The sequence below is a fragment of the Fundulus heteroclitus genome, chromosome 14 (assembly GCF_011125445.2).
Source record: "Fundulus heteroclitus isolate FHET01 chromosome 14, MU-UCD_Fhet_4.1, whole genome shotgun sequence".
Classification (NCBI taxonomy): Eukaryota; Metazoa; Chordata; class Actinopteri; order Cyprinodontiformes; family Fundulidae; genus Fundulus; species Fundulus heteroclitus.
The window spans coordinates 4,720,400-4,788,576 of record NC_046374.1 but is presented as its reverse complement, the minus strand read 5'-3'; the positions used below and the strand labels follow the sequence as shown (position 1 = coordinate 4,788,576).

Genomic DNA, 68,177 nt, shown 5'->3' with positions numbered 1-68,177 from the left:
AAGCAGGTCAGAAATCCAGACAGCACAGTAATCAGGTGCGACGGGCTTAGCAGGCTCAGAAGGCAGAAACAGGCAAGCAGGCAGACAGGATTCAGGCTCAAAATAATCTGGTACCGTTGAGTTGACTGAGACGGGTATAAATAGAGCAGTGAACAGGTGACTGGAGTTGAAAACTAATTACTGGCAACAGGTGGAACTGATCTAAGGAAGGGTGGTGACTAGAAGTGGACTGAACTAATTGGTTACTGGCTGGTGACAGAGGAGTGAAGAAAAGTCTAAAACTAAACTAAACAAAACCCAAACTATGACACCATGAGTCACATGTAAAACATGAACACAGATGTTCATCAGCCAGGAGTTAGTGATCAGCTGGAGAATCGTGATAAAACCAGCAATATGATGTTACCAGTAATGCTCTGAATTTGTGTGAAGTCATGTCAAAACAAAATGATCTCACTGAGATGCTGGTCAAGCAGCAAAGACTAATACATTTGCCTCAGAGAGATGTTCCTGTGTTTGGTGGGGATCCGCTTGAGTTTAAACCTTTCATAAGGATGTTTGACTTCACAAATCACAACAAAACAGACAATAACAGCTATAGGCTATTTTATCCTGAGCAATATACCAGAGGTGGACCCAAAGACTTGATTAGAAGTTGCCAGTACATGAATCCTCAACAAGGCTACAATTAAGCAAGGAAGCTGCTCTCTCGTCACTTTGGTAATGAGTATCAAATTGCTGCTGCCTACATGAACAAAGCCATGGAGTGGCCACAAATCAAACCAGGTGATTCTAAGGCTCTACACAGTTATTCCTTGTTTCTCATTGGTTGCAACAATGCTATGCAAAACATAAGGGAGCCCCAAGAGATCGAGCATCCTACTAACCTCAAAGCTGTAGTTTCTAAATTGCCTCATAAAATAAAATAAAGTTGGGGAGCTGTTGCCTACAACATTTATGAAGCAAGTGGAAAGAGAACGTTTTCAGATCTAGTTACAATTATAAGCAAATATAGCAGCAAATCCTGTGTTTGGAGAGATAATAGGTGGTGAAGATAACGGAAGGTTTCATGCTGATGAAAAAAATAACTGAGCCACTAGGCTTAAGAGCAGCACATTTGCTACAAGCTTTGCACCAGCTGCAAAAGAAAAGTGTCCTGACAAGGCTGGAAATCATTTTTATAACAGCTGCAATGCATTTCAGAAGCCATGTGCATATTCTAATGAGTAACATACATTGGCAGAGTGCTATAAGATCCACAGTAAGCCCTTTAAAGAAAGGTTGGAGTTTCTTAAAGGAAAAGGGCTGTGTTTTGAGCAAGGATTGTAAAAATAAAAATAAAATTTAAAAAAAAGAGCTTCATAGTGCTCAAAGAAACATCCAAACATTCTCCATTCAACAAACAAAAACCAAGACAAAGAAGGCAACTGTCAAGTAGACAGTAAAAACGCAGCACTTAGAGAGTCCTCACAGACTTCAGGAGGAACCTGTAGAGATACTGGGGCTGGAAAAGACAATCGTGTCTTGTCAATTCTGCATGTGTGTGTCAAGTTCAAGAAAGGAAATAAGGTTGTAGAAACATATGCATTCTTGGATAATGGAAACCAAGCCAAGGTTCTGTTCTGAGAAGTTGATGAGAGAGCTCAACACAGAGGGCAAAAAAAATCAAATCCTGCTTCAAACTATGGATCAAGAAACGCTGATTCCAAGCTGCCACATTTCAGGAATGCAAGTTTGGGGGTTAAAAGAAAGCATTCATGTTGACTTGCCTGATATCTACACATTTTTACATTCCTGTGTCTAAAGACAACATCCCAGTGCAGAAAGATCTAGAAAGGTGGCCCCATCTGTGTGAATTACAGCTGTCACATATAAAGGTTGGCATTGGACATTTAATAGGATGTGATGCTTACAAGGCTATTGAACCATGAGAGATCATCCTCAGTGAAGATAATGGTCCATATGCCATTCATACTGTACTGGGCTGTGTCATCAATGGTCCTCTTCGAACGGATGGCTACAGTGATCGACCTGAAAATAAAATGTTTATATGAATCTTATCTCTATCGCCAAAACAGAGAAAGCTAGTGAAGAGAAACAAGAAATGTCACAGGAAGACATTCAGTTTGAACTCTGTGAATGAAAAATGTAAAAAGATTGATGAACATTATACTATTTGCCTTCCTTTGAGAAACAAAGACATCCAAATGCTGAACAACTGCAGTGTAGTTGAGCAAAGAACAGAACATCTAAGAAAAAAAGATCTTCATAGTGAGTACAAAGCCTTCATGTCTGATCTGTTAACTAAAGGCTATGCAGTAAATGTGCCCACTGAGAATTGTAAGCACCACTGCCAGAGAGTTTGGTATATACCTCATCATTCGGCATATCATCCACAAAAGAGAAAGCTAAGAGTTGTGTTCAACTGTGCACCAATTTATCAGGGTGTGTCGCTAAACTCATACGTTTTTCATAGCCCTGATCTGACAAATACTTTGATTGGTGTTTTGACACGATTCAGACATGATCAGATCGCCTTGATGTCAGACATAGAGGCTACATACCACCATGTGAGAGTGCCTCCTGAGGACAGTAACCTCCTGTGATTCCTCTGGTGGCCAGATGGAAACGTAAGTGAGCCTTTCCAACACCAAGATGGTTGTACATTTGTTTGGTGCAGCATCATCACCCAGCTGTGCAAACTATGCTCTGACAAAGACAGCTGAAGATGCAAAATATGAAGTGACATCACTTGCAGTTAATGCAGTTTTAAACAATTACTATATGGATGATTGCCTCATGTCTGTGCCAGATGAAACCCAGGCATGTGCAGTGGTAATGATGAGCAACAGCAGAGCTGTTCTCGCTGCTATCCCTGAGGCAGAAAGAACCGAGGAAGTTAAAGAGCTTGATCTTAGTCATAATGTATTGCCTGATGAAAAAGGTTTTAGGAGTCAACTGGTGTGCAGAATTGGATGCATTTAAGATCAGATTGAATGAAAAACCTATGCCACACACTAGACGTGGTGTCCTGTCAGTTGTAAGTGCAATATATGATCCTTTAGGGTTTTTGTCTCCTGTTATTCTTCCAGGAAAAATTATCCTCCAAGAGCGAGACGAAACTTTTCTTCAGAGCTGTTGCAATGTTCCCAAAAGTGGCTCTCGGATCTCAAAAGACTTGATGGTTTCAGATTGAGTAGATGCTTGAAACCTGATGTATTTAGAAAGGTTAACTCAGCATAGTTGCATCACTTCTCTGATGCATGACAAATGAAAACCAAGAAACGTGTTTCTTTCATTATCGGCAAGTCTAGAGTTGCACCACGCTTGGAATTGACCGCAGCTGAAGTGATGATGAACGCAGATATTTTACCTTCATAGTCGAGCGTACCTGTTGTCTACATTTCTTGTGACAAATAACCATAATTCCCACACTTTTGCCCGTGACGAAGTGGGGGTAGGGATAGTTAAATGTATTATTAGCTTAGCTAGTTGAGCGCGTAGAGACCTTTCTTTTCTGTATTTTTTATGTGTTTTCATGAACTGTCCATAAGACATTTGCTGTCTGTAGTTTATTGACATTCAGTGATGGAAGAATTAAACTTTAATGTCTTTGACATTTTTCATAGATATTGGCTGTATACACAAAATTAAATGACAGGAAAGCACTACACAAGTTCTCCAACACATTTGAAATTTTCTGGCTAAGTACACAGTTGCAACTGCATTAACTTTCCTGGTGTCATTGGGTAAATCTAAACTTATTTTATAATTTACAATGTCATATTAAAAAAAAACTTTTTAAAAGGCATTTCATTAAATTGTTAACTGATTTGGAACAAAGTAAACAAAAAGAAAGAAGCCACTTAAATGTACAACAAAAGCATTACATTTATCTCTAATACAAAAATGTCAAATTAGCCTGAATTCTTTTACTAAAGTAATTGATTAAATAAATAAACAGGCAGATACCTTAACCTCTCCGACGGTAGACCCAGAGTTAAGCCCTTGGGTGACAGATTTCATAAAGTGCAGCTCTCAGTAAAACTACTGGTTCTTTCAGTGTGTCCAGTAAGGGGTGTCTACCAGGAAAAGGTAAAACCAAACAGGTTTTGGATAAAATTAGCTTTTTTCCCCATTGTTGCTGCTATTACTCAGAGCACCCCCCGGGGGAGACCACTCTGGCGTAAATGACAAGATTAATGTGATTGTTCAGCCCTATAAAATATACAAGGTCTCTTCTTAGTGCTTGACATGGTCACTGCAACACACACTCAGTCAGACACATGTCTCCTGTCCTCCAGCTCTTCCATTAGCAGGTCTTGCCAGGGTAAGTGGTGGAAGTAATCCCTCACACTGGACGCCCTCCACACCCTGTTTCAGTTCTCTTGCTCTGTGATGGATGAAATTACATCACAAGTCAGCTGTTACTTTTAAAATAAGATCATCTTTTGTTCATATTTTCTATATGGCTGTGTACACACTGAATAAACACAATAAAAGAATCATTAACATAAATGATTTCATTCAAAACATTTGACTTTCTCTTGATTTGCTTCCTCCAAGCTCCACCTTCATGCAGCATCTGTTAAACTTATTGCCGCTTACTGTGCAACAATGGGTTTTGTTTGGCTATGAATATAAATTAATAAGGCAAATATTTACCCAATGAGTCATTTTAATTAGAATTACCTAATCAAGGCAATATATACAGCACAACTTCTTTCCAAAATCTAAGAATTAAATAGTATTTCAACTTTTAGTCAGTCTACTTTTGCTCTGAGCTCAGGAATCTTTTTGGCTGTCATGCAAAATCACAAGCAGAAACAGACTTAAAACAAACACGTTTATTTACAGAAAGCATAAAGCAGAGAAATTGGGGTACTGGGCTCATGGCAGCATCTGTACGGGAGAGAGGAGTGGTAACAGATTGATCGCAAGTTAAGGTTTTAATATTGAAAGTTTTTTTGGGACAGTCTTGGCAGTTTGGCAGTCGAGATCCAGTTTAGAGGGAGGATCATAGGAGATGACCTAGTGAGTTACTTCTATCCTCAACAGAGAGTTGAGGAGCAGGCAGGCTGGTGGAGTCTGACAGCGGCTAAGCTGCAGAGGACAACCGCGGGTGTGCAGGTACAGAGGGGGTCCAGACGGAAGAAGGTGAGGCTTGAAAACCAGGGACCTATGTGGTATGAAACCACCTCAAATCTAACCTACAAGGCACGACGTTAAGGCTTGGAGACGAGGAAGGAATCTCAAAGAATTATCAAAATAAGCACTACAGAAGACTTTCTGGCCTAAAATATATGTACTTCCGCTTTGGCTGAAGAGCTCTTACCCATTAGATCCTGTCAGGTCCAGCAATCAATTGCATGTAGGTGTGGAGACTGCTGAAGGTGGAAGGCGACCTCCAACAGAGATGCTATGTTTGGGTAAGAATTCACACAGGAATACATAAACCAGGCACTCACATAGATCCTAACAACTTTACTCAATAAAATATTAAACTAAGTAAAATGAAAAGAAACAAAACTAAAACTACATAAATAAGGAACAGATAATAAAGATAAACAAAAAAAATCTGTATTTTCTCTTCTTTCTTATGCACTTCTTGTTACTGTGCACTATTTTATTTTTATATTTGTATCATGTTCGAATAAATTTCATTTCAAATTTCATTTCATTTCTCTTCACCTTTGCCTGCTCTGACACGTTTTCCTCTGCTGTCATGATTTAGGTTTTTGTTTTGTGTTTTTTGGACTTATTGATCATTCTCTAATTCATGCTTATCTCAGCCACCTCCGAGTCATGACTTACGCTAACTTCAATTCTATTCAATTTTATTTTTATTGCACCAATTCACAAGACGTCATCTCAAGGCACTTTACAAAATCACATTCAATCAAGTCATAAAGAATGGTCAAAAAGTGTCTTATCTAAGGAAATCCAGTAGATTGCATCAACTCTTGACAACAGAATTCCCTGCTGATGAAAGCATAGAGCCACAGTGGACAGTCATCTACATAGTCGATGGCTTTGCAGCAATCCCTTATACCGAGTATGCATGAAGCGACAATGGGAGGAAAACCTCCAGCAGAACCAGGTTCAGTGTAAACGGTCATGTGCCTCGACTGACTGGGGGCTAGATAAGACAGAGCAGAGACACAAAAAGCACAGAAGCACAGACTGATCCAGGAGTCCTTTCTAAGTTAATAGCAGATGATCTGCCTCCACTTGAGGCTAACAGAATGCTAAACCAGGTGTACCGATTATAAAGAAAAAATGGATAGTACACCAGAACAGGTCCTACCTACTATAAAGAGAAAAAAGACAGAGAACAAAAAGTTAAAAGTTTAAATAACAACAAACAACGAACATTGGAGAACAGCAGGAGAACTCAGCAGAGTGAGAAAAATAGACCCTGATGTCCTCCAGTAGCCTAAGCCTATAGCAGCATGACTATAGAGGTAGCTCAGGGTAACATGAGCCACTCTAACTATAAGCTTTATCAAAAAGGAAAGTTTTAAGATTAGTCTTAAAAGTAGACAGGGTGTCTGCCTCACGGACCAAAACTGGGAGCTGGTTCCACAGGAGAGGAGCCTGATGGCTAAAGGATCTGCCTCCCATTCTACTTTTAGAGACTCTAGGAACCACCAGTAGACCTGCAGTCTGAGAGCGAAGTGCTCTGTTAGGAACATACGGGGTAATCAGAGCTCTGATATATGATGGAACTTGATTATTGAGGGCTTTATACGTTAGAAGGAGAATTTTAAATTCTATTCTCGATTTAACAGGAAGCCAATGAAGTGAATTTAAAATAGGAGAAACATCATCCCTCTAACTGATTTTCAATAGAACTCTTACCGCAGGATTTTGGATCAGCTGAAGACTTTGAACTGTATTTTATCGGCTCCAGTCATCGGCTCTGCCTCGGCTCCTGTCATCAGCGCGGCCTCGGCTCCAAAATGGTAATGTAATGTAATGTAATGGTAAAGTCTGTCTCCTTTGGAATTCCAATGAATTAAATATGCATATTTTAATGTTTGCCTCTGATAATTGTTTCACCTTTACTGCCAAATCTTAAACCGGGGTAAGACGGGCCTTCAGAGATAAGCAGGAGCAGGCCAGTATTAATATCTACACCGTGCAAGCTCATGCATATTACACAACCTTTCCCCCAACTCAGCCCAGGATCAATCTTAGCACCAGTCTCTGGGGGTCCACAGGTGTTTGCAGTTTACAACCAAACATGAGGGCTGCAGGGGTACACTGGGTGGATTCCTGAATAGCGGTTCAGTACGCAAACAGAACCATAGGCAGGTGCCGATCCCAGTCACGTTGCCTCTGCTCAGTCAGGATGGCCAGCTGTTTCGCAAAGGTTCGGTTGAACCTTTCTACTAACCCATCACTTTGTGGGAGGAGCAGAGTAGTGTGAGTCTTTTTGACCCCCATCTGTTGGCACACCTCCTTGAAGACCGTGGACTCAAAGTTTCGCCCTTGATTGCTATGCAGCTCCTCTGGAACCCCAAACAAACTAAACATTTCATCCACTAGCTTGTCAGCTGTGGTAGTGGTGCTCTGGCCTCTGGCCATTTAGTGAAATAGTCCATAGCCACAAGCACAAGCACCCTTGGTCTGTGTCACGAAACAGACCCAACACATCAACTCCCTCTTGCTCAATTGGGGCACCAACTTAGTATAACTGTAATGGTGCTCGGTGACGACTAGTTGGGCCCTTCTGTGCAGTGCAAATGTCATAATAGTGGACAAACATCTTAGTGTCCTGTTGGCAATCTGCTTTCTGAGACCGAAAGTAGCTGTAAACCCATCTGTTGGCTACTTGGGGGAACCCACCAGCAGTAAAGGAGGCTGTCCTGGAGTGGGTGGCCTTGCCACTGGGAGTGCAAGGCCTTTGATTATTTATCAAGGGCTGACACCTCCCCCCCAACCCGGTTGTTGTCCAGACTCCATCCTGGCATGAACCCCAGCAAGGACAGTGTCTTTGCGTTGGTAGTACCAGAGTTGCTGATACCTGAGACTTTTTATCTCCCCTGTACTGCTGTCCACACAGCAGATGTGTGGCCCTCACGCAGTGAACCGACCTCTCCTCCACTCTGTGGCAGTGTTGACAGCCACTTTTTCAGGGTCGCCTGGAAAGAGTATCTGCGTTGACATGTAAGCGACCAGCCCTATGCCTTACCTCAAAGTTGTAGTCTTACAGCACCTCAATCCATCTAGCAAGCTGCCCTTCTGGCTCCTTGAAGTTCAGCAACCAGGTCAGTGAGGCATTATCGGCGCACTGGGTGAACCTCTGCCCATAAAGGTAAGGGTGGAAATTATGTAGCCCCACAACCACAGCCAACAGCTCTGTCATGGTTTTAATATGTTTAGCCCACATGCAGACATGTTACGGACGACGGAACGTAGTTTAAGGCTGATTTGTTAAAGTTCAGGCTACAGAGATAACACAATGTGATGTGATCAATCGAGGTCTGAATGTCAGTGCAGGAGGAAACTGCGGAGAGAAAGAAGGGAGATGTAAATCACGAAGAACCAGGGGAAAATCTCCAGAAGCCAAGATGCTTACCATTTAGTTCGAGTGGACCTAACTGGGGAGGGACAGTGAGGGAAACTCTGCGTCCGAGTGCTTTCGAGGACGGGCGGTGTTTAGCAGCTGGAGGGCGGACTGATGGTTTGTTGGCGAGGGATCCGAGACGAGCCACGACTGACGGTGAGGCAGATGGTTTGACCAGAGGATTCGAAGGAACTACTAGAATCCGGGAAGGGGAACCTCGAGCCCGGCTTGGTAATATCAAGGGAGCAAGAGGGGGAACGCCAGAGCAACATCTGAGCCTAGGATTCTTCTGGTGCAGATTCGTCAAGCAAGACGTCAGAAACGGGTGAGTAATCCAAAACCACAAAACTGCAAAAAGGCAGGAGATCCAGAGTTAGACAAAATCCAAAGTACAAAAAAACTCACAGGTTGGGTTTTCAGGTTCGGGTTTTCAGGTTTGGGTCGAAGGCCACGTCGTACCAAGACTGGGTAAGGCTCCGGCGTCTTCCATCTGCCTGCACCTTCCTTAAGAAGCCAGTGCTGAGCACTACCGATGAGCCGTAGGTGTGGGTCACGCCCCCCAGCCAGCTCAAACCACCTGTGGAGCATAATTGGGGCACCGACCAACAGAGAACCCTGACACTCTCGTCGTGTGACGAGAGTGTTCCGGTAGGTTGAGGGCATGACTGTAGTAAGCCACCACCTGCTCACCAAGCTCACCATCTTGTCAGAGCCCTGCTCCTACACCCACATTGCCATCATGAGTGTTGATAATGAAAGGTCGGCTAGGGTCTGGGTAGGTGAGCACTCATGCTTCTGTAAGCGCCCTACAGAGCAGCCTGAATGCAGAGGAACAGGTATCAGTCCACTGGAACATGCATGCTTTTGAGTGACCTGGTGGAGGTGACTGGCAATGGTGGCAAAACCTTAAATGAATAGTAAGAGGCCAAACCAAGAAAACTGCGCCAGGATCCATAGCCACGCCTCTTCCACTGACAACATGTCCAAGGAAGAAAACTTCTTAGCAGAGTAGGTCGCATTTCTTAGGCTTAAACTGCAACCCAGCTTGTTGCACAGCTGGAAGAGACCACGCAGATACACCACACAGGGATTTCATGGAATGCCTATCAGCGCCCTCTCCATCAACCATTCAAAGGTCGTGGGGCATTACACGGTCCAAATGGTGGACCTTGTGTCAACCAATGCCTGTAAACTGTACCGTTATGTTCACAGGTAGCGTACAGGTGTGATGGTGCAGAGAAGGCAGCTTGGTGCACTGGTTCATCACTGCTGTCATCATGGCTAGCCTGCCTCTCTCAATGATAACCATTGTCTCTATGTGCTTCTGGACATTACACATGCTCGACCCACTCTGCTTCAGCCAGGGCTGTAGTCATCGTGCTGGGGACCAACAAGCGTATATGTTCCCGTAGGCGCTCTGGCTTGAGTCCTTGGATGAAGGCTTGGACAGCTAGCTCCTCTTGAATCTGACCTGGGAAATATGGCTGGCCCAGGTCAGATTATCTATCTATCTATCTATCTATCTATCTATCTATCTATCTATCTATCTATCTATCTATCTATCTATCTATCTATCTATCTATCTATCTATCTATCTATCGCTATCTCTCTCTCTCTCTCTCTCTCTCTCTCTCTCTCTATATATATATATATATATATATATATATATATATATATATATATATATATCATTTATTTTTTTATTTTTATTTTTTTTTTTCATGTGAACTCAAAGTAAAAGACCATCTGCACAGGTTGCCTCCTTATACCAATGAGGTGTTAGACCAGGTGTCTTCAATTGTCGTCCTCAGGGTCTACTATCTTGCATGTTTTTTGTTTTAAGTGTTTCCCTGCCTCCACACACCTGACTTAAATAAATGGATGATTAACAGGCCTCTGCAACCCCTGGTTGTTGCAGAGGAGATCCTGCAACACTTCAAACATACTGCTTCCTTGTGTGACATCTTGGCAAAATCAAAACAAATCAAGGAAGTCCTCAGGAAGGGAATTGTGGACCTCAACAAGTCTGGTACTGTCCCTGGGTCAAATTTCCAGATGTCGATAGGTTCCGTTTTAATCTGTTCAAACAATTATGTAGAAGAATAAACAGCATTACACGTGGCACAACACCTGTTGGTTTTAAGTTATTTAATATTTATTAAATAACCCTCGGGCTGTTATGTATTGTCCAGTGAATATCAGCCCAAACAGCTGACATTAGGACAATAGTTGAAAGTGTGATTCGAGCACTGGCATTCTTTTAACAGCAAATTCTGCACACATATGGAATAAACAAGTGACAACTTCTCTTCAAGTTCAAGAATTTATTAACAGAAATACAATTTACATCCAGAGAACACCACTATAGAATGCTCTTTATCTGAATTAACACTATATTTCAATCAACCAATCCTCTCTACTAGGCTAATGAAATTTAACTAAACTACTAAGCAAAATTAAGATAAAAAGAAGCTAAGGAACTATGTACACACAAAAGGACAACTAAAATAGTTGAAAACCATCATCAGAAGGAGTCAGTGAATCCTGGTTCACTGCAGATCTAAGTTAGAGAACCAAAGTTAGTCTATGTGAGATTTTATCTATGTTGTACTTCTGTTTGTATTTTAACTGGTGTGCCGTCTTGGCCAGGTCTCCCTCGAAAAAGAGATCTCAATCTCAAGGGACTTCCTGGTTAAATAAAGGTTAAAATAAAAATAATTAAAAAAAGTTAATCTTAAAGAATATGGAATGAGGTTAAATTAACTTAACTAATTTAGAACAACATTTGGTATGTTCAACCCATTCACAATGCAAATCTAAGTTATATAAAACGTTACTTGAGGAAATAAAAATTTAAAGAATGATTTGGTCAGTAAAAATCAATAATCTTCGGACACTTTTATTAATGGAATTGGTAACTTGGAAAGCTAGACGCTATTGTGGACGACGACCGGAAATTATGTCGGAGCGCGTCCTGGTCGTGTTTACATTAGTTCACCTAAGTTACATAAACAGCATTAAATTGACATCAATCTTCCTTATTAAGACTGATGCAATCAACTGGTTTCCTTATATAGGACATTTTTGACCAATCTGTATAATCTGACCCAATCTGTATAATATGATTGAACTTGACTTTGTAAAGTGCCTTGAGATGACATGTTTCATGATTTGGCGCTATATAAATAAAATTGAATTGAATTGAATTGAATTGAATTGAATTAATATTGTAATATTCAAACGATGGTGTAGTGAAACGAAACAAACATGTTTAAAATGAACCGTAGTTATGTTTACTCGATGGTAGCCGTAAGCTATTAAGAGGGGCTAACTAGCACTATGCTAGTGGACATTCGCCGCTAATTTAAAAAGACTTTTAAGCTATTTGGTTGTAATGAGAGGACCGGACAACACAAACATTAGTATTCCATCGGTGTATAAAACCCTTATGGAAATAAAGTTTGTAACTATAAATCACACCCAAACACATCAGCAAAGCTTTGTTACAAGAACACTAGCGGAAGCTATGCCTGTCAGCTTGGTCTTTACCATGGTCAAAACTTGAAACAAGACAGTAAAACACACAAATTTGACTTTCCCTGCCTAACTGTCTGTGTCTCTGTGTAAATTCAGTTGACTTTGGGCATCCAGTTGGAAGCAGTGGGAGCAGGGTGAAGCTGTTTTTGCTGAGCAACGTGTAGGCGGCTAGCTCAAAGAGGAAAACAGCCGTCATTTGGGGAACCGGGACTGGGTGAGGTGTACATGACTCCGTGGGTGTTTACTTGGGCTGTGGACATGGGCACCTCCTCACAGCCCTCCTGGCGTGGCTGCTTCTTGTGAGGTTTCCTGTGCAGGTTGCGGCAGGTGACTTCAGATCATTTTTCCTCTTAGCTTGGCCTAGCCACAGGAGACCGCTCCTCTTTGTCTCGACTCAGCATTCCTGCAACAGCTGAGAAAAGTTACAAACAGCCTGTTTCCATTGCAGTTGACTGCTTAAGTTCCAATGTTGGAAAAGGGCAGGGATGCACATAGCTTCAATTCTGCCTACATATGTGGCGAGTCTGCGAACCCCACGCAGCCGGCATGGGTGGCTTGTCTACCCAGTGTAGAGCCCCTCTCTCCTTGAGGGTCCACAGGCAAAGAGGAAGATGTGAGAAAAGGGGCTCAGCTTTGTTGCAGTGTTGGCACCCCCTGCTGTGATGGGCAGTCCCCCGGGGGCCTGTAAAAGTGTTACATGTCAGTGGCTTTAAAATGACAGTCTGATTTTTCCTCATGGCTTGATTGTACACCAATGGGATTGTCCAGGTATCATAAATATCAGGAAGAGGCAGATTCCATGTCCAAGAAATGGACACATTTCTTTTGGGAAATTTGGAAATCAACAGAAGGACAAAAACAAAAAACCCTCTGAAGATGCTACTGAAGCTAGTAGAAGAGTTTCACCATCTACGGGGAAATAACTCCTGTACCAACATGAGATGAAAAATCATTAAGAGGAGGAAGCTATTATTTCAAAAGCAACATAGAAGGTCACATTACAGTTTGGAAATGCAGTCAGGGACCAAACCTTCACATGACCTGCGGTTTGATAAAATTAAAACAAAGTGGGAGGGCTGTAAACAGCCATTATAACCGTGAAGTATTGGTTTGGTCGAATCACGTTCTTTGCAAGTGCCTGGAAATATTGAAGCAGCAACTCAAGCCATCAGCTAGGAAGTTACATCAGCTACACTGTAAAATGCAACAATCAGTTTAATTAAAAACTTCAAGTGAGCAGAACTCAGTTCTCATCAACTTGTTGCTTATTCTCATTTTAAATAAGTAGTGTAAACTTAAAACATTTAAGTTGAGTTCACACAAAAATAAAGTATTTGAAAGAGGTAGAGACTTGTCCAGATCAGTTTAGCCTCATTGGCTGATTTTCTTTTGGCCATGGGTGTGGTAGGTTACAGACTACAGAACTTCCAAAGAAGTTGAACACTGTAATCAGCTGATTGTTTGATGACTCATAAATACTTTGTCCAGATAAAGAGTTCAATAAGTCTTGTCAAATTACAATTGCAGAATTGCATGATTAACAACATGGAGACATAAGAAAACAAGAGAAGTAGGTTGGGATCCAGATGGCATCCTTCCTGCAAGCCAATGAGCTCTAAAGGCTGATTCCACACTATTAAGTCTACTCAAAAGGATTATGTTCATAGAGTTGTGCAAATTTGATGTGTACAATTTGCACATACTAAAATTTTTTAAGTTCACAAAACATTTTTTTTCGAGGCAACGAGTTTGCATACTTTTTTAAGTACAGTCAACTTAATGCATCTGGCTGTGTAAAACATTTACAAAGTGGCATTCTAAACAAACAAAAAATAATATTTTGGATACGCCATTACAAAGCCCAGGGGCCTCATGTATAAAAGAATGTGCAGCTTTCATACTAAAAGCTGGCACTAGCGAGACATTTTGAAACTTGCAGCACACAAAAAAAATTCATATATATTAAAACTGCACAATTTTTCTTTATACATCCTGATTTGTGGAAAATTTAGCACGGTTGCAGGAACTGCTTGGAACATCCAGTGCCCGTCTACAAATAAATATGCAAAGAAGTATAAATAGCTGGAAAAGAAGGAAAGCCAAAATATTTGACTAAAGTCCTAAAGTTTAAAAGACAATTCTACTAAATACCAAGAAAACGTTGGTAACCTCTGAATTTATATATTTTAAAAAACTTAAAGAATTCTATGTCATTAGTTTGGCATTTCTTTAATCCTACGTGACCTAAAACTGTAAGAATTTTGACTGATTTAATGTCAGACAGCAACAAAAAATTACTGTATTTATTTTTAATACAGTTTATGTAAATACCTAGTTTCAGCTGTCTGAGTTTTCTAAAATGAGGGAAAAAAAGCTAAAGTCAGCTCATGTGAACTCCAAAGCAGGGTAGTAACAACCCTGTAAAGGCTGACATGTGAAAGCGTATGCCGGCTTTATGGATCAACGGTGTGATGAAGCAATGACTGACACTTTGGCAGGAGGATTTCAGCTGAAAACAGACCAGAACCATTTCAGTGCAGCATGTCATTTCATGCATATCAGTCCTCCCTATTTACACACATTGAATGGGTTGCAATGAAGTGGACAAAGAAAGAATAAATCACTGGATTCCAGCCACGGGTGGATTCTTCAGTGATGCTTGAAAGCAAAACAGAAGAAATCTGAATAATGTCCCAGTAACATTTAGTACACTTTACATTTTTATTTATGTCATTGGACAGAACATATCATGCAAAAATGAGATTATTCAAGCACAGTCATGATGAAGATGACTTTTTCAGATTTATTAAAAGAACCTTGCAAAGGATGAGAGGACAGTATCTGTCAAAGTGTCCGTCTGAAAGAACCAGGAAGTCATATGTTATCTTTACTATGTCTTGGACAATCGGATCAACTTAGAAAGCTTAAGACACATTTGAAAAAGACTTCAGTCTGAACTTTTGCAGCTGGACGTGGAGTGTCAACCAATCAGAGAGACTCCACTATGTATGTGACGTAGTGGCGCATTTTCTGACGGGACGGAAGGACTATGAAAAGCCAGGAAGTCGACAATGGAGGACATACTCATCATCACTGTTTGCGCCCCTCCTATTATCTAGGATCAGTCGAGCTATCACTACATAGACCATCCATCCATCCATTTTCTGACCCGCTTAATCCCTCATGGGGTCGTGGGGGTTGCTGATGTCTATCTCCAGCGTTCACTGGGTGAGAGGCGGGGTTCACCCTGGACAGATCGCCAGTCTGTCGCAGGGCAACACAGAAATAAACAGGACAAACAACCATTCACACACACACTCACACCTAAGGACAATTTAGCAAAGCCAATTAACCTAACAGTCATGTTTTTGGACTGTGGGAGGAAGCGGAGAGAACCCACACAAGCACAGGGACCTTCTTGCTGCAAGGCAACACTGCTACCCACTGCGCCACTGTGCAGCCCCACTACATAGACATTACCTTTAATTTACCTTGCTAAATTAAATTATTTGAGGAAAATAAAAGGGCAGCTCCTCCCAGCACGTGTCAGACCAGTCTGTCCATACTTTGCTCAGAGCGTCAAAAACACTCTGGACAAGCGTCCAAGTTGTGCCGTTGGATGCTGTTTTTGACGCTCAAATCGAATTCGGTCTGAACGCAACATAATATTTGTTTGGCAGCATTTTCTGATTAGATTTCAACTTTATCAAAGCCAAGTGATGAGAACTGACTTCGCTATGAGAGGCCTTTTTTACTGAGGCCTGTATTAAGCATGTTGCGCCCCTTCCTATTTCGAGTCAATAGTCATAAAACCACAAAAATATTGTAAAATAGTTCTTGGTGCCTGATTCTAATTAGTCTCTTTCTGAGCGTATCTTGCTGCTGACGTCTAACATAGCATGCAGCTCCCCAGGCTCGTATCCCAGCAGGCCCTGCAGGTTACATACAAAGCGGTAGACGTAGCGCTTGCCGGCTGTCTTGCGGATGATGTTCTTGTCGTAGTAGTAGCGTAGGCCCCGACTAAGTTTCTCATAGTTCATCTTCGGTTTGTTTTTCCTCTTTCCCCAAAGCAGAGCTACCTGGAGAAAAAATACCCGTCTGAGTACTGGAGAAACGCCACAATCTGACACACAGGAATACAAATCTGTCCTTCAAAGGTCTGTACAAGAAAGTAATTAGAATGCAGTTACTTTTTTACAGGTTTTGATTATGTTCTGAACACCCTAGCAATGTTTCTATTTTTGCCTTTGCTTGTTTAGTAAATAATGACATGGAGGAATTTGTGGTGTGTCCTGATGTTAAATTTAAATAATTTTGAAAGCTGGAAAATGAAATCTAATTTTTACTTGAAAGAACTGAAATGACAGAAGGTAGACTATTTTTTTTTACCATAACTGAAGTAACAGCCCAGACCACAAGCTCTGGTTCTGAACATGTTTCTATGATGTGTGAAAGGAATAAATCCAGAAAAATGCATTGTGATCAGACTGTATTGCTGTAACAACGGTTGTCTCTTAGAAGACTTTCTTTTTTACTGATTGCATTTTATGAACAACTGAACCTGGTTTGACGACAGGGGCAAGTAAGGCAGTGCATCTCATACTGGTTCTGAATTACTTAACAGTCACAGATGTCAAGGAAAAATGCTACAGGGCAGGCTCGACTTTCAGCATCAGCTTTGATGGCAAAAAAAAAAACTTTTTCAAGCTGTTTAGAAGTTTTAGATGCACTTTCTTTTTTACTTATTTCTTTTTATGATCCACTTTGGTTGTATTTTATTATACTGATTTGAGTTGGAAAAAATTAGAATCAAACTGTATGGATTAGTTAATTATTTTTGGACTGACCTGCATCCTGTCTAACTGAACTACTTACTTGCAGATTGCATCAAGTCTTGACTCCTCCTGAAAGAGCGTAAAACCACAGTGGACAGTCTTCTGCATTGTCGATGGCTTTGCAGCAATCCCTCATACTGAACATGCATGAAGTGACAGTAGAGAGGAAAACTCTCCTTTAACAGGAAGGAAAACCTCCAGCAGAACCAGGCTTAGTGTTAATGGCCATCTACAGCATCCAACTGGGGGTTCTGCTGGAGGTTTTCCTCCTTGTTAAAGGGGTATTTTCCTCTCCACTGTCACTTCATGCATGCTCAGTATGAGGGATTGCTGTGAAGCCATCGACAATGCAGACGACTCTCCCTGTGGCTCTACGCTCTTTCACGAGGAGTGAATGCTGCTTGTCAAGACTTGATGCAACCTGCTGAGAATCGAATTGAATTCAAAATTAAGATTTCAACCAGCCTAATGATTTTCCAGTAATACCTACAGTATGTTCAAGTCTTTCTTGGAAAATATTGTGATCAACTGTTTCAAATGCAGCACCAAGCTCTAACAGGACAAGTACTGACACAAGTCCATTATGTGAGGCTATGAGAATATCATTAGTGACCTTCACCAGAGCTCTTCGGGTGCTACGATGAGCAAGTCATCTTGATCAAGACAGGGTTTCTTAAGTAAAGATTTAATAATAGTTACTTTAAAAGCCTGTGGTACATACTAAGGATATATTGATTCATTAATTCATACAGATTCACCCATAACTCACAGACAAAACAAGACATAATAGTTCCAGGTGTACAATGTCCTTATATAATTGGAGCCATTGAATGAAAGTCAGTAGGAGGCCTCCACCTCTGGCTACAATTTTCTTTATTGCCATCCGATCAGCCAGTCTGATTCTCTAAGTCTTATTTGTTAGAAATAGCCGTGAATCATCACTTAATAAATAAACAACCGGGTCCAGAGGGAGAAGAATTCCAGTGAGCAAGACAAGACAGCAGATAGCTTTGACCCAGGGGTCATGAACCTCCGGACATTCCCAAATAACTTGGCCGAAAGAGCCTGGACTCCCTAGGGGAACATCAATAAGTGTCTGGTGCACAGCCGATTTTGTACCAAACAACTGGTGTCAAAATATACTCTGGGACAAAACTTCATATGTCTATAGCGATGATTAGGATTTTTAGAGGCATTCTCAACATTATGTCACATTTTATCCCAGTCCGGTTAAGAGCCCTGAACAGCCAGATCTTCATCCTGGTCTTTCAGTGCTGAGGGGGAACTAATATTTTGGCCTGTCACTTTATTATAAACACATCAAACAGTCTCCCTGGACGCATCCTGTAACTGGTTACAAATTGGGTGATCATTCAACTCAAGACCCAGGGGACTCCGTATGCTCTACAATTAGACCTTACCCTGAAACAGAATTCCTTTCATATGTTTCAGTGACATTCACACCTGCACAGCTTAGTTGACGGGGGTGTGATTTTAATTGACAGTTATTAATTTATCTGATTGGATGAAGAATGACACAAAAAGTTCTGAATGGCCATGGGCTCAGAAAGCTGCACTCCAAAAAGAACCTTTAAGTAACCAGTTGGAGACAAGAATGAAGTTACATAACAGTCAAAAGTGTACATAGATACAAACACACACATTTGACTGGTGCCATTTACAAATATATATAAAAAATAACATTAAACCCAAAATGATGGATTGCTGAAAAAATCAAGTCATTTTGATCTTATGAAAAAACAGATGGGATACTTTTTTTTGTCATTTATATAGTGTCTACACTTTCTAGCGTCCCCTGTTGACAAGCTGCCAGTCACTAATGAGAAGCCTAAAAAAGCCAGATATTACAGTGCTGTTGATGCTGCTCCTCTCTCCCTTCACTGCCACCTTCAGTTCTGAAAGTTCACAACAAGCTCCTCTATTGAGGTGGCTCAGAAGTGTCTCCTCTTAGCAAGCTTATGATTGAAATGTTTTGTGAAAGGGTCTACTGAGGTTTTGCAACCCAAAACCACTTAGTAGGGCCCCACCTAAAAACAATCATTCAAACAATCACTACAGAGTTCATTGTGTGTCTATTTATGTGAAACTAAGTACATTGCTCAGACAATTCAAGGAGAGTTTGAGGCTATGTCTGAAAACATCTTTTGGGTCAGGACTAGTTAGCCGAAGTGGAAGTGCGTTGGCGGTCGCCATGATAGGTACTTCCCGAACTGTTCAGTGAGTAGAGCAGGAGGTAGGACAAGTAGCCTGTATGTTTCCTCCCATAGCTCCTTTGGCATAGGAACCTTGCGAGGTCCCTTACCGGCTCCAAGGAGCCATGAAGAATCCCACAATTTTTTATGTGAAGTGAGAACAGCTCACCTCACAGATATTAACAAAAATGTCCGGAGAGAAGAGCGAGTGGACTTGTAATTAGCAGTATTTACCTTTTCACTTAATACATGACTTGTTGGTCATCCATGTAGATCAGAGGTGTAACAGTGTAGCGGCAATGTTTTAAACCGAAGGCAGCAATGAAATCACCCGCTGTGATGTAATGAAACACAACTTATACAGTATATACATATGTATGTTAACCTTGAAAATTACTGTATTTTAATATCCTTAAATTTTACAAAAATTGATGGAGCACCTTATAATCCAGTGCACCTTATAAATGTTTAACGTTGTGCTCACTGACCAATTTTATGTGGTACAATGTGCTCAAAAGTCTGTTAAAATGTGTAACTATGACTCAATCGATATTTGGTGCGTTACATTCACTGTGTCTCTACCTGATCGGACCCCTGAGCTGTCTACAAGACTGCCTGACTGTAATGTCGAAACTAGAAATGCACTCATGTAAGGCATCCCTCACCCGGAGTACGCGCTAGCAACAAAAAACATAGTAAGTTAATTCAATATAAAACTTACATTTATATTGGCCTTATGTTAGAAACAGAGCAGTGTAGTCCAACTACTCTGTCCTCCCAACAGAGACGCATAACTCTCCCTCTCAGGAGAGAGCGGTGTTAAGGGGGAGACACAACGGACGCTCTGTAAAGCGCAGCAAAGTAGGATCCTACGCTTAGGTTAGCTTTTCATTTTAATCAGTCAATAAATGTACATTAGAAGCATTATATGTGTGTATTTACGCTATGCCTAAATTAGATTGGAGTTCTAATTCAGATGTGTATACGCTGCTGTTTGGCACAGAATAAATGGGAAAACATCCTGTGTCAAAGTTCACTTCCAGAAGTATCCCAAAATAAGAGATGTCGAAAATAAACCGCCATGGATGATGTAGTTGTGACAAGCTAACAAGCTAACAAACTAAAATGTGCGATTTCTAATCAGATATGGTCAAGACATGGACTTTTAGGAGATAAAGATATAGGACATATTACTTATAATTGAATACCTTACCCTAATATTACTGGTAATTTGTCTTTTTTTAATTACTCACCCATGACAAAAGTTCTTCTCTCCGCAGAATCATGCAGTGGTGGAGCGTTCTTTACAACGTCTGGTGTAAATTTACGCTTTAAAAACACGCCCGTAAACCACACCACTTACGTAACACAGCCAGTGTATTTCCTCCTTAAGGTGACCAGATTTGATTTCTCTAATGAAAACTGATGGATTTTGTTAAGCACATAATCTCTGCCTATAGGGGTTGGTTTGTTTTGGCTGAACTGCAACGCTGACGGGGCACGGAAGGTGCATTTGGCAAAGCTCTTATACGTCGGGACAGCAGCGCTAAACTTTTTTTACTCCACCATGTTACACTGAAATCGGGGACATTTCCGGGGACAGCTTTTGCTGGGGACATGTCATCCAAAACGGGTCTGTCCCTGGAAATCGGGGACATCTGGTCACCCTACCAGAGAGGTGGAGTGATATTACACACTTGGGAAGAATATGTAATCCGCTTTATAGTCTGGTGCGTTTTACATATGGACAAAGACACACATAGACACGTACATTCACGATGCGCCTTATAATCCGAAAAATACGATACACTCTGATTATTTGTTTACGCTGTACGTATCGTTTATTTTGCATATAGTATACACCATTTTCTGTTAAAAACAAAGACCTATTCATTAAATTGAAACAAACAAAATAAAACAAAATCATTGTCAGTTTGTCAACTCTGTTTAAGAAGACAATAACAAGCAATTGGACTTGTTAGTGTCAGAACTAGAAAGCAGGGACGTGCAGAGGGGGGGGCGGAGGGGGCTTGAGCACCTGCCCCTTTGCCCCTTGGTGCCCAAAGTGCCCTTTTGTCAGTTTTTTTTTTTTTTTTTTTTTTTTTTTTTTTTTTTTTTTTTTTTTTTTTTTTTTATGTGTGCGTGTTTGTTGGTGTGTGTGTGCATGGTGCATGTCCAAAAGAATAATAATTTAGATATACCGTGGCTGGTTCCATGATCCACATAACGTACCCTCACTCTGCCCTACTTTTCCTCTCGCAGCTCCCAGCTCCGCTGCCTCACGCTGGCCAGTCTGTCCTGCCCACTGAGCTATATTATACACTGGAGTGCTAATCACCGTCTGTTTGAACGAGTCGCTTTGAAGCCACCAGCCGCCATATTGGTACTCCCTATTTCCCCCCAGTAACTAGGGAATATGTGCGCTACAGCATCGAATAACGAGGATTTTCTCATGTTCAGGGGGGGCTTAAGACTTTTAAAATGTCAAATGCCATATACTTTTATGTTATGTTCTAAAAATATCAAGTACTGAGAAAGTCATGCGCTGAAATATTTTGCATTTTATTCATTTAAATAATATGTTTAACATTTATAAATATATAAATAACAATGTACAAAAACATATATTTACATATGTGTATACATATATATACATATATACATATACACATACTTATATATACATATATATATATATATATATTTAATATGAATAACATGTAAAATATTTCAGCACCTAATTTCCTAGTAGTTGATAGTGTTAGTACATCCACTGACTGTAGAATTACCTATGAAACGTTTTCACACAGCCAGAAAACTGCTTGTTGTTGCAACCAAATCCTATGGGATTCTGTGAGAGTAGGGAGTAGCAAGATGGCGGCCAGTGACTTCAGTTTTTCGGCAAAATCAGCACTCCAGTGTATTATAGCCTCCTGAGACCCAGCAATACATTTTTGTCCTCTGTGGAGGACATAGGTTTTTTGTTCATAACTCTGAAACCATACATGCCACTGTGTTAAATCCTGTTGGCCCTTAGAGAGGACATCCTGGGCTTTCCAATGATATGACATGTGTGGGGGTGGGGCTTTTCTAAAATTTTCTTCCTGATTCTTCAAAATGGCTGCCATCCCTGTGAGCACATTTTATCGAAAGAAGAAAGGTAAGTATATTATTTTCTAATTATGAACTTTGTGAGTTTAATATTCAGATTGCATCTAGTAAATGAACATCTAAGGAATAGTTAGGTGAATTTTCAGAGCAGTTTAATTATTTGTTGGCATAAAACATTACCTGTTTATGTGTGTCCTCCATAGAGGACATCAGGATTTGCTTTTTATTTTTTAACCTGTTTTAATACAAGTCAGCTCACTGACTGAGGCAGAGAAAAGCCTAAACAGGATTACTGATGGAGACTCAGACATAGATTTGTCAGATGAGGAGGACCAAGAGGGACAGATTGACTGTGATTTTGAGGTCGGGAGTTCAGAGGATGAGGCATCAAGTGAGGAAGAGGAGAGTGAAGTTGAGGATGCAAGGGGCCCGTCGCCCACTTTGGACCAAAACTAACACGTAGGCTTCTGAGACAAGAGTAGATAAGCTTAGACAGATAAGAGTATTTTTTGGATGAACTATCACTTTTAGAGGACATAATTATTTAACGTATTTGTCTGTCTCTTGATTCCTGCCTGTGCTGGAAGACTCCGGAGAGGTTGTCTGTACTGCCCCAAACCGTGTAGACTGGCCACCATCAAAATACTTTGAGCAGTACATTGACAACAAAGTTTTTGAAGACATGTCCTTTTGAACAAACCAGAGACAGATTCAGGTGTCAGGCTCAAGTCTGAATACAACACCTGAGGAGATTAAGACCTTCTTTGGAGTCTCGGTGTACATGGCATGCCTTGGTTACCCAAAAATCAAAATGTATTGGGCCAAAAAAACAAGAGTGCCAATAGTTGCTGTCCAGTAGCTGTCCATTTGCCACAGATGATGGACAATCCTACTACTTCCAGGTGCAGAGCAGAAGGGTGCACTGGAAAAACCTACATAAATTGCATCAAATGCAACATGTACCTCTACATCTCAAAGAAGAAGAACTGCTTTATGGACTACCACAAACCAACACAGAACTAACACACCTGATTAAACTACACTAATCAGCTGGCTTTTGATAAGTTGAATGAGGTGCCTGGAAATCTGAATCACTGGCTTAAATGATGTGGCCTTTTGAAATTTACAGCACCAAAGATTGTCAGAGTTCAGAGGTAAATGTATGCCTCGAAATGTGTTCATATTTGCCACAAGGGAGTCCCGATGTCCTCTCCAAAGGACATACTCTAAAAAATAAATAAAAACATGTTTTGAAATTTTTTCAATTGTAGTGATGTTTTTTTACTCCAAAGAGTCATGTACTGTAAAAAAAAAAGAAATTCAAAAACTTTTTTTTCTCTGGGTCTCAGGAGGATATAGCTCAGTGGTCCTGCCCCTTTAAATCTGCAGCACACTTGACTGTGCTCTGTGCTGTTTAACTCCACTGTCATTGGTTATACTGCTTTAAATCCCGCCTTCCCTCTTTCTGATTGGCTGTTTTCTAGTCTGTCTGTGTGCATGCTTGCTTGGAGCGGAGATTTCAGTTTTGAGTCATACAGGAATACTGTGGTTACCACAATTAATACTAGGCTACGGAACTAGTCCCAGTTAAGAAACTAATTATCTGCAGTAAAATAGGTGAAAGCTGCTGAGTGCAGTTCTGTAAAGAAGTAGGCGAGAGAGTTTTGATTTATGGAACTTGAGAAATGTAAGTAACCAACGTTAGCATCTCAAAATAGCATCTAATTCTGAAGTATAATGCATTTATCAACAGAAACCTAATCTGTTTTATAAAACTAAATATTTTGTGCCAGGCTGGAGTTCTGAAGCCGGCTGGAAAGATGGAAAAGCAAAGACTGTAGACTATTAAAAATTCTGATTCTTAGCCACAGCTGCCTGAAAAAGAAAAGGTGAGGGTTTCCCTTTTACCAATATTTCGTTGCTATTATTGTTTAATTTTTTTGTTGACCCTCTGATGCAGTTCAGGTATAAATAGCAGGTGATATTTCTTTTATATGATATACAACACAACAACACTATATGCTGCCTAAACAACTGCTATATTTTGTTTAGACTTTTACTTATTTATAATAGCGTAATTAGGATTTCACAAAATGATAGTGCTATTTATTTCACTATTTCTACTTCTAGAATTAGAATTACCTCAAATACAACCGAGGAACACTATTTACATTGCTTTTATTGTACAAAGATTTCCACATTGTCTATTAGTAAATTAGTGCAAACCAGGGGCGGAGCTAGACATTCTTATCATCAGGGACTTAATCCATAAAATATTACTTCATTACGAGGGTAATTTGGTACACCAAAAAAGTAAAAAGTATTTAATCTGTTGATATGGTCGTAAAATTAATTTAATATAGGCCTTAACATATCTTAAAGTTTTATCTGCTGTTCTTTATTAGTCTTACTAGTATATACCAATAGTATGTGGTTCTCATTTGAGTGATGAAATGGACAACCACTCATGAAACAATTCAGTTTTGGTGTCACCAATCTTACTTAAAGTACAGTATTGGGTCCTCCATGCTCCTTATGTATTAAGATTTGCTGCACATTTAAACATCGACAACTCACTATTGTTAGGGAAATAATTTAATTGTCTGAGAAGATGTAGGTAAGGAGAAGCTGTTATCTACTCTTCAGATATATGATGTAAGAAATGTGTTTGGAATGTTGCAGATGGTAAAAATTGATAGGTCTCTGTTGCTGGTAAGTTCAATTGCAAACTTTTTCAAAGTGGGAAAAAAGTCTCAATTCAACGTTCATCAGAACGGGCGCTGCTTTATAATTTATAATGATAATAGAACTTTATTGATCTCACAATGGAGAAATTCACTTCTGCATCTTTACCCATCCCCTTGGTGAGCAGTGGGCTGCCACTGTGCGGCGCCAGGGGAGCAATCGGGGTTAAGTGTCTTGCTCAGGGACCCAGAATGGTAGTCTGTGGGAGTTGAACTCAGAACCTCTGGGACCCAAGATCAATGCTCTAACCACTAGGCCACCAGATTAACAAAAAGCATCTAGTGTGTGTCGTGCTTATAAAATTTGTATAAATGTAGTAAGAAATACTGCTTTTCTCTTTAGACAGAAGAAACGCGTCCTGACGCTCAAGTCAAGCATAAAGAAATAGGAGCATGCATACTGCGTAGGACCAATGATGTCAGAGCAATGAAGTGTCCCTAGGGTTAAAGTTCAAATCAAACCTACGCCCTTGATTCCATGTTACATTCTTTATAGTATGGGTTGGTACATTTCAGCCGGATGTATAGCAAGGTATGTTTCTGTATCGTGTTTTAAATCCGTGCCCCATGTGCCCTCTTTTAACTTTGAGCACCTGCCCCTCCAACGGTCTCTGCACGTCCCTGCTAGAAAGTCTGTATAAGTTTGCGCGCCTTCATATGTTTTGGTTTGTGTAATGGAGAGCTTCAGTCATTCGTTAGATATGTCTAACTCGCGTGATTTGTAGTTCAAATGGCTGTAGGCCTGGATTTGACTCACATCTTCCAGAGGATGCCCATTTCCGGCGCATTATGAAGTATGAGTTAAAGGCTGTCTGAAATCAGCTTTTGTTTTAGTTGAGTTTCCATTTTATATTTAGTCACCTTGCTGTTAATGTTGAAATGAAAACGATGGACATTTTAGTAGAATCAACAATTATGTACCTCATCAGGGTCTGTTAGCTTGAATTCCCACCCATCTCCAGTCCAGCTGATGCACGACTGACAGCTGCGATCTGTCAGAAGCTCCAGAAGAAACTGCCACAGCTGGATGGGACCACTGCCTGTGGAAAGAGGGTTGAGAAGAGGGGCACCTTGTTCATGAATCTAGATTTTATATAAGTGCAGAAAGACAAGATGTTCTTTTACCATAACTGTACTAACCAGTGTAACCAGCTAAAATGGCTGCTGGTATCACAGCTTTGCCCACATCTGTTTTGCTGCCCACATAGTCTTTGAAGTTCCTATGTTTCTGCTGTAACACGAAGGCATCATCGGGCACACAATCCTCTATTGGGGGCTCTAATTGGTTCTGTGGAGGAGTCCATGCCAGAAAGCTGACAGTGGCAGAGTTTCTACTGGGAGTAGTGCTCCCTCCTGAGTGTGTTTCTGCAGTAAAATCACAAGACACACCAAGAGTAAGAATTAACAGTTTTATAACATATAGGGGTTCATTAAAGAATAAAAACATAAACATGTAATTTAGTTCATTTAAAATATTGTTGATATTTCACTTATATGAAAAACATCTGTCAAAGCACCTAACTTTCAAACTGAAACAGGATTACTATGGGGCTTTGCAAATGTTTACATCCCTCTAGGATGTTTTTCACATTTTGTTACATTACAACCACAAAGTGCATCATTATTAAAAGAAAGGAAAATAGTTCAAGCTTTGGATAGAGACTGTCACATGAATTTGCTTAGATCTGAAGCATTTCAATGGAATGCCTGTATGTTTAAGAAATGTTCTGGTTTTGGTCATACCCAATTTCCTAACATCATTGTTAAGCTTCACTGTTTTGCTGAACAAAAACATCCCCACAATGCAATTAAAAAAATTAATGGAGTGGTCTGTTTTTGGCAAACCTGTATAACTATCATGGTAAATGGTTTGTACTTGTATAGCGCTTTAACTAGTCTTGATGACCTCTAAAGCACTTCACACTACAGTTTAGTCATTCACCCATTCACACCCTGATGGTGGTGAGCTATGTTAGTAGCTACAGCTGCCCTGGGGCAGACTGACAGAGGCGAGGCTGCTATGCACCGGCGCTACCAGGCCCTCTGACCACCGCCAGTAGGGAGGTGTGTGAAGGACACAGAGACAGTCAGTGCAGGGGATCGAACCAGCAACTTGCCAATTGCAAGACGAACTCCCTAACCTCTGTGCCATGTCGCCCCATAGAAGTGTAAGATCATGGAAAAGTAAGATGATTGCTTGACTAAACTGATAGGTTTGAAACTGCAAAGATTCAGGGCTTGTACTGGAAGGTGGGAGGAGTATCAGTATAAGAAAGATATGAATTTCAGTTTGAGGTGTCGTTTTTCTGCATGTTGAGGAAATAAACATCTTAAATTGCATCAAATTCTGCTTTTGCCTTTTTGAACCAGTGTGAAAGATATAATCAAGCCAAATAAATATGATTGTCAGACATGCAACCACAAAGAAGTTCCTTTACTTCAAACTGAACAGTTTCTGCAACCACAAATTTTAATAAAAAAATATGTTGCCCTTGCTGTAATGACAACAGTTAAATAATACTGAACTATCAATTTATAAATAAGGAATTTTTTTACCTCCATTGCCATGTATTTCTGGTAACAGAAGAGCAGCACCGATGGTCCTTCTGGGATCTTCTGTTTTCACCAGAGTGTATCCTTCATGTTGAGCAGACACCGACTCCAGAGTGTGGAGGTGTGTGTTTTCAGCTGCATGATAGTGAATTTGGGAATTCTGTTTATCAGAATGATCCTTTATGTAGTCTGAGTAGTTCTCTGAGGGGGAAAAACATGGAAGTATAATGCTGGTTCATGTAAGGTAACATGTCACAGCCTCAGCTTCTATTAGCAGAAAAAAGAAACAGGAATAACCTTTGTAGAGCTACCTCTGTGAGTTTGAAGCTGGAAGTAGCATGGCCCTTTGCAACTGGTTAATGCAGTGCTGCAATTGTCTTCGTTCTCTGGGGAATTTATTTTACAAACAATAAAAGAATTAATCAGAGGCTGTACTGTGGTCTTAACAGTCTGATGCCAGAACCCTTTAACACATTTTTTAAAAAATCCTATTTGGGGTTGTTCAATACAAACAAATACATATTTTTTAAAAATCAGAAAAATCCATAGAAAATTGCCTTCACCAGTTTTGGAGATGAACCAACTTTCAACTGTGTCTTGGAGAAAATCTAAAACATCTTCACAAAAAACATTAAATAGCCTAGTGAGCCTTTAATTGCATACAAAATAGAAAGGATTCCTGGGTCAATGTATGCTTCTGAGCTTTTTGTGTCTCTGCTCTGTCTTCTTTAAACCCCTGTCGGTCAAGGCAGATGACCGTTCACACTGAGCCTGGTTCTGGTACTGCTGTAAGTTTTCCTCCTTTTTTAAAGGGGGTTTTCCTCTCCACTGTTGCTTCATGCATGCTCAGTATGAGGAATTGCAAAATCATCAACAATGCAGACGACTCTTCCTGTAGCTCTTTCATTAAGGATGCTGCTTGTTAAGACTTGATGCAATCTGCTGGGTTTCCTTAGATAGGAAACTTTTAACCAAATTGTATGATTTGATTTAATTTGACTTTGTAACGTGCCTTGAGATTACATGTTTTGTGAATTGGTGCTATATAAATAAAATTTAATTGAATTTAAATACATTTAATTGAATACATTATAGAGCATCATTACACATTGAGTAGAAATTCCCAAGCCTTTATTTATTTTAAAATTAAAGATTATAATGAGAACTCAAAATTCGACATCAGACACGCGTAACATCAACTTCTAATGAAGTTACACTTTGTGAAGCCTGTGATAAAGTCGCTATAAACCAGTGGTTGGAAACACAGCTAATTCATATTTTCTTTTTTTCCTTTTATCTTTTGTTAGATGTGTCTGTATTTGGAGAGAGGGAGGTCATTGTGATGGCAGATGTGTAAAGAACAGGACAGAAATGTGTGTTCACTGTAGAAAATGTCATTGCAGTATTTTGCATTATATCCGAGTTGTATTTATTAAGATCATGCAGCCCTGGTCATGAACAAATGGGTGTGTCTGAACTTTTAGTTGAAAACTATGTTTACCTCCCCTCATAGTCTCCAAGTGCTCCCATAGGATCTCTCCTGCAGTGCAGTCAGACATCATACCCAGGAAAGTCTCCCTGTCCAGCCCACACAGCTCACTGCCCTGCAAACCCCGCAAATCTGAGCCCAGGCAGTGGAGACCAAACTCAGCCTGGCACCAGTCCAGCCAGTGGTTCACCTCCCATTCTGACCACAAGATTGGATCTAGACACATAGACCAATTGAATGCATTATTCAGATGTCTTAATATAGATCAAATTACAAATAGAAAAATCCAGATAAAAACAAAGAGGAAGTTGTACCCTGTGGAAATTGATGATTTATGATCTCCTGAGCAAAGCCAGAAAAACTGGCATTTACTGCCTGGCTCAGGATCTCCTTACTGGTTGGAGTGAGAGGAGGGACCTCCAGGGAATCTAGATTTGTTAATTGCAGGGGGGAAAACAGTTTAAAAAAGTTAATGCAATTAATTGCACAGTGGATTGTAAACATGTATGCCATCTGAATGCCATTGGATGTGATATTTAAATGAGTAAATATCACATGCTCAAATGAAAGAAAATGCAGTGCAGAATGATCTATGCGCTACATAGGTGTCTGACCCGTGGCACGAGACACCATGAAGTAATGAGTGCAGTACAGTTAGTGAGGGTGGTAAATACGATTAAACAGCGCTGGATAACGTTAAGAGGAAATGCTTTCTGAGGTTAAAATTTGTAGAGAAATATTGGCACAGAGCTCCAACATTGAAAGCCTAATATCCGTGGTGACATGATAAGAAAACAAAGAGCTAAAATGTGATTAGACACTGACAGAGTTGCCATGCCAGCATAGTATTTGTTGTTTTCAACTTTTTCAGCATTTTGGGTAATTATATGGCAGTCAGACTGGATGGAGAGGTATGTTAAGAAAAATACATGGATGGAAGGATGGAAACGTTGAGTCACATTTCTAATAAAATGTGATGCCTGTAGTGACTGTATCAGTATTACATAATTAAACTTTCCCTACATAGTTGGATTATTTAGAAATAATTATTTAGAAACGGATGAAGTGGAAAGCTGCTGGTTTACTTGTAATAAAACATTTTAAATGCAACTGATTCTGGTTCTGTAAGGTTGGATGAAACACTGAATGAAAACAAAACCACACCTTTCCAGTTTCCTCTAAGTCAAAGTTGAAATTGCAGCACATAAGAATTGTATGTCTATTTAGTCAAGAAACAAACTTTTTTAATTGAATTTGAGCTCCTAATTAATAAAGATTGTGATTAATTAATTGCAACGCCTGCAATAAATTAAATGATTATCACATTCCACTACAAATAGATACATTTTTATCCACTGACTCAAACTTTAAACAATTTCACTGTCCGTTTATCTTCTATACAATGCACATGGAAATGGAGCTGATAAAATATTAAACATAACTATTTTATCTATAAGGTTTCAGAATTAAGTCAGAACATACTAGAAAACTCTGAATTGAGAAATTAACATGTTATTCTCTTAAATTGGTTAATACAAGCTTATTCAGTTTTACAACATCAGTGAAGTGAATGCATTAAAGTCCTTAATGAAATGGTTTTGATTAGAGCATGCAAAGCAGTTATACACATTTGTCTTTCATTTAATTATCTTTCTATGAAAAATGACAACAGTGTAACACTGCAGTGCACATGTTATATGATTCATTATTTGATATTTGTTGATAAACATAATTCTAAAGGTGCTATGGCAGAGGATTTAACTAGTAAAAGTTATACTGATACATTTTAACAATACAGTGTATAATTATAAAGGGTATATTTTTTATACCTGTATATTTTAGTATCAATAATGTTGATCCTCTGAATAACTTGTTATGGAGTTAAATCAGCTGTTTGTGACCCATAGCTGTTATGCTCAATACCTAATAGATAATACATCTGTGAAATTCATCGCAAATTAAATCTCCTGTGCTTTAAATAGAAAAAAAAATAGCATTTGAACAGATAGAGGCGTCTTACCATAAACATGGCAGTCCATTTCCATGGGGATCAGGTGGAGTGTATACAGGAGATCATGCAGGGTGGAATGAGCCTTTAATATGAGAGCTTGGTCTGAAGGTGGGGACAAGCTGTGATGGACAATTGTCAGTCATGCACATGTGGGTAGGACTAAAGAGAAAGATTTAAAGCAAAGTAACACAAAAAACAAGGAGAGAACGTGATCTGATTTCATGATTTATTTTGCCCATATTTTCTGCAATATTATGAAGGGATAATGTTATATATTATCAACAATCTCATCTTGAGAGAAAGTATACGTTGTTTTCCTAATTGTTAGAAATTAGCATTTTTAAGTCAAGCTTATGCCATACAGACCTCAATGGAAAAAGATAGACCACAGATGTTGCTTTTTAAATCTTATCCCAAACAAACAATTTAAGAATATCTTTAAGGAATTTGTTTCTTTAATTGGCATCATCCTTCCTGGTGATATAATTTTACCCTTAGTAAATCCAAGAGACACTGCAAATCCTAGACCTAGATCTCATCTGTCCTATATTTAAAAAGTTTTTCAAATAAATCACATTTGTCAAACTCGAATTACCAGGGGCTGGTGTTCTGCAGCTGTTAGATGTCTCTGTGTCAACACACCTATATTAAATACATAAATCACTAACAGGACTATGCAGGACAAGAGTTAACAAGGAGGTAATTCGGGTATTTGTTACAGATATGTTGGACTTGGGTCTAATCCAAAAGTTGCAGTACACCAGCCCTTGAGGACTAGAGTTTCATAACCCTAAATTAAGCAGTTGCTCATTAGCTGTGTGAGTTATTTCATCAAATTAACTTGAGGACTTCCAGGTGGGCTTTCAAGCTAAACCCAGGACCGTAACAGTTTCAGTGAAAGTCACTAATGATATTTGTATAGCCTCAGTTGATGGACTACCTCTGTAACTGTCCTGTCCCTAAAATCTATTTTATCCTTAAATCCACATTGTAAAGAGTTTAAAAGGCAGTTTACTTTTGATAAATGTATGTTTGAGAAAGTATATGTATTGTAAAGGTTCGATTTCTGTTTGTCTTGCAAAGTAAGTGTCTTCAGATTATATTGAGAATTGGCACTGTGTGACGGGAAAGATAGTGTTAAGGCATTAAGATCGTACCATCTTTCCTAATCCTTACTTTGGTTTAGGTTTGGGCTTTAGATAGAAGACTAACTTGAAATGCATCAAATTGAAACAATGAACACTTACTTTGATGAAATCATAGTTAATTTTACAACAGTGTGTTCAGCAGTGTTAAACTGTGTCTTAACTCTGTCAAATGGACCAAAGTGCTGTATAATAACATTAACCAAAACAAATCTGATACAAAATGTATTAAAGAAAAATAAGTACATTCAAAACAATTGCCAGTAAGAAATATTAAATAACAGTGAGCAGAATGTCAGTGGAAGCACATCTGATGGCCGTCTAAGGCAGGGGCCTGCAACCTTTACAGCCTAAAGAGCCACTTTTCCTACAGTCCACTTGAATTAAAGTCGTTCAGAGCCGTTGCCTGGCCTTTTCAAAAAAGACAAGTTATAATTTTTGATAAAGATCTACTGTAGGAAATATGTTGTCATCATTAAAGAAACGCCCTTTTATGTGTATTTTGAGGTTTAAAAAAAGAGGAAGGACGGGATGTTATTTGTGGATATAGATGTAAAACAAATCATAGTTTCCAACATAATGAAAAAGTATTGATTTGAAATTTAAAAAACTGCATTTATTATCATTATTACATTTAAATACCATAATAAAAATATAATTTGTAGCCAAAGTTATTAAGAGCCACTGTGGAAGGTCCAAAGAGCCACCGGTTGCAGACCCCTGGTCTAAGCCATGAGCATTAGACAGCATCACCTCTACTTGTCTGTTTTGTTAGTGTGTGATCAAAGAGAGTATGATTGGTACATCTGGGTGATCCTGGGTTGGTTACTTCTCCCTTGCTCCACTGTTCCTGACCAGCGGATTCTGCATTAAGGTGACACCGTTTCTGCCGTTTTGATGTCCAATCATAAGGCCAAGCTTAAACAGAACCCACAGGACTCATTGTCAGTGCCTGATTGTTAATTGTGGTGTGGTAAACAAGCCACGTGTGTGTGCAAATGAAGAAGTATTTCCCTGTTTCATCGGCACTGTAAATCGAAAGAAATCCAGATATTTCAACAGTAATTCCTGAAATCCATCAATCTCTGCCTTGGGATTAACAGATGGTAATATAGTGATTGATAGACATGCAATTTGAGTGAAAATCTCCTATACTGATGGCAAATTGGCTCATATTTTATTTGGTAGACCAAGATAACTGTCATTTAACAATCATAAATTAAAAAAGATTATTAAATACTTATCAAGCTAATCAGACTACACACTGTAAATCTGAGTCAAAAAAGATCAGATATGGATCTGATTAACTTTAAACTGACTTAAAAAAAAAGTAAATGAGTAAATTAAAGTGCCTTTTATTATAATAAAATGTCCTCTTTACAATATTTTGACAGTATATTTTCCTAACCATATATTCAGCATTGCGTTCTATTCTATTCTCTTCATGGAAGTCCAATGAGTATGATGGCAAAATAAAGTCCAGATTTTCCAAAACTAAAATCTTAAAAAAATTGCAAATTTGAATTCATCGATTGAATTGATTTATCACCCAGTCCTAATTCAGACTAGATACATTTTGGTTCATGTATGGTTAATTTTGTGTCCATTGGCACAAAAAAGAAATTCACATTCTGTAAAATGACCTGGGTCCGATTTGCTGGGGGGAATGGGGGGGATTACCCCCCTCTGTTTGTGACGCCCCCCGGTCATTCATGTTTTATCCCTGTGTGTGTGTGTGTGTGTGTGTGTGTGTGTGTGTGGGGGGGAGGGGGGGGGGGTGAATAAGTAATATTATGGATTTTTAAAAATGTATGTTAATACATGTCTTGTGTCCTTCATATTTGTAAATTTTACTGTTTCTAAAGAGTATTATTACATTTTCTGCTCAAAGCGGTTAAAGTAAACTAATACCCACTCCCGAGTCCTGACAGTAGATGGCACAAGTTTAAAAACAAGTCTAACCTACTGGATCTGAATCTACCTGAAAGAGCACCTGCTAGCTAAACTTTTATTCATTAATAAAACTTTTGAAATGATCCCCCCCCCCCTGTTTTTTTTTTTTTTTTTTTTTTTTTTGCAAATCACACACTGATAATGACAATGATATTTAATGAGTTTAACATATATCTGTGCGTTGAAATGTGACAGTCTATTTCTCCTTACTAATACACAGTCATAATAAGGTTAATAAGGTTTCATTATTTATTTCATCTTTATTAAACTAAATAAAGCTGATTTCTGGTTGAGCACAGCAGTTTTTGCAGCAGACAGGCAAATGCAAGTAGCAGAACAAGAGAATGAAGTTACAGTACATCAATGCAGTTACAGTACAGTGTGGTGGACTCAGCTATGTTTCAGACACACACGGGCAGCAGATAATACACCTAAAGGAAAACTCTGTTAAAGGCAGTTTTTTTAAACACAGATCACTTTTAGGAAGACAGATCATGAATGAGCCACACAATCATGCTGACGAGATCACAGCTAAATATAGATCTGCATTAAAGCTCTTCTATATAGTTATGTATTAATATCAAACCACATAAATGATTACATTCAGCTAACACCATAAAACATATAACAATCAATATCTCTTTAATATGAAGTCCTCACATAAATATGGTCAAACCTGCAAATATGGAAAAATAGGTTCCTTTAAAACCATCCAGTCACTGTAATGTCATGTGGCTGGGATACCCTCTGACCCCTCACTACTTCCTCTGCCTATAACAAGTCATAACCGGTTCTGAACAACAGTACTGAGGCTAAACTGCTGGCTTTTTGTGGAGGTATGTGGGAATCCAGGTTAAAAATGTCCCTGTGTTTAATCAAAAACACAAACAATGGAAGAAATCTTTACTGTTCCCGCAGTGTCATAATGTACCAGAAGCTCAAGAATGTTCGAAACAACTAAACTTAGCAAAGCTTTCTATCATCTTACTAAAATAAAACTGTAAATGTGATCCCTTCAAAGTTAAAAACCAAGAGTCTCTAACTGCCCAGTTAGTTGTCTTTCAAGTGAAGACAGAAAACAGGATTCCATTTAAGCTTGTTTCAGGTAAGTGCAATGTAGAGTAGGAACCACACAGGCTGGACAGAGACCGATCCAGTAAGGAAGTAACGCCACAGTGCAAAGTGAAGAGGCTACAGGGGGCGTCTAAGCACATGGCGAGCTACAGTGAAGGAAAGGAAGCAGCTGTGGCCCTTCAGCGAGGATCGTCTGGGGCAGCAATCTTCTCCAAACTGGGCTCCATTCCCCAGATCTCCCTTGCATACTGGGAGATGGTGCGGTCACTGGAGAATTTCCCACTGCTGGCAATGTTATAGATCACCTTCTTGGTCCACTCCTTGGGGTTCTGATTAAGAGAGGCATGGGAAACATTGACAGCAAAATTAATTCTTTGCTAAAGTAAACGGAAAAATTTGTGTTTCCACAAAAATATGAGAATTTCTAAAATTCATTAGAGAAGAAAATCAAAATTTGTAATCCACCCCCACCGAGCAAATACCTTGTAGAAGCAAATTTTAGTACAGTTGCACATTATTTGGGATGTCTCTCTGCCAGCTATGCATATCTGGAGGCTAAAGTTTTTGTCCTGAATTTCTTCGCAAAACATCTCAAGTCAGATTAGATGGAGAATATCTGATCATTTTACAGGTATTTCCACAGATTCCCAGTTGGATTTATGTCTGAACTTTGACTGGACCATTCCAGTACATGAATCTGCTTTGTTGTATCTATGGTAGAATATTAAATATGGTTGTCCTGCTGGAAGGTGAACCTCCAGCCCAGTCTGCAGCCTCCAACAGGTTTCCTTCCAGGTTTGTCTTGGATAGCTCCATCCATCTTCCATCAGCATTGACAAGGTTTTCTGTCTCAGCTGAAGAGGATTGTCATATTGTGATGCTGCCATTACCATGTTTCACCATGAATATGATGTGTTCGTGGTCATTTGCAGTGTATACTAAACACTTCAACAAGTCACTCAGACTTTCCTAGGACAGCTGGATTTAGGCCGTCAGTGTGGTGAGAAAACAAAGGATGCTGCATCCCTACCCTCCCTGATCAGTGTATTTCTCAAACTCATGAATATGCTCTTTTGAAGGCATTCAAAACAGCACTGTATAAAACTGTTGACCCACTGACCTGGTAGAGTGCGCTGACCTTCTCCTGACATTTGATATAGTCTTCATAGTCTGCAAACACTTTGAATCTGCAGAACAGTTAGAAAGTGGACAAAATTATTCAAACATGTGTCGTCATTTCAGAGAACTTATCATTTTATGCTGTTTCATACATTGCTGATAACATTAAACAGATGCAGTTTGGATCATGTGACCAATAACGTCTGTGAATATTGGCCAGCGGCATCAGTGATGTTACCTGTCATGGTGCATCAGCATGTTGACCAGGTCTTTAAACAGATCAGGCTGACTGGGGCTGAAAAAGCCTCCCGATATTTGGTCCATCGCCTGCTTCAGCTCAGGGATACGGTTGTAGTAAGAGTTGGCATCATAGCTGAGGACAAGACACAGACATCCATCATACCAAAGGGCTAAGGAACATACAACATCATAAAGCATCTAAAAAACACAATTATTTTAAAAAGATATACACTGCTGAAATGGAAGTTAAAAACGTGCAAAAAGTTATTTTTTTACAACAGGTTACCATTAACAATTTATTGTTCCACCCGTTTTAAAAACTGACTGAATAAACAAATATTATAATATAATCTACAAAATATAACAAAACAGTAACCTATTAGGTTACTCAACAGAAACAAGATGAATAAATTATGTGAAACACTTATATTCCTAAGAAAAGCCCTCTCCGTCAGTCGTGCTGATTAGCATCATGTCTTATTGTGTGATGTTACAGTTTTTTTGCCTAATGCCCTCTGCTTTTCTGTCATCACATCCTCTCCTGCCGAGCACATCAGTACATTTTGGTTGAGAAGCTGACGCTGCTCTGCCATGCAGCTCGACTGAATGGGAATTATTCACGCGGTAACTTAAGGAGCTTGTTGAGTGTTTATATTTAAAAACAGCCACATAAACTGGACTTTGCATCTTTGTTGTCATTAAACGGGGTAAAATAATCCAATAATAATAATAATAATAATAATAATAATAATAATAATAATCTCAGTTTGGACCACTTCACGTTCCTGTTCTGGCATGCCTACACCATCATTATTTCTCTAACAACTACCGGGGTCTGGCTCTGCTTCAGGATGAGCAGTGGGGCCCACTTCTGGATGGCGGCCATACTACAACACTGAAAGGTCTGTCTAGCAAACGTAATCAGTTAATCAGATGTAAAAACGTTCAATATTATAAACCATTAATCGATGTTAGTTTGCACCCTTAGTTGAAACCTTACAAATAGAAATATTCTCTTGAATGTTTTTTTACACTTTCCTTTATCACAATTATTTTTCTTTAAAAAAAAAAAAAAAGAATTTTTTTGTGATCAGCTGTTAAATCTATTCCTGCATTTATAATTAGCTCAGTTTAATGAACATTTATGAATTTACACCCTGCTGAAACTCACCCCTTCTTGTCCAGTGCCTCCACATCTTCTACCCTCATGCCGAAGATAAAGATATTTTCCTCTCCAGCCTCCTCTGCCATCTCCACATTGGCTCCATCCATGGTGCCAATGGTGAGAGCACCATTCAGCATAAACTTCATGTTTCCAGTGCCAGAGGCTTCAGTGCCAGCTGTGGAAATCTGTTCTGATAGGTCCGCAGCAGGAATGACTGCAATATACGAAGCAGACTGTAGTCAACTTTAGCTTTCATACTAGTCTGACAATACAAACCAGAGGGTTAAATTAATAATATTAGTCTGTCTACTGTGGCTGTTAACTAAGTAATAAACATTTTTTAATTTTTTAAAGCACTGTTCATTACCCTTCTCAGCCAGAGTGACTTTGTAGTTCTCCAGGAAGATGACCTTAAGGCGGTCTCCCACCACAGGGTCATTATTGACAATATCCCCGATGGATGTGATCAGCTTGATGATCATTTTTGCAGTGTGGTAACCTGGAGCTGCCTGGAAACAGAGACCAAAATCCCAGGATAAATCACAACTGGTCAGTCGGATAAAACAGGCTGTCCTGCGCTCAACTAGGCAGTAATATGTTCCTGAAAGATTCAAAACTTTGAAATCAAGTCAACAATGTTGGATTGTGTAGTTAAAAAATGGTCTTTGGCAATATTTAGGGGGTCTTAGGGGGCTTAGGGAATAAGCTACCCTCAGAGCCTAAATGTAGAAAATTATTATATATACAATTTGTACAGCAGACCGTAAATTACATCAGAATAAATTCAGAATGAATTCTGACTAAACTGTTTGAGGTCAGTGACCATTACCAAAATTATAAATCAAGAAAAAAAAGATTTTCTTTTTATATCTTAAAGTCATCTCAGTATGAAGAAATAAAAAATATTCAAATCATTTTGGAAAGCCTTGATGCTGATGTAATTGACTTTGTAGGCTTCTGATAGGGACACCTGTGGATACATTTTAAGGCAACACCTGAAACGCTCTGCTTCCTGGTGACATTAAAATCCACCACACATCATGGGAAAGGGAAAATACACGTGAACCTCTGCCAGTTTTATAAAGCCTCAGCACAATTTTCAGATGTCTAAAAGATGTCACATTCATTGGACGATATTGACAAAGCGAAGAATAGAGCCATGAGGAAGCCCACATATGTTTTTTTTGGGGGGTGTTTTTTGGATTGTAAAATGATGCTAACTATTCCAGGTCTATGAAGTATGATTCAACACAGTACCATAAAATCCTCATTTTTAAATGTCTATTAATGTCTTCCAAGAAACTAACAAATTATTATTTTTATATAGCGACAAAAAAACCTACAACATACCACACTCTCACACTAAAACTGAAGGTATTAAAACAAAGTTTCAAGCTCTGGGGGGATGGCATGTTGAGAAGAGACCCCTCCTGGGTGTAGAGGGCAAACACATTGGTTCAAAGGATAGAGGAGAATTGACACACTCTGTGAACTACGATATAACACACACCACAGAATGAAAATGATAAAGAAAAATTCTGACCAAATGCTGCACTAAGACTGATTTTTGGAAACACACAAAATGAATATTAACAATCTTCTACTATAACTTCATATTACAGCATGCAGTTGTATTTTAGAAAAAGGAGCTGAGAGCTGTTCACCTTTCCTCCAATCATGATAGTTCTGGGGGTCCATGACTTGGTGGGCTCTTTTTTGATGCCTGATTGAAAACAAACAAAGAAAAAATATTAAAGTCTTATTTTCTTAAATTCTAATCTCCATTCCTTAATCTAGATTTCTGCAGCGCTCACGGTTGTAAAGTGTGATGATGTGCAGGCAGTTGAGCAGCTGCCTTTTGTACTCATGGATCCTCTTCACCTGTACATCAAACATGGAGCTGGGATTGATCTTCACCTTGTAGTGCTCCTCCAGGTGGGCAGAAAACTTCAGCTTGTTCTCCTTAAAGTTCAAGCAGACAGATACAATTTAAACCCACAAAGGTCACATGTAAAATAAACCCTGATTTTGTTTTTTTAAGAAATTACTTGTTTGATTTTTGCAACATCTCTAATGAAGGTATTGTCGTCTACAAAGTCCAAAAGCTTCTTCAGCTGGTCCAGGTCACGGATGTATTCCTCGCCAATCCTCTGCAAATTAAACAGGTCAGAGACTGAGTTCAATATTCTGAGCTAGTACAAAGATGAGTTTCCTGAAATTAGAAGAAGGGAAAAAGTATCACACTGGGGAAAACCTTGTATGTAGGACAATTAAAAAAAAAAAAAAACATTTAGAGGCAGAACTGAAAGATAAATTCTTCTCATTTTAACTCCCTAAACGACCAGTATTATGATCATGTGACCAGGTCTACAAAGCAAAAACTCACATTGACAAGATAAAACAGCAGCTAGGGGCAACTCAACTCCTTTACAAATGTTGTTCTGCAACTCTGTCAACTCATTCATTTTTGTGGAAAAAACAATTGCAGGGCCCGTCAGTTGTTAGCAAAGGAATTCTATAATTATAGAAAGATCAATACATATTTTTTAGACGCTTGTTCTTTTTAGATCAATTAATTAAGACAAAAGTAAGAAATGTTTACAACTGAGCTAAATTTTGACTACAAAATACTGCAGTTCAATGAGAGATTACCAGCACACATACCTCAGCAATGACCTCCGCTAGGCCAGGGTTGCACATGACCAGCCATCGCCTGGGTGTGATCCCATTGGTCTTGTTCTGAAATTTCTGGGGATCCATGTCGTAGAAGTCCTTGAACCTGGAGGGGTTGTTAAACCACAATCATATATGGTATGTCATTCGTGAATTATGTTTATTATAATAATCATGTTTAAAAATATTAAAGTCATGCCCAAAGGTCCAACATCATCAACTCATCAGCCCGGGTGAAGCCAATGTCGCTTATTCAGTCTAACTAGATTGGTTGTTATGAATAAGGAACAAATTGGCTTGAAAAGACAGTTTTCTTGTATAAATCTACTCCAAGTAAGACCATGCAGCCATCATCACTTTGTATCAAAATGTGTCACACTGAAGGTTTGAGGATATCAAGGACTCCAGCAAAGAACAGTCTTCTTCAGGTCCTGGGTTCAAATCCTGGCCATGGGTCTTTTTACATGGAGTTCACATGTTCCCCTTGTGCGTGTGTGGGCTCTCCACAGGTACTCGGCTCTCTCCCACAGTCCAAATACATGACTGTTAGTTTAGCTGGGTCTAAATATCTGCTAAACTGCCGACTTGCCAAGGGTATATCTCACATCTCCCCCCAGGGACTGCTGCAGATTAAGCAGCTGTAAGAAATAGAAGACTGATGGATGAGTAGATCATCTAATCTCTTCCTGATGATTTCTCAGGAATTATGTTGCCACCGATAAAGAGCTTTTTTTTTCTTTTCTTTTCTTTAATAACGTCGGTAGGATGTATATGCTCAGAGGCAAAAACCTTTGGGAAACACGGATGGAGATCAGAAGACTGGTGAGGTTATTTTGTCTGATTTGTCTTTCTTGTTGTTAGGGATACCTGGAGAATCATCAGTCAGAGATGAATAATTCATGAGTCCTGTGTCATTCCAACAGCAATGACTATTGAAGAAAGCCAATGGTTGCCTTTTATCCGAAGGAGCGGGCCAACTCACAGTTCAGCCCAAGAAAAATAAAATGAATAAAAAGTGGGATCAAAATATCCTCCAGCAGCAACTTCCACCAACAATCCAGGAAAATTTGATGATGATTTAAAGATTTTTCACCATAATGGAGCAACCAAAGATCCGATATTAACCCCACTGACAACCTGTGGTCAGTTCTCAAAAAGTAGTTGAAGAAACAAGCGCCAACAAACTGCCAGCAAGCACTAAAAAGACTGAGCCAGCTGAGAGTTACCGCTATGAAAAAAATAACACTATAAACCTTCTCTTTTCATTAATTTGATGCTATTTGTAAATAAAAATGTTAGAAAAATATGCTGTTTTATTTTGAACTGTTTAGTAGAATATAGAAAGATGTAACAAAACAAATATACAAATATTCAACCACAACTGTTACACTGCTGAACCTTTGGGCATGACTGGTTGTCAGATTTAAAGGTTTGATTGTTGCAGGAAGGAGGAAGGAGGTTTTATTATTATTTACACAGTGTCTTTGATGATTTCTGAATGGATGCGGGCCACTCCGTTGACAGCATGAGACCCCACAATGCACAGGTGAGCCATGTTGATTTTTTTCACGTTTCCCTCCTCGATCAGGGACATTCTGCGCAGACGGTCAAGATCTCCAGGGTAAACCTTAGAAATCCGCTGCAAGGGGGGGAGGGGGGGGACAATACATAGAGATTTAATCATTCTGAATTACTTCCTGGGAAAAGTATTGTGATTCACAGTTCTTGGCAGATAGCTGCTTTGTTACAGTTTTACTTTGTGCACAACAGCAATGATCAATACAACTGTGGGTCAGCTCAGCCGGCAGCTGATAATCCCTGCTTTGACAAATATTTTGGGAAATAATGAGTGATAGCAGAAAGTATTGAATAATTTGCTTGGTTGGAAGCTGGAGCAGTGCAGTCTCAGAGGTCAAGGCAAATGTTCACCATTGAAGGTCTTTAGGCTCTAGACAGAACGCCTCTCATTGGTTAGGACTCAGTAGAAGGGTGTGAGTGTGAATTACTTACATCAATCCTTCCATGTTACCCCAGTTTCTACATACCGTTTTATTTTGGTGCTGTGCTTGGGTCACCTATGGCCTGCAGTCTATAAGCAGTGCTGGTGTAAACACATAAGCATGCAGGGGGATGCAGGTCACACTCTTGAGTATGCTCTGCTCTGTTCTCAGCTGTGTCTGTATTAATAGCTGCATGGCTTCTCTCATTTACCCTTTGCTCTAAAGGTGGTGTAGTCTGGCTTGCACTTTGAGTGTGTAAATAATCTAAAACTGCTCCAAAGTATGAACTCAAGCTGAACTGTGTTTTTCTATATATAATTATCTGCAGAGAAAGGACTTGGTTAAAAGCTAGTGATAACAGATGTGTTTTTAAACAAGGCTTAAAACACATCGACTATAGGAGCCTGTATGGTGTGTAGGGGCATTTTAGTCCACAGTTTAGGCGTCACAACCTTAAATGCTAGATCACCTCTGTGAACTAGCCTGGACCTCGGTACAGCTAAAAACAAGCGAGTATTAGCTCTAAGGGATCTAGAGGGTGCATAAGGAGGTCAAAAAGAGCCTGTCCGGTCAGCATCTTAATAAGACATCAACAAGACTTTAAAATCATTCCTATAATCAACAGGATGCCAGTTCAGAGAAATACGTTTGGGGGAAATAGTTTATTTCCCTCTAACATTGTACAAGAAGACAGGCTGCAGCATTCTGGTCCCTCCTCAGTCGCACCAGGCAGCCCTGACTAACACCAATATACCAAGTCATAATAATCCAGCTGGAATATAATAAAAGGATGGCTCACCAGATTTTTTTCCCTAGGTGCACTAGAACAAGGGGGAGGTTCAATCAAACTGTATTTGACACCCCAGTTTTACAGCTTCATTTTTGTTCATATAGATATATACTTTGACTATTAAATTATTTACAATCTAGTCAACATAAACTGGTGCAACAGGAACACCTAAGCAACTTGTTTTGTGTGCTTATTACTCTCAGTCTAAATGTTCTATTTTGGAATAAAGAAGTGGAAATAAAACTTTTGGTCCAATTCATCAATAGTAAAAATAATCAACCGATTAATCGATTGTTAAATTAATCATTAGTTGCAGCCCTAGTTGTAACACACTCAGAGTCACCCCTCGTACCTCCAGATGCCTCCTGTTGATCTCGTAGACAATCTCCAAGTGTCGCGGCAGCAGGTTCTTGAACAAATCGACAGGCCAGCGCTCCAGTGCTTCAGGAAGGACGGTGTGGTTGGTGTAGGCACAAGTGCGAGTCACAATGTCCCAAGCCTGCACATTGTAGGAATAAACCAATGTCATCCAGACATGGGATTTTTGGGCACTTTAAAAATGTAAATAAAGTCAGATACACAATGTTTGAAGAAAAACAAGAAGAGAAGAAGAAGAATCATAATTGCCTCCAGACATAAGACCAAGAGAAAACACCCTCTGTCACATCTCTGCTTTATGTTTGATGGATCAGCCACCCATGATCTGAAAATCAGGTAACCAGAGCTTCAACCTGACTACAACCTGACTTTTTACAGTATTTGTTCAACAAATACTGAACCTCGAATTTCATCATTATCATTTTCCATGGAGCAAATCCCTGCCAGACTGCTGCCTGAAGCATCAATAACTGTTATCAGCAAGAAAGACATCAGCAATGACCCCAGAGAAACAACTGTTATGGAAAGGATCATAAGATCCGTGCCTGTGAAGGTTTCCTCCGGGCGTTCCGGTTTCTCCTACCACTACAAACATGCTAGTCAGGTCGGCCATTAGTGGCGGCGCGTTCAGTCACAGCGGCTTAGGCTAACCTTCCATCCCTCTTAGGTAATTTTATTCTATGTGCCTTGTATGTATACTGACAAATAAAGCACTTTATCAGAAATCAACTCATTAAAAATCTTTGGAGGGAGAGACCTTATATTTAATAAACCACATTTAATTGTTTTATATTTTTTGAGTTGAGTAGTATTAATTTTTATGAGATTTTTATGATTTACTCCTTTAAGATCAGTTTTTAATCTGTTAAGTTTTGGTCGTGGGAAAGACACCGTCTCAATAGGGTAATGGGTGTGTAACAGTATAGAAGCTGCAGAGAGGTGTGTTAAACTACGGCTCTGCTTCCTGTTCTGGACCCTGGGTTTTCAGCATTTAGGAGAACTAATAAATCTGGCCAGATTCCTAAAAAGAAGAGCTACACCATCCAGAGTAGGATGGATGCCGTCTTTCTGGATCAGACTAGGTTTTCCCCAGGAAGTTCGCCAGTTATCAATGTAGCCCACATCGTTTTCAGGACACCACCTAGACAACCAGCGGTTGAATGATGACATGTGGCTAAACATGTCATCACTGGTCAGATCAGGCAAGGGACCAGAGAAAATTACAGAGTCCGACATTGTTTTAGCAAACTTACAAACTGAAGCAACACCAACTTTAGTGACCTCCGATAGGCATAACCAGGTGTCAGTACCGCCAGCGTGAATAACAATCTTACTGTATTTATGCTTATCCTTAGCCAGCAGTTTTTGGTAGGATTTGATGTCGCCTGTTCTGGCTCCTGGCAGGCATTTGACTATGATCCCTGGTGTCTCTAGTGCCACGTTTCTGACTATTAAGCTGTCAATCACCAGGGTTGGCTTCTCAGCGGGTGTGTCGCTGAGTGGGGAAAATTTATTAGAAACGCAGATGGGTTGGTGGTGACATAGGGGCTGGAATCTAGAGCTATGCTTCCAGCGTATTGTCACCCAGCTGGCCTGGTTACCCTGGCTGCTCGGGTACTGCTGGAGGACCGCTACGTGAAGCTAATCTCTGTGGCTCCGCGCTAGCTTAAGGGCTGGTTTTTCAACAGTGCAGAGCCGAGCCTCCAATTCTGACACCCTCGCCTCCAAAGCTACAAAAACACTACATTTATCACACATACCATTATCACTAAAGGAGGCAGAGGAATAACTAAATATCAGACACAGACAGCAGGAGAGAGGGGGAGACTTGGAGATGGAGAAGCTAACCAGAAGGATAGGGGAGGAAGCAATGGTAAAGCTAAAGTAAGTAAATAGTAATGCTAGGCTAGCAACCTCTTACCACGCAGAGAAAAGTAAACCGTGTGAAACACAAGGAGTTCCTAGATGTTAAGTTCAGCAACAGAGAATGTGTTTTGAATGTGCTTTTTTTTTTTTTAGAAAGAGAGATGTCACAGCAAAGAGATTTAAGATAAAATTGAGAGTCTGGAACACCAAACCACAATCAACACAGAAAACAGGAAATGGCACAATACACCTTACCGCAATCTCAGGAGCTCAGTACTTGTTGGTTTTGCTCTATTTAAAGGCAATGAATTTATTTTCTGTTCTTTAATAGAAAACCCCTATGCATTCCAAAAAGGTCAAGTATCAAGAATTTTTCTTTGTAGCGCTATCGAGTTGGATACTGTGGTATAACCTACCTTCTCCCAGTCAAGTTTCTCAATGTCCACCAGGATCCTCATCAGCTCAGGAATAGCGAGAGCAGGGTGAGTGTCGTTCAGCTGGATGGCCACCTACCGGCAGAACCACAGAAGGAAAATAACTAATTATGGACTTTTTCTTTACATAAACTCACTATGTTGAATTCCTAACGATTTCTAGGTAATGGTAAAGATTTGTCTATATAGTTCCCAGTGGAAATCAATACAAGGTGCAAATATTGGTTTAAGTGCAACATCTCAAAGGGTCAGAAATAAACAAGGATAGATGTCAGAATCTGATGAAGCTGTCACCTTATCTGGCATCTTGGAAAGGTCCAATCGCACAAACTCTGTGGAGCCAAACTTGGAGGCTTTGAATCGCCGGATGATGTCTTGAAGAGTCGCAGCAACAACAAAGTACTCCTGCTTCAGGCGCAGCTCCTTCCCTTCAAAAAACTGAAGAACAAAGAGTTATTGTGATTATCTTGTTTTCTCTTTTTTTAGCATACACTATACTAACAAAGCTGCTTTGGATATAAAGTTATCATTATTGCTGTCCTCAGAGACCCAGAACAACTCTACAGAAAGAAATCAATTGTGTTGGAAATACATTTAAGGATTTCAGATTACTTGGAGCAGAGTCATCAATATGCTTTTAAAATTCTGGAGCCAGAAACTATATTAGCAATGGCTAAGAAATTTTAAACTGCTACTCTGCTTTTCCCTGTAGTAACAAATCCTCTTAGTGTTGTGTTCTGGCCAATGTTTACATTCCACCACAAGCCTGCACTGCTCACACAGCTGAAAACAGACAAGGGATCTCATTTATAAAGGTAGCATACAAACAAAACTGGGCCTAAATCTTGTGTATGTCCATTTCCACCCAAACATACAAATTGTTGTTTGGGTGGAACTGTTTTATTTCCACTAAAGTTTATATATTCATACTCAACCTGTGTACAATCTGAGCACTTGAAACCAAAGTCACGTTCTTGTTTGGACTCGCAATCAAGCTAAATCTGATTCCAAGTTAAATTTGTGGATCTGTAGGGAGTTTTCCTAGAAAAATCTGGTAATTATTATTTTTTTTATTTCTCTCAATGTCAAGAATATACGAACAATAATGTAACCTGTTTGAGAGACTGTAGAGAATTAGATACATATCAGGTGTAGATGTGTGACTCATCTCTAAAAATACAAGATAATAAGATACATTTGATCTTTTCGGTACTAAAGTACATCTTATATAACTTACCATAAGAAAATATACAAAAAAGGGCAGATATTTGGTTAAAATATTACTAATAGCAGCTACAAAGGAGAATTGTACTCACGTTGTCATTGGGGTACAGAACCCTGGAGATGTTCTCAGCCAGGTTTCTGTCCAGGACGGCTTGGATGTAGTCACCAACATTAACTGGGGGACAACAGCAGAGAGAGTCTGTTTTACTCCCAGTTCTGACTAAATGTCCTTTCCTGAACAGGCTGTCAGTATGTCAGTAATGGCACTTTGACAATAATATAAACAATACTTACAATCTTTGAGGTTAAATTCACAGGGGGCCTTAGCAGACCACAGTCTCATGGTGTTAACAATGTTGTTCCTGTAACCAGGAACCGGGGTGTCGTAGGGAAGAGCCAGGACCACCTGGGTTAAAACAAGAAACGTAGAAATTATGTAAACCTGATGATACAGCTTTATTAAAGCATACAGTTTGGGACCTTTTGCTTTAACTGATTAAGAGCACATCTGATTCATCAAGGTGTTTAGAACTTGTTCTCCCTGTTATTTTGCAGAAGTTCTCACCTATCACAGTCAGGAGGCTGTGTCTCACCTCGAGAATTTCTTGAATATGAAAAATTCCCCAAAAAATTTAAGTATTTATCATCACATTTTCCGTCGACTTTGCATCGAGTAACATCTGTGTCCTCTAATGATGCTCTATATTTCATAATGACCACTAAATACGGCACCAACAGAACATAAATCATTATTTCGTCTAATCTGAAGTGTTCAAATTCCTCTGCTGTCATGGCCAATGGAACGGTACTGTATTTTGGAAACCAAGATTATTGTACAAAGTGCACAAAGAGTGACGCTTCTGGGAAATTCCACAGAATCCACTATTGTTCAAGAGTAAACTCCCAGACAGGAATTACAAAGATGGGCAGCAGGATATGGGTCCATAATCACTGATGAATTGTTATTGGAACTTGTGGAAATTCTATTTGTCTAGAGGACAAAAGGTGAGCTCGGCAATGAGCCCTGTTTCTTGCAAACAGTGAACATATCTTAAACTGTGACGGGCTCCTGGTTGGAGTGGAGTAGCATCAGAATGTCTCCAAAGAGCAACTTCTTCCCACGACTCAAAATGTTTTCAAGGATGCTTTCCTCACAGCAGTCCAAAAGGTGGTTTCTGAAACAACCACTGACCTGATATGACTCCTCTTCAGCAGCAGAGTCATTACCTGGACATCTAATGGTTTAAAACAAATGTCTGACAAATAAACTGCATTGTTTAAGTCAAACATGTGGCTATGAATTTAAATAGAAAATAGACATTCTTTCCCAAATTTATGGTTCCATGATGAGATGCTTACGGGGTGCTTTTTGACCAATCATACAGATTGGTCAAAAAGTTTCCTATCTAAGGAAACCCAGCAGATTGCATCAAGTCTAGACAAGCAGCATTCACTCCTCCTGAAAGAGCGTAGAGCCACAGTGGACAGTCGTTTGCAGTGTCCATGGCTTTGCAGCAATCCCTCAGACTGAGCATGCATGAAGCGACAGTGGAGAGGAAAACTCCCCTTTAACAGGGATGAAAACCTCCAGAACCAGGCTCAGTATTAACGGTCATCTGCCTCGACGGACTGGGGGTTAAAGAAGACAGAGCAGAGACACAGAAAGCACAGAAGCTCACATTGATCCAAGAATCTGAGCGGTACAGCAGGTTTTGATTGTGATGGATGTGGCGGGATCCACACAGCTTTGCACAATAAATGGGTGTGGATTAGCTGACAGCTCGCACTCGGGTATTTAATGCAGGACTTTCATCAATGACTTAAACATTTCTGCATCTTGATTCACTGCAGGTGATTCACACATCAAATTAACCAAGACTGTTGCTGCAAAAAGTGCCACAAAATGTGATTTTAGTCAATCTGAATAATATTTTTATTTTATAGAAACATCATCAGAACTGTTGATGCCGTTGTCTACAGCCAACTGTGTGAAGCAACTGCATGTTTTTTTCCCAAATGAAGTTCATAACTCTGACCTGAATAATCAAGACAGATTAACACCAGGCACTAATGCCTGGTGTTAATGGTCATACTTGGGTTTATTAGCTCTGAACAAGGCCAAAGTGACTCAAAGACCAGAACAATAAAAAATAAAATAAATAAACCTGATAACAAAAAACTGCCCAGATCATGACCCCACAGAGAACATGGTATCAGTTCTCAGAAGGGAGGTGGAACAATAGAAGAAAACGACGGTTATCAAATCCAATCACTAAGATGGCAAGAACAGGTCACCATCGGTTAGGAAGTTGGTCCAAAAGTTGATATCCAACATCTCAGAGAACAGCAGAAATTAGAAATAAGAAGTGTTAAACTGTAAATATTGACTCTCTGTATTTTTAGGTGCATTTTCCAGACAGGATCCTATCAAAGGAAAGTTATGTTTTAATGGATGAATCATCCTTCAGTAAACCATTGAAGAAATGAGAAACAAATCTACAAATATTCAAAATAGAAACTACAGCATATATTTCACTTTTAAGATGTCTAGCCATCTGTAAGAGTTTCACAACTTTTCATCAACAAATATTCATAAACTAAAAATGAAGGCAGCAGTTGAGAGGAGCCATTGATCTGGTGTCATAAACATAACTCTGATAACGGAGATGTGAAGCTTGGATTACTTGAAGTCTATGTGAACTTCTAGTGAGCACTAATACTTTGCAGTGTTTGGCCTTTAACATGTTTTGCCTTTGGTCTGAGACGTACAAGCTGCAAGTCGGGTCAGTCCGGTTCAACTTTGACATTTGTCCTTTAACAGCTAATTACCTTTTGTAGATGTTACAAACATTTCTCCATTTCCGCACAAAAGGTGAAGGTGAGTGAGTCCAACGTCTCAGCTGAGCTATTCCACGTCCCTCTGGAAAAGTGCTTAAAGGTCCGACATTTTAAAATGTCTGGACATAGGAATGTCCATATGGACACAGATTTAACAAAACACAACGTCTGCATAATGTTTCTTTTGGAGAGCTCCTTTTTCTTACTTTCCAAGGTTTTGAAAGGCTTCTTTCTGTTAAAGTTGCTTTTGGATTACATGATGGTCCCCCAGAAACATCTGTATCATATGAAACAAATTTATTCAGATTTAGTGTTTTTAAAGGCCGCCTCAGCAGAACCTGTATCTGATTCGGTTGTCTCTACCCGGTAACACTGAATCCCACCAGAAACGTGGTTTTTATGTGTGTTCAACCATTTCTGTGCCAATCCTTCTGTCAGTTCAGCTGAAGAGGCTTGTTGGCTTCATTTTGAAACCGGTTACAGCAACACAACCCTAGTTATTTGTGTAGCAATCGATTAGCATGTTTCCAGCCAAGATTTCAACCCTAGAATGGACACTAAGGAGCCCAGTAAATCATTCAGGACACAATCAGATTTTTCTCTTTTTCTGTAGAACAGTAGTTTAGAAATCAGATTTGCTGAAGCAGATAAGGAAGGAATGTTATTCTGTTTTTGTCTGGATCGTGTGTGTTTTTACCAACCTGTGTGTCAACCCATTTCACTCCTTCAGGTGTGTGTTCCACCCTGCCGTAGAAATGGACCGGACGCATGTACTCGGGGCGAGCCTTCTCCCAGGGGTTACCGTAACGCAGCCAATCGTCTGCTTCTTCTACCTGTGGAGATGGGATAGGAAACTAGTTACTACTTTACACTCATGTCCACCTGGTTCCCTGCCTGCTAATGCACTGTGGTAAAATGTTCTGCTATCAATTAAACAGTTATTTACTGATGCTGTCTTTTAAGCTCTAAACTTGATCAGTGAGTGCAACACCAAATCCATCCTCTGTTCCTAGATGTCCCTACACCTTTCTCACATGGACTGTCTAAAGCTTTCCCAGACTCAAATCTCCAGAGTAAGGAAAAAACACAGTGAAAGAGGGAAAACTGGACACAAGGAAGAACAGGCAGAATAAAGGAAATAATAAAGGATATGAGCAAGGATGGACACAGGAAGTAGTAAAAGGACAGAGGGGAGAAGGAAAGAAAGGAGGATACAAGGAAGAACAGAAAATAGAGAGGGAAGAATGTAGAAGAAGAATGAAGTGTTGTGGGCAGGGGGTGACTGGTTTTGATTTGTTCAAACAAATATTGCTTGAATATAACTGTTCAAATATTGATCAAGAAACTATAAAGGTCTATCAAAGAGGATGTGCAGACAATCTGGACTCAAAGTTTCATAGAGATCTAGCTGCTTGACAACAACACAGAAGAGTGTCTCTGGGTTATAGCCTTTTTGTAACCTGACGCCGCCAGATAGATTTGCTTCGCATATCTGCGAGTGAAACCTTGAAAGCTCGCGAGATCAGGATGGTCTCACGAGGCTAGCCTTTTTGCTCTATTAAAGCAGAACTATGTAACGTTTGGCCACTAGGGGCGCTAGACCTGTAACGTTCAATTTTAGCATCCCTGAAGGCAATACTGTCACAAAATAAAACTGACTCCCTCGGTGTTCTGGAATCTGATAGTGTAACATCCGTTTTGTTGTGTTGTTACAGCAGTCTGAGCCATTACCTAGACTGGGTCATGTGACCTAGAGCACTGCTCTAGGTCACATGACCGACCCCTTCAAGTTACACAGGTGAGTTTTTGAGAAGGGCAGCCTGCACAGAGCATCAATACGCACCAGGTGCTAGATATTAACCTGAAAGATTATTTAACATATATCAAATTAAGCTAATACTCAAAACTTGCACAGTGCTGCTTTGAGTATTTCCCAAAGGTTGAAAATCTCTTACATTCAGGTATGACCATTTACAGCTACTTGTCACACCAAGAACAATGGATGAATGTCCATTTAGGCATCCAAAGGAATACCAATTATGACTACTGATAAAGGCAGCCATGGTGAGACAAGCTCCTACAGTCCTGTTTCCAAGAACCTGATTGTTCAGATTTTATTAAAGGAAATAAAGCATAAAATACAATATAACTTAAAAAAAAACTATGCAAACAGCTAAGACTTATTTAAGAGAGTAATTACAAGTTTAGTCATTTTACAGAACTTAAAATAACTTCTTACAGATAAAGACTGTTGCATTTGGTTCAGAACAGACAAAAAGAAAAAAAAGAAAATTCATCATAGGTACATGCCTGCCAGCCATTGAGGATTTTCTGATTGAAGATGCCAAACTCGTAACGGATTCCATATCCATAGGCCGCAAGACCCAGTGAGGCCATGGAGTCCAGGAAACAAGCTGCAGAAAAAACACATGCAGGATTCTGTGAGATGGAACCCCTCTGTACAGAACCCCTCTTTCACTATTCAACCCAACACTCACCGGCAAGGCGACCCAACCCCCCATTTCCTAAGCCGGCATCTTCTTCGATGTCCTGCAGCTCTTCCATGTCCAGACCCAACTGAGGAACAACGCATTGTTTCAGCCAAGGCAGTGACCGTGTTGCCCTGACAGGACTATCCAGGTAGACCTCTAAACATTGTCCAGTCAATACATCTCAAGTGTGCTTGGCATTACACAATGCACACAGTATACAGGAAATGTTAGATACTTTCATTTAAATAGTGTTAATTGAGAGCATCGTGGACCCAAAGTCTAATTCCTTGTTTATGAGCAGTACCTTGGTGAGTAAATCTGATTCTGATGTTGCTGATTCTTCAGTATCATTGATCTATTTCAGGGGTTCCCAAAGTGGAGTCCCCCCCCCCCCCCAAGCGGGTCGCTAGACACCTCTTGGAGGTTGCAGATTTGATGCTGATGTGCTAAAAAGATTTAGTGTTTGCTTATTTGTGAAACCCATACAAAGTATAACTTTACAAGATGCTCCACATTCCTCATTTTAATGCAGGGGGAAGGCTGCACTTTTTTGTCAGAGTACTTACAAAATGTTAATTTATTTTCATAATTAAAATTTTAAATAAAATCCCACTCGCAATTGTGGGGTCTCCAGTCTCTGGCAGTGTTATTTTGGGAGTTTCAGGCTGAAAAGTTTGGGATCGCCTGGTCTAGTAAACCGTCGTAAAGAAGGTTATCTCATGAACACTTGTATACATCTCAAGTTCAGCAAATGACAGTCAGAACAGAAACCTGTAAACCTTGAATCCATGTTAATGCTAGTTTTGCTTTCTAACAGCGGAACAGGAAGCAGATCAGCTCATCTGTCAAACGGCTTGCAGCCAGAGTTCTGTAGAAACACACCCCGTGTAATTTGACTTCCTTTTTGATAAAGCTTGTATTTGTTTATGGCTCACTGCCCTACCTCTGGCCATACACTCCACCCCTTATTTATTCTGCCCAGTCTGCTGAGCTTCCCCTATGTTTATTCCTCCTAGTCACCATACTTCTCACACACTTGTATGGTGTTGTATGTCTGCACTTTATTTCCTGCTTCAGAAACGGGCTCTCTCTATCATTTGCAGATGGCTGACCTCCATCAGTCTGTTAATCAACCGACACCATTTCTGTTTAAAGTAGCATGTTGTCATAAAATGTTAACATCCAAATAAATAAGATGACATGAAACTGGAGTGCAGTTGCAATATCAAACGTTATAATGACACTGGACCTATGAACAATGTCGGGTACACTGGAATGTATTAAGGGTCAGCAGAGTAAAAGGGGGAAGAACACATTTGCATATCACACTGTTCAATCATTTTTATTTTACTTTCCAACTATGAATGACTGACTGTTGGTCTTTCACACTGAAGTCTCAGGGAATGTTTGAGAGTGCAGGAAGGAGAATTTTAAGAGATATCATCCATAACCTGCAGTATTAAAGATTATTTCAGCTCAATGTAAAGCAACAATGAAGGCAATGCCTGACTGTGTATGTAAGGTCAGTTTCTTATCACTACAGACGTACAGACAAGGAAAGGTTCAACGGATCGGAATACTTTTTTAAAGTACTGTAAATGTTTAACAGAGTTCACCTAGACGAAGTACGGGTATGGTTGAGAATCCCTGATTTCCTTTACCTGGTAGGTGGCCTCATCACATGCGTTCTCCAAGCCCAGGTTCACCATGGTGTTCTGCAGAGTCCGACCCATATAAAACTCCAGGGAGAGGTAGTAGACGCGCTGCAGAAAACCAGAGAACAACCAGTTAACAATGGGCTTTATGTCAGTGCCATCTGGTCTGATGCTTGTTAATGGAACCGCGGCTATTTGCTGTCAAATACCTACACGTTCATGCAAAATCTGACCGCTTCAAAAAGATCTAAAAACAAAATATGTTTATGAAGCTAGAAGGGCAGAAACAACAAAAGAAAGTCAGAAAAAGTGTTAGAAAGCTAAAGGAACTACAGAGACAGCGGCAGTGGAGCCGTCTTTGTCTTTTATGCTTCTAAGAAGGGGCTGAGCTCCCAGCCAGGCCATCTGAAGCGCAGCAGGAAGTCTGCCTCCAGCTATGTGAAGGTGTGAAACTGACACTTTGGAAATGAACGGACAGCAGTCTGGAAAATTCGCTGCAATACTCCCAACTAAATAACATGTTCCGTTTTGCAGTACATGGGAAAAGTCACTGTTTTATGCACTGTAACCTGCTACAATCTTTAGGGTGAGTGAAACATGATAGATTAAAGCTTTAGAGGTTAGTGTGTGGATGAACTGATCCGTTTTTGAAATGGCAGAAATCTGCTTTGGATTAACTTCCGTCTCCTAGTGGAAAACTAACCAGCTTTATTACAAAATGAAGGCAGAGAAGGTTACCTCCTGTTCATCACCATTTAACAGACCCTTCCTTTGAAACATAATTTCCTAATCAGCATTATCATCAATACTATATAGTGTAATAAATGGTCAATACATTTTGTGAGTGCAACATTAGTTGCATCAAGGGGAACATCCTTCCATTTTCTCCCACACTTTTCAGTTTTTCTTCAGGTGAAGGCAGCCAGCAAAGAGCTTTATTGACAAGATATACAGGACATATACTAGGTCTTCCTTCTTTCTTTAAAAGACAGAGAAACCAACCAAGAAATGCAAAAGTGAAAGAATAGTTGTGCTTCATTTATACAACAGCAGTAAGTGACATGCCAAGCATGCACATTTCATGCAGTGTGTCAGCTAACTGGTACACTGATGACCTTCTCATCTTCAGCACCAAGGACAGCTGGTGCATATGGCTGATGCATCCATGACAGGGCTGTTTCAAACCAAGATCACTTAAGTCTGTGATTCTCAAAGTGTGGGGCAAGCCCCTCCATCCATCTGTGGTCTTCCACTTATCCAAGATTGGGTCAGGGGAGCAACAGGTCCGAAAGAGAACCCAGACATCTCTCTCCCCAGCGACAGCATCCAGCTCATTCTGAGGGATCCCGAGGTGTTCCCAGGCCAGACAGGATATATAGACCCACCAGTGAGTTCTGACTCTTCCTGGCGTCTCCTCCCAATGGGACATGCCTGGAAAACCCCCAAAGGGAGGCAGGCACCCAGGGGGCATCCTGATCAGATGATCCGGAATCCTAAACCAAGTCCTTTCGTCACAGAGAAGCACTGGCTCTGCCATGTGCCCCTTAGTTGTTCAACTGAAAGGACTAATGTAGAGTCCAATGTTGTAAGCAAAACATGTTTCTGCACTGTTCAAAACTGTTTCCATGGTGACATGGCAAGGTGACACAGCAACAGTACCTGGCTGATTACTCAATTCTGCCCCCCCCCCCAAGAAGACTACCACCGTGGCAACACCCTGCTAATGTGTTCATTTTTTAAAGGTTATTTCCCTTTTCTTAAGGTTTCTCTTTCAGATTGAACCTTCTTAGGACAGGACAGTGAGACAAGGTCTCGTTTCCCAGATCGACCCGTTTAAACAAACTGTTTGGTTTGTTGGGGAGAATTGTGTGATAATGAATAATGGGGAAAATAAAAATTGGATAGGAAAAGCTGCTGAGTATATCAGTTTTGATATAGAAAACAACCAATCAATCCTGAACAATGTTATAAATTTGTTGGATTGCTTTGAGTAAATTAACTTCATGGGTCTAGAACGAACACAGTTGCCTTTATTTACATTTCTTGATTATTAAAGACTGATGGAGCACTATCTTTTTTATATTTTGTTTAAAGTGCAATTCCTACTTTATTGCTTCTTTATTCTAAAAAATAAAACACAGTGATAATTAGAAGTTCACTTTCTCCAAGTGAAAAGAAACAATGGGCCTATGGGGGATTTAAATAATGCTTTGAGCAACACTGATTTCTTCCATGTTTTACTTTTGTAAATATCTGTGGCCTTCAGTTCCATCTTTTAGAGGTGTTGGGGGACCTGCAAAAGTCTGTTCCTCCATAGGGAGGCTGGCCTAAAATGTTTAAGGACAACTATCCATCCATCCACTTTCTAACACGCTTATCCCCTGTGGGGTCATGAGGGGTACTGGTGTCTATCTCCAGCTGTCAGTGGGCGAGAGGCGGGGTACACCCTGGACAGGTCACCAGTCTGTCCCGGGGAACAACTATCTTAAGTTACAAACAAAATTGGTAAAATTGCTGTTCAGTCAGAATTATGCTCAAAGATACTTTTGTAATTTCCTAATTTCCCCTTGGACTTAAAATTACTACTTTTATCAAAAGACATAATATTTACTTTTAGAATGGACTGTAAATCCAATCGTTTTCATCAGTGATAACTGGAATCTTAGAAAAACTAAAATAAATAAAATTCAAGCATGATTTTATGGTTGTTATACAGTCCGTATATAAATTTTAAAAATTAACCAGTCAAAATCAGAGACTGCAGGTCAGAAAATTGATTATTAGTATCAGCCAGGAAAAGCTTCATCGCTTCATGTCTTTGTTGCTGCATCTCTTTGCAGCGATCTGCAGTAGTTCCCCCCCCCCCCCCAAGTAAGGTGAAACCTCCTTCCACCCTCAAAGGCTTTGTTGTCGTTTAGAAAGGAATCCACACACACCATCTCTGGAACTGTCCTTGAATGTCCTACAGCGTTACCTTTTGGAAGAACAGAGCCAAAACCTACACCACAATTTTAGTTAGTTAGACAAGCAGACCATTTGTTTAAAAGCAGAGAGAGCAGAACATGTCGCAGAGCTGTATGGTGTAAAGCTAATGAAGCTCTACACCAGAGTTATTCGCTTTAATCAACGGGACGCCCATCTGTGTTCAGCCCGCCAACAACAGGAGGCAGTGCCGAGCGCTCTATCGATGACACGAACTATTAATAGAAAATACATTTGATCTTAAACAGTCCTTCAAACAGCATTGTGGCGAGGCCATTTTGAGATGCAGCCGCTGTAGGAGGGGAAGGATGAACGGCGTTACGCAATCACGTCCAAGCAAGCATTTGCGTCCCCACCGGAACTGGCCGCTAATGTCTACACGTAGGCTACCCTCAGCAGCAGTGTGTGTACCGGTGTGTGCATGTGGAGGTGTGGAGGGGAGAGGTCAGGTGAAGGTCAGAGGCTGATGGAGAGACAGGGCGTCTGCGTACCCGAGCTGTACACCAACACTGCGAAATGCGTCAATAGCAGGGCGCCGGTGCGTGACTATAAATGGACGCGAGGAGCACAGCAGACATGCGCACGCACTCATACGCACACGAACCTCGCACGCGCACGGCTAATCGCCAGTAACACCGCAGCAGCAGCAGGAGAGCGCGGCCCCTCGTCCCCTCCCACCGCTCATCGCATCAGCTGTGTGTGTACGTGCCGATGCAGACTGCGGCATCGGATGCTTACTTTCGGGTCCTTGTCATAGTAATGCTGCTGGGTTCGGATCCAGCGGCCCACCAAGTGGTCTCGGACCGTGTTGGCCAGGGCGAAGTAATAGTCCCGTTTGGTGGCAACATTTCGGTCCTTCACCAGGGTGAAATGGAGGTGCCTGTTGAAATTAGTTTTCAGATCCGCTACATTCTCCACCCCGGCCAGTCCCCGCACTGAAATCTGCTTCCTCCGTTCGTGGTCCGTCAGTGGCTTGGCCATGGTTGCAGACGCTGTTAGTACTAACTGCTTAGACTGAATGTAAAGCTGAAGAACTGCCCTGTCCTCCCCTGAATCCCCACTGAGTGTCGTCGGCCAGGAAACCTTCCGCTTCTGATGTATTTATAACCTTGGTGTCAAGTTAGAAAGAAAAGCATGAGCTTTTCCGGTAAACGCTTTCACAATAAGAGTCAGAATTTAAAGCCGTCGCGTACGCCTTGTGAATTAGTCCTCGTTTTATTGCTAGTGGATGACAATTTACTGACTGAATTTTATTGCTAAAATTATCTTGTCAGCAGACGGAACTTCTTTTCTGCTTATCTCCGGAAATCCTATCCTATCCGAGCTTGTAGGAAAATATATTTGATTTTTTTTTTTACTTTGAAGACTATTTAAAAATGTAATTCAGTGCAAATAATAATACGTTTCAAGAGTATTCATACTTTCTGAATTTGTATGGTTTTGATAAATATTACGGAACAACACAAACTAACAAATATGAAGTGGAAGGATGGGTGAATGATGGTACAGAAACCATATGTTGTCCAAAAAAAATCACAGACAAAAATCAGAGGTTTAGGATGCACAACTCCCTTTAAATTGATACCTCTAAATAAAATCCAGTGCAGTCATTACCTTCAGAAGTAACCTAATGAGCAAGTGTAGTCCACCTGTATGTCACTCAGAATAAAGCCAGCTGTTAAAGGTGACAAAAATTTATTAGAGAACTAACATGAAGATCAAGGAGCCCAGCAGACAGATAAGGTAGGGGAGAAGTTTACTTAGAACAATGGACTGGTTCACATCGTGCCAGCTGTGGTTATGAAGCCACAACCGATGGTAAATAATAACCAGAAATCATAAAATATTTAAATATAAAACCCTAAAGAGAGAGTTTTTATGTTTGTTGCGGTACGTAGAGGAGGATGCGAGGTAGTCTGTCACTGAAAATGTTCTGAACAAAACATAAGTTTAACATCTCAGCTAGAACTTCTACAAGACCAAAAACACGGAGAAAAGTTTGTTTCATGTCAGTGTTTATTAGTCTATATTCACTGTAGTGTCCTTTGCTTCATTGTCCACATCCCTCTCTGCAACCGCGACTCTGGCTCAGCACTTGGTCAACAGAAGGTTACGCCACATGTTGGGGGATCAGAAAGGCAGCTGCACATATTTACATTCTGAATTTTCCAGAGTACTGTCAGTATATGAGTTGATTTCAAAGTTTCAGTTTCACACTGATCCCGTTTTCATGCACAGAGAGATTTGATTGTACTACAGTTTCCAGTCTTATCCAAATTAAACAGCTAAATCAAAGAAGTCAATTTGCATTACCACAGCTAGATTTCTCCCAAGTACTCAGATTTCCTCATGGATTTAAACGTTGTTCTCCGATTTCTTTTCTTGTTTAACATCTGCGCATGTCCAAAGAAAAACACAATGGAAGTTATGTAGTCTTTACTTAAGCAGCAGAACAAGAATGTCAATAATCGTGGTAAGCAGCAGCAGGAAATTTAAGAAATAGGCAAAATGCTGCTACTGGAGTGACGAGACACATTTTATATTAGACAGCATGAAAATTCTTAAGGTCCCCAAACTTCTCAATGGGAGGAAACATAGGAATGCAGATACTCTTTGATATAGATTCATCCTCAAATAAATCCTGGCTGTTAAGGCCCCTCTTGTAAGCATAAAAGACAAGACTGACCCCGCTGCTGTTGTCTCTGTGAGTTCCTTCAGTTTCCTGACAGACAAAAGAACCTCTAGGTTCTCTTCCCTTTTGATTTCGTATTTCATTATGTTTTATGTTTATCTTTTTAGAGCTGACAGATTTTGGATGATGGTTATCTGCTTGTCCAAGACAACATTTCAGGGGCAACACGTTCAAGAGGGAAACCCAAAGATCCATTCTGGTGTTCACTAGCAGAACGTATAGATAGTTTCTTCAGTGTAATCTGGATCTGGCCGGGTCGTCCTCCAAGTGGTATTACCTTCCAAATTCCAAAGGGAGATGTCTGAGAGGCATCCTGATCAGATGTCTGCACCAGTTCCTTGACTCTTTTCGATATAATGGAGCAACGGCCCTATTTTGAGATCCCAGACCTCCTCGGTCACTGAGGCTGGACATTTGTATATGGGATCTCATTGCATTCGTTATGATTGATATCTAAAGGTCAAAGGTCAGACTCGAAACAGGAGAGACCAATAAATTGAGAGCTCTGCTTTTTGGTTCAGATCTTTCTTCACTATGACAGACTGAAGCAGCCCAAGCGTTATAATAGACATGGCCCAATTCCGTCTATCCACAAGCTGCCAACTGAACCATCACTAGTGATTTTACAATGAAAAGAAACTGAGTCGCTCAAGATAGCACCATGTTGGGGTAGCTTTGTTATTTTCATTTTTTTTTCTTTAAAAAAATCTTTAATTTCTTTTTATCTGGCTGAAACATTGCTTTCCTTGGACGATTATATCCTCTTGCTTTGGATACTGGGCAGCTGGAAGGATTTTTGCAGATACTTTTTACATTCAGACATTTGTTATAATAGATAGCCACTGCAACAATGGGTTTTTATTACATCCAGGAGCACCTGATTAACATCTGAAAAGCTCAAATAATATTTTAACCACAACCCTGAATCCCAGTTGAGTTGAGAGAAGAAGAAGAAGAAGAAGAAGAAGAAGAAGAAGAAGAAGACTTTGACTTTTAACAAAACTTTAATTACAAAACGCCAGACAATTAAACAATTGAGTTAAAACCAAGTGTCATTTACATAAAATTCTTAAATAAGAAGCTTGTTAAATTGAAGTTCTTTTCTTTCAGACACTTCACATAAAATCTTTTTAAAACCCCACAACTGCATAAAATCCTCCATGTTCTGCGTGGCTCTGTGGAAGTGAAACTCCAGCCTAATTCTGGCTTTAACGTTGCACTTCCACAGAGCCACAGCATCAAGGTGAGGTCCTCCCTGCAGTCTGTCTCTACGGGACAAATAAATAGCCATCTTCGCCTCGCTGATTAAAAAGTTTAAAAGTCTGGCCTTTGCCTTATTACTTTTATTTTGGCACACTCCTCCAATAAATAAAGAGGTAGTAAAAACAGTGCCAAAGAGACTAAAAACATTTGTTAAAAGGCTAAAAATGGTCTTTAGTCTGTTACAGTCCATAAAAACATGAAAAACGTTCTCAGACAGACTGCAGAAAGGACACTCATTTAAAACAGCCCGATTAATAACGGATAAAAAAGAGTTTGTGGCGATGGCACCGTGTAAAATCCTCCATTGGAGATCACCAGTTCTCTTTTTAATTGGAGGCTTATATAAAGTCCTCCACTGGGGTGCTCTACCAGCAAGTCTATCAGTCCATACACAGACTGCGCGGTTCTCGAAATGTCTTCGATTTATCACTTTGGAGCAAACTCTATAAACAGTTTTTTGGTCCATAGTGGTTAAAACCATCTTCTGTGGGTCCAGGCTGGAGAGCAGAGGTCCACTTCTCTCCGGGAACCCAGGATCCAGGATCAGGCCAGGAAAGGAGTCCTTCGGGTCTGGCTGGCTCTGTCCCTCACAGTAGTCACGGAGGAGGCTCCTCTCCTTGGCCGACATCTTTCCCCTCAGGAGGTCCAGGAAGCGCCGCACCAGCCTGGCAGACCGTACCCCCATCACGGAACCCATGGCCTCGACGTTGGAGAGGGACGGTCCTGCAGTCACCACCAGCTGTCTCACGGTTGTTATCTTTGACCGGCGCAGCGCCTCCGACAGCCCTGGTCCAGCGCCGTCACACACGTCCAGCCTGGACCCACAGATTAAAGGCTCCTGTAAAAGCCAGTGCAGAGAGTTAGTCGTTTGGGATGGCTTTAAATTGAACAGGGTACATGATTTAAAAACACCCTGATAAAACCTCGGTAATCCCCTTAACTTTAAAAGATTTAAATCAGTTAAAAACAGAGCCGCATCCAGCCCCAGGTTATTTACACGTCTTAAAATACAGCTGGCCACGTCCCTCCACACTAAGTCAGAGGGCCCTGCCAGGTATTTCTGAACAAAACGTAATCTAAAAGCCACTGTTCTCCCGGCTAAGTGGACAAGGCCCTGGCCCCCCTCTTCTCTGGGTAAAAACAACACAGACTGTGGCACCCAATGAAAACCGTTCCAAAAAAAGTTAACCATTTTTGCTTGTATGTTGGCCAACAAACCAGACGGTGGGTCTAAACAGGAAAGTTTGTGCCACAGCTGAGATGCTACGAGGTTATTTAAAACCAAAACCCTTCCCCTGTATGACATGTGGGAGTGTAGCCATCTCCACTTTTCTAGTTTACATTCTATTTTCTGTTCCAAGTTTTCCCAGTTCTTTTTCTCAGTGTTTTCATTGCCTAAAAACAGACCGAGATATTTAAAACCATCTTTTTTCCATAAAAGTCCCTGAGGGAGAACCGGGAGCCCATCACGCCATTCGCCCACTGCCAGGGCTTCACTTTTTCCCCAGTTCACCCTCGCAGAAGATAAAACAGAGAACTTAGTTGTTATCTTGTTCAGTATGTCGACATCTTGCTGGTTTTTAGTAAAAACAACGACGTCATCAGCATAGGCAGATAAAACCACTCTACTATTAAAACCAGGTAAAACCAAACCATGAACAGTAGAACGTATCTTTTGAAGCAGGGGTTCCAGGGAGAGCGCGTAGAGCATCCCGGACATGGCGCAGCCTTGGCGAACACCTCTACGCACCCTAAAAGGAGCACACAGACCACCGTTAATCTTTAGCATACTCTCAATGCCACTGTACATCACCTGGATCTTGGCGATCAGACCAGCGGCGAACCCAAACTTCTCCATAGTTTTCCACAGGAAGCCGTGTTCGACGCGATCAAACGCCTTTTCTTGATCTAATGCGATCAAGCCCGTTCTTAAACCCAATGAACCGGAGACCTCCAAAACATCCCGAATTAGGTAGACGTTATCTACCATGGACCTGCCGGGGACGCAGTAGGTCTGGTCCCGGTGGATGACCTGCTCCATAGCTTCTCTCAGCCGCGTTGCCAAGGCTTTGGAGAGGATCTTGTAGTCGGTGCAGAGGAGAGACACAGGGCGCCAGTTCTTAATGTCCTGCAGGTTCCCTTTCTTGGGCAGGAGGGTGATGACTGCCCTGCGGCACGAAAGCGGGAGTGAACCAGCGGCCAAACTCTCATTATAGACCTCCAGTAGGTCTTCCGCCAGGATGTCCCAGTAGGCTTTGAAAAACTCTACTGTAAGACCATCGATGCCTGGGGCCTTCTGGCCCTGCATATTCAGGAGGGCTGTATGGAGCTCTTGTACCCCCAGGGGGCGCTCCAGCTGTACATTGGTCTCCTCAGAGACCTGGGGCAGCCCACCACAGAACTCCCCAAACAACTCCTCATTCTCCTTATACTCACTCTCAAACAGAGAGGAGTAAAACTCAACAGCCCTCCTCCTGATCTGGCCCGGTTCACTCACCTGCTGCCCTGTGTCAGATAGTAGGGAATGGATCACCTTCCTCTGCCCGCGCTTCCTCTCCAAGCTGAAAAAGAAGCTAGAGGGAGCATCCATCTCTGTGATGTTCTGAACCCGAGACCTGACCAACACGCCTTGGACTTTAGACTCCAGCAGGTTGGCTAAAACTAGCCTTTTGGATTTGAGAGCTTCAATATGCTCTCGATTTCCTGTGGACTCACTTAAATGTTCTAGTTCCACTATATTCATCTCCAGATCTCTGATAGATCTGGTGACGTCACGAGTGACATTAAGAGTATGCTGTTGACAAAGTTGTTTTATTTGAACTTTTCCATGGTCCCACCACTGCCTTAGACAAGTAAAATCACCCTTTCTTTGTCTAAAAACAGCCCAAAAATAACTTAAAGCTTCTCTAAAACTACGATCATGAGTTAAAGCCAGATTAAAATGCCAGTAGGCGCTTTTAGGTAAAATGTTTGTTATAAAAACATTCCCTAAAAGCAAAGAGTGGTCTGTAAAAGCTACTGGTAAAATCTGACATGCTTTAAACACATTAAAATGATATTTAAAACAATAAAAACGGTCAATACGTGCTAAAGAGAGGCGGTTTTCTTTACTGTGGGACCAAGTGTACTGTCTGGAGCCTGTGTGCATCCTCCTCCACACGTCCACCAGGCCGTGAGACGAGACAAGCTTCTGCATGGCTTGCTGGGAAGCTTGGTGAGGCTCTTTATGATTCCGGTCTAACAATTCGTTTTCTGTACAATTAAAATCCCCACCTAAAAAAACATAAACATCAGACCCGCAATCTCCCAACCTCTCCCCAATTTTCTCTAAAAAACGCTTCCTCTCTGCACCGACGTTAGGAGCATAAATATTGATAAAAACTACGGTAAAATGGTCAAACTGAGCTTTTACTAAAAGACACCTTCCCTGGACGATACTTTCTACATTAAAAGAGTTCGGGGTGAAAGCTGAGGAAAAGAGGAGGCCCACCCCAGAACTCTGGGAGGTGCCGTGGCTAAAAAAAACTTCTCCCTTCCATTCCTTGCGCCAGTCTGCTTCATTGTTAAGATCACTGTGCGTCTCTTGTAAAAATAAAACACTAATTCTTTTCTGTTTTGCTGTTTCATAAATCATGGTGCGTTTAACAGCCTCCCTAGCCCCGTTAACGTTTAAAGAAGCTATTTTAAAATTATCCATGTTGGGTAAAAAGCTAAAAACAACACCACAATATAATACGCACAATAAAAATAATAAGAAGTTAGTGCTCATCATTATATTCAAAATTGTTTTCTCACTTTTCCCATAATTTTCTTTAGTCTAAAAACCTCCTGATCAGAAAACCCAGACTCTTCTTTTCTTCTAATATAATGTCTCGCAGAGAAATAAAATATTTTTAAATTGGGAAAATATTTTTCTACTTTTATCCCTCTTAATCCTTTTGTTTCTTGGAGAAAATGATTAAAAGATTCAACAGGATAACGTGCCTCTGCACTGCTACCCTGTGACAGAGACACCTCACTGCTGTCAGACAGTTCACCCTCACTGTCGCTGCTGTCTGACACACCTTTTCTCTCTGTGGTCAGCTTGCTGACCTGCTTACTGCTCTGAACAGCAGTCATCACATTTTTCCTTTTACTGCGCCTTTTTAAATTCATAGGCGCCTCCTGCTCCATCACCTGCTCTCCCTCGCCTTTCTCCTCCACAGGAGCCACCACAGGCTCCCCCACAGACTCCTCCACAGGAGCCACCACATGCTCCTCCACATGCTCCTCCACACTCACCTCCCCTCCACCTACCACCACCTCACCTTTCCCTCCCTGCTCTCCACACACACCAGTCACACCCTCCTGCTCTTCACACACACCATCCTGCTCCATCTCACCCTGAGTCTCCACTTCCTCACCAGTCACACAAGTTTCCCCACCACCACACACCACCGTGCTGCCCTCACTCACCACACAATCGCTCCTTTGTGGATCAGATGTTTCATCCACATTTTTCTCCTCCACTAAACTCTCCTGCTGGTCTCCAGCGACCGGAGCCGACGCCACGGCTTCCTCCGCGGCTACGCTGGAGTTCCCCGCAGCGCCAGACTCCTCCACCGCGGCAGGAGCTCCAGCCTCGCCGGACACACCCACCTGCTCCCCGGCTGCCACAGGCTGCTGCTCCGCGGAGCTCGACGGAGCCGCCCCGGCTCTGTTTGGGCACGATTTTATCAAATGTCCCTCCTGTCCACAGCCGAAGCACTTCATGCCGGATGAGGTGGCGAACAAGACATAGTCAAATTCGTCCACTCTCACCCGGAAACGCAGGTTTAGCTCCTCGTCACGGTTGTTGAGGATCATGAAGAGTTGTCTCCGGTGGGAGACAACATGCTTCAGCAAAGGTGATTTACACCCCGACAGAATCTTTTTAACGGGGGAAACCACCTTTCCGTGACGAGAGAGCTCTTTAACGAGGAACTCGTCGCTAATGAACGGAGGGACATTCGATAAAATCACCCTGGTAGCGGGCTGCGTGAGCGGCGACACCTGAAGGAACGAGCCGTTCACAGAAATGCCCGACTCGACCAACAGGTTCGCCTGCTCAACCCGCTCAACAAACAATACCGCGGCTCCGTTCATTCGAGCCGCGGACTTGATGGAACCATGTCCAATCACCTCACCCACCGCCAAACAAACGTCCTCCACGCTGCACGGAGACCCGGCACCCACCTTGATGCCGTTCCTCCGTGTCAGCGCGGAGAAGACGCCGGAACCACCACCCGCCACCATGGCGTTCAAGACGCCGACCTGCCGCCGGGCAAAACCCGACGGCCACCAAACCCCACAAACCCCACCAAAAAACCCTAACAACCAAAATAAAACAACTATATACACAATATATACACTCACCCAGTGAAAAGGACAGAAAAAAGTAAGAAAAACCACTCAAACAGAGTTTTCTCACGCGCTCTCTCTTCCGCTCCTTCACTCACACTCCTCCCACACGAAGAAGAAGAAGAAGAAGAAGAAGAAGAAGAAAGATATGTTTATCTGTCATTGCTATTGTACATTTCAGCTAAAGATGTCTTTTAACCCCATTCATTAGGGAGCAGTGGGCAGCTTCATAGTGCCTGGGGTGCAATCTGGGGTTAAAGGTCTTGCTCAGGGACCCGTAGTAGCAGTCTGCGAGGATCGAACCGGGTACCTGCACCCTGGATGCAGAACAGGAGCAGAGAGAAGGATGAAGTAGAAATCTCTTACTTCTGTTGTGCAGTAATTAGGTTTGTTTGGAAGAATTTGGAACGAGGTCATCCATCCATCCATTTGCCAGCACGTTCATCACTATTGGGGTCATGAGGGGTGCTGGTGTCTATCTCCAGCTGTCAATGGGCGAGAGGCGGGGTACACCCTGGACAGGTCACCAGTCTATCACAGGGCAAGACTCTATATATATATATATATATATATATATATATATATAGGACCTAAGACTCCTATCAAAAATTTAACCATTTCGGTTAAGTTAAGGAGTAAAACTCAGGAACTATTAATCATTATCTACTCTGCCATCATTCAGTCTGTCTTATGCTCATCCAGCTCTGTGTGGTTCAGTTCATCACGATGAACATTTAGAACTGAAGACAGGATCATCAAGACAGACCTCTACATGTCCAAGGCCAGGAAAAGGGCTGCTAACATTGCTGTCAACCCAACTCATCCTGGTCACTGGTTTTTCAGTTTTTTTTATTTTTTGTTTTTGTTCAGATTTTTACCTTCAGGTCAGCGCTACAGAGCACTGATGGCTTAAAAGAAACTATCCCACACAGAGCCAGTTTCTATACCAAGGCTGTGTCTCAGATGAACACTTTACTGTCAGGGTAGCCAGCTACTCTGCTGGGAAAAAAACAAACTCTCCAGTATCTACTGCCCCTGTTCTTACATTTTCCCTGAATAATGTCTTTTCTCAAAATGATGATAGTTGCCGTTCTGCTTGTCTGCCTGTTTTTTTTACACAACGCGAGCACTGGAGTGTCAAAGTCAAATTCCTCGTTTGATAAGAATTTATTTTATAGTCCCGCAATGGGTAAATTTGGGAAGTTTGTATAAAGTTGATTCTGTTTGTGATTCTCATGCAGTCAGCCATCCCTCTTCTAAACTCAAAGCAACAACAGGAAGGCCCTCTTACTCAACATGGAAGACTTAAATGCTGAGGTCAGGTAATAAACATATCAAAGTCACCTCAGCCAGGGTTTGTGAGTTCCCCACACGCACCTGAAACATCTCTGCCTTGGCAACCACGGGCTTTAATGTATTACCCTGTGTAATGCCTCTATATAATATTGGAGTATCACTTTCTGGAATGAGTGCCAGAAAATATTAAACCTTTTCACGATACACACACGTTTTCACATGTGCCTGTATGCTGCTCTGCTATTAATGCTTTTTTCTCTCTCTTATACAATCATATACAAAATACATACATTCTGAATACAATATCATTCAAGTTATCCATATTTCAATTCATCTAGCACAGGTTGTTTTTCCACCATTTTGACCTTTACATGGAAAACACCCAAATCTTTATGCATTTCTACACTCACTGCTGAAAATAAGGACATCAGAGGTGTGACTGTCTTCTTGTTAC

The 68,177-nt window shown here is 40.7% G+C and overlaps 2 protein-coding genes across 2 annotated transcripts; both read right to left on the bottom strand.

Moving 5' to 3' along the window:
• Positions 1–12,048: 12,048 nt before the first annotated feature.
• LOC105916201 (protein c-ets-2-A-like) lies at positions 12,049–32,844 on the bottom strand. The gene is made up of 9 exons (XM_036146987.1): positions 31,075–32,844; positions 29,369–29,482; positions 29,067–29,270; positions 27,877–27,951; positions 27,569–27,766; positions 26,153–26,377; positions 25,934–26,052; positions 16,057–16,188; positions 12,049–12,791 (listed from the first exon to the last, which is right to left on the bottom strand). Exons 1-9 carry the CDS (start codon positions 31,097–31,099, stop codon positions 12,669–12,671), a joined length of 1,215 nt encoding a protein of 404 aa, XP_036002880.1. The 5' UTR covers positions 31,100–32,844; the 3' UTR covers positions 12,049–12,668.
• Positions 32,845–34,398: 1,554 nt separating this feature from the next.
• On the bottom strand, positions 34,399–58,186 carry LOC105916214 (glycogen phosphorylase, muscle associated). Its single transcript, XM_036146106.1, has 20 exons — positions 57,832–58,186; positions 54,118–54,219; positions 52,463–52,541; positions 52,275–52,378; positions 50,666–50,797; positions 47,421–47,532; positions 47,219–47,301; positions 46,197–46,340; positions 45,885–45,977; positions 43,577–43,723; positions 41,910–42,073; positions 40,426–40,540; positions 39,810–39,911; positions 39,576–39,723; positions 39,426–39,484; positions 38,129–38,270; positions 37,768–37,975; positions 36,595–36,729; positions 36,358–36,424; positions 34,399–35,566 (listed from the first exon to the last, which is right to left on the bottom strand). Exons 1-20 carry the CDS (start codon positions 58,072–58,074, stop codon positions 35,417–35,419), a joined length of 2,529 nt encoding a protein of 842 aa, XP_036001999.1. The 5' UTR covers positions 58,075–58,186; the 3' UTR covers positions 34,399–35,416.
• Between the last annotated feature and the right edge of the window lie 9,991 nt (positions 58,187–68,177).

Coding starts and splice junctions, on each gene's coding strand:
- LOC105916214 (XM_036146106.1), bottom strand. CDS start 58,074: ATGGCCAAGCCACTGACGGACCACGAACGGAGGAAGCAGATTTCAGTG. Junction 46,341..47,218: donor TTCTGTACCCCAATGACAAC/GTGAGTACAATT, acceptor TTTGTTCTTCAG/TTTTTTGAAGGGAAGGAGCT. Junction 40,541..41,909: donor GAAATCATCAAAGACACTGT/GTAAATAATAAT, acceptor CAACCCCTCCAG/GTTCAAGGACTTCTACGACA.
- LOC105916201 (XM_036146987.1), bottom strand. CDS start 31,099: ATGGAAATGGACTGCCATGTTTATG. Junction 27,767..27,876: donor CCAGCTTCAAACTCACAGAG/GTAGCTCTACAA, acceptor TTTCCCCCTCAG/AGAACTACTCAGACTACATA. Junction 12,792..16,056: donor AGCGCTACGTCTACCGCTTT/GTATGTAACCTG, acceptor ACACTTTTACAG/GCCCCCGGGGGACTGCCCAT.